Source organism: Arachis duranensis, chromosome 1 (assembly GCF_000817695.3).
Source record: "Arachis duranensis cultivar V14167 chromosome 1, aradu.V14167.gnm2.J7QH, whole genome shotgun sequence".
Taxonomy (NCBI): Eukaryota; Viridiplantae; Streptophyta; class Magnoliopsida; order Fabales; family Fabaceae; genus Arachis; species Arachis duranensis.
In genome coordinates this window covers 91,263,712-91,332,089 of record NC_029772.3, presented here as the reverse complement: position 1 = coordinate 91,332,089, position 68,378 = coordinate 91,263,712, and the positions used below count along the sequence as shown (strand labels likewise).

Here is a 68,378-nt window from a genome sequence, read left to right as displayed (position 1 = left end):
ACAGGAACCTCAAAAATCTCATCTTGGTGTATCTCAATGATGGAGAGTGATGATGGCATGTTATGATGGTCATCAAGGTACCATAATGGAGCTCTATCTTTGGCAAAACTCACTTGTGTTATCCCAATATCCCAACCTCTTTTTGCTCTCCCAACCCTTCCACCCAATGCCCTGCATAGTACCTATATATAGAGAACAATCAGGTCACGTGACTAAGCATGTGCTGAATGAGAAGGAAATGTATACTGTATACAGTACCTGGTGACCAAAGCAAATGCCAAGAATCTTCTTCTCCATGGCATCAAGGATTTGCAAAAGGAAGCAAAGTTTGAGGATCCAATAGTCATTACCAAATGCATCATTTGAACTACCTGATACAACAAACCCATCATATTTATGGAGCTCACTGATCTCAGGAAACTCTCCTTCACACACTCTAAACAAATCCCAACTTGCTCCTTCTTCACCAAATGCTTCTGCATACACCTTCAAGTATCCGCCATACATTTTCTTCACATACTCAGGGTCCTTTGCTGCTTGAAGCAAACCATATCTTCTTCCATTTCCATTATTATTCATTACCATCTTCAAGTGAAATTAGAGGATGGAGTGGTAGCAATTATGAATGAGTTCGTGATTTGAAAAGTTGAAAGGAGAATCTAACCCAGAAACCAAAACCAATTTTTGTGTGTGCTAATTTGTAGACTACACACGTCTATTTATATTTAATTTTGTTCCAATTGCAAAATTATAATAATTTTTTTTCCGTTGACCGTCTTCTGGTAAACTTTTTAGATTAATATATATGTAGATTTTATTGTCTCTAGATTTATTGAGTAAAAGATGAACAAAAATTTTAATATGACAATTATTATACATAAAAAAAGTATAAAACTTTTGAATAACAGAGCGTTTATTTGGAATCAAGATAAATGAATATTTAGGAAATAGTAGATAATATTCTAAATATAATTAAGGGATATTTTTATAGTAATTCTGTGACATTATTGAAATGTTAATTGTACTATATGATAAAAAAAAAGGTAATACGACATCATTTCTTGAATGGACTATTTTAATGCAGCTTACATATCAATGTATAAAATCTATGAAACATGGATATTAATACAGGATAAACAGACACACAAATTTAATTTTTTTTATAAAGCACATGAATACGATAGATATATATATATATATATGAAATATAAATTATAATAATATTTAAAATAATTTTTTTGTATTAATAAATAATAATATATATTATTTTTAAACTCATTTTAAAAATATAAATTAAAAATAAATGTCGATAAATAAATATTATAGTCAAAATGTACCCTACAAATAAATATGATAAATAAAAAAAAGTGTCCTTGTTTCATCCTATAAAACTAAATCAGAATACTGTTTCTTCCATAAGAAACACAATTGATAAATCATAAACGCGTGTAGTCTAACATATTTAAATAATAATAATAATAATAGAAACAAGAAAGTTAGATTATGGCAACCACCGCGTTTCAGTACAAAGACCGCAGCGTTCCGCGGTGTTAGCTATTAGGGTGGCTTATCAGCAATATATATGTTTTTTTTCTTCTATCAATCTTTCCAGAAGTAACGAATCCATCACGTGCAACACATGGTATTGGTATCTCTCATGCTACTTTCTGTGGTTATTAAATTAATCTTTTATTTCACCCACTAAAGAAAACGATATTAGTTGCAAATATACTAATCCTATACTAATACAGAGTCAATCATGATGTTAGCTAATAAGTTTTGATGTCAATCATGTCATCTTTTACTCAAGACACAGAGTTAATTTAACCGGAACTTATTTTAAATATTTCTAAATATTAATAATAACATCACATACTCATATTTAACTACACCTTTTAACTCTAGAACAAGGTCAGTAACAGTTTTTGTGCTCTTACTTGGCACAACTACAAGCATTCTCAATTGATTAATTTAAGACTATAGATATTATATAGTAAAAGTTCAATTGAATGTTGGATTTTGTAAATATCATTCACTAATTAGAGTGAAACAAAACGGGGCCATTGAAATTGAAATAGTATGACATACAAGGTGGTGATAAATAATAATGGCACGTGGAAAGCATAGCAGCACATATAAAAGTGAAGGGTTTCTCAGTTCCTGGAATTTGCTTCAGTGTTCAGTGTTCACACAGAACTGCACATGTTCAATTGCTCATTTTGCCAACCACCCATACAACACAACTGTTCTTCAACAGTAGTAAGTAGTGACAATAGGGAAAAGGGAACCTCCTTTATTTGTTTATTTTATTTTTTCAAATGTTCAATAATCTTTTTAGATAAAAAAAAATTCTACAGAAATTATTTTTAATATGAAAAGAAAGATAGTGTTTTGGTTGAATATTGATATTTGAAGTGTATTATTGTAAAAATTATTCAACACATTCTCTGTTGTAGCAAGCCCCCCATGTGTTGGCAAAAATATTGCCACGTGTTAACACGTTACGTGTATTGGTCAGAATGTTGCTACGTGTCCAATACGCTCCTAACGTGTTGACTTTCTATCTAAAAAATTCACCTATCTGTAATTACATCAAATACTTCTATTTCTACAAAAACACCAATATTTTTTCATGGAAAAAAATTAGCCTCATGATTATTTAACTCGAAAATAAATACGACTAATTAAAAGTACAAAAATGTTTATTATTTTTTAAAATTTGAAATATTTTAATTATTCTGTCTAAAATATACTATCACAAGGTGAATGGGTTTTTATTCAAGTAGTGAAAGATTTGTTTTGTTGTTTTTTTTAATTTTTTTTACTAAAAATTTAAAAGGTTATGAATTTATTTATAATTTTTTAAATTTTTTTTCTAATTGATTGGGCCCAATATCCACTCCAGACGATATATAATAGGCCCAAGTACAAAGTGAAAAGGTGTTCAGCCAATAAGAATTGAACACTTTTTTGTCCCTTCTGGGCCGAACGGTTAAGAAGATCCAAGTAGTGAATAAACCGAAAAAGAAAAAGAAAAGGGTAGTTTATGTTGTCCCCTTTTACTTTAACGATTTATTAGAAAAAGTAAGAAAGGTGTATGATGAGCTTTTCAGAAATAGGAAGCGGATTGCGACGGCGAAGGAAGAGAAGGGCCAGTTCTACTTTTTCATGTGCCATTTTACAAATAGAAAATAAAATACAATATGCAAAAAAATAAAATAAAATAAAAAAAGAATTGGACTGTCATATCCACAGATATAGATAGAGTACAGACGTGAGACATATTGAGAAACGAGCCTAAAAATATTGTTCCCGCTGCTAATTATCAAAAAGTTTGCAACTTTATAAAAAGCAAATAATAAATACATAAAATAAAACTATAATGATAATGGCACTGGAAATCTGGAATTGGTTAGGTTTTGATGCCGGATACTATAACTAGGTAAAAGATCAGTGAAAAAATAAAAAATAATTATTAAATTTATAATTTTTATCATATATAAATTTATTATTTTAATTAAAAATAATTAATTATATAAAAATAAAAATAGTAATATATTTTAACATTATAATTTTTTTGTATTTTTTTAAAATATAAAAAATACACAAATCAAAATATCTTACTTCTATACTTCAAATTTTTAATTTTTTTAATAAAAATTCTTCGATCTAATTTCTGTATTCTTACAAATCCTTTTATTCAATTTCACAAATCTCTCGATCTAATCTTCGTATTCTAAAAAATCCAACGATCTAATTTTTGTATTTCTAAAAAATCAGACCATCCAATTTTTGTTACCTCAACTTCTCAATTTTTAACGTAACCCTAATCCTCGCACAAAGTAACCATTGTTGTTACTCTTTGGGTGAGACTGAAGAAGAACCGTTGGATGAGAAGAACTTATCTTGGTTTAAGAGCTGGTCTACTTTCTCTTGGGTTGTGTCTCGTTTTCTTCACCCTTTTACTAAAATAAATAAAAAAATTAAATTTTATTAATTGTGATATCTGACTTTTCCTCAGACATTCTGTCTCTTGCTGTTCTCTATGATAGCATTGAGCTCAGCAACACACTCACCCCTCTTCTCTTCTTCTCTTCTCTTTCCTTCTACATTTTCATACAAAATGTTTCTGCTTCTCGTCATTTTCTGCCTAATCAATTATTTTTCACTCCTTCTCAATCAACACCGTACCCCCATGCAATCTATCTATTATTTATGGGTTTTATCTATCAAGATTATAAATTAAAATTGTTTTATTAAGAATATAAAAATTTTAATTTTTAATATATTTATTAAATAAAAAATTTTAAATTTTTCACTAATAATACACTTATCATATGACCTAAAAATACATACTAGCTAAATTCATTATTTATTGACTTACACACTATTATAAATAAATAACATTTTTAGTATATATATAAAATTTGCTTTCTGTAACTATATAAAAATAATCATTCTTACTTTTATTTATTTACTTATTTATATAAAAACACTATACAACTACGACTCTAACATAGCATTTTTTTGAAGTATTAGGATAGAAATGAAAAAGATTGTGATTTAATATTATGTTTATTGGTCTAGAAATTGGTATTAAAATTTCAGTTACTGTCTTTAAAATGTCAGTATTTCAGTACCTGCAAAAAATTAAAACACATGAATAGAGATTTTTTGATATAGAAACTGAAACTTTAATAATATTTTATACCTAAAATAACTCTATTTCAATTAATTAATTCTAACTTTACTACTATTTTACACAAAACACAATACTAAAACTTATTTCAGTTTCTGTCTCGCAATCTCAGTTTTTGTGTCTCTTTCAATACTTACAATGATTGTCTTCATAATTACATATTGGGATAAAAACTTATTTGTTTTATATTTTAGTTTTATTAAAAAAACAAAAAGTTTTGTCTTTTAACAAATTAAAGATATACCTTTTTCACCTCATGGGGTAGTAACTGGTAACTAGTAAGAAATGATATTTTGCGTGGAGGAAAAAGAATGAAGTTATATTATAATAAGTTTGGCATTAGATGCATTTACCAGTGATGCAAGTAAACTGCAGCAAAACACAGAAAGGGTAATTCCTTCTCAATCTCACATGTTGTGTTGAAAGAAGCAAAAACTTTTTGTTCTGTTAGAATGGAAACGTAAAATCCGGGTTCCCTTTACGAGTACCCTTTATTTGAACACACCGAAAGACCAAACTGCCCCATTGGGCTTTTTATATGGGCCCCCAACACAAGTAAATTTCTATTTTCTCCATATAGTGCAAAAACCCAACCGAAACCTACCCCAATTTATTTTAAATTTTGCTTATTAAATAAATAGAAAGGAAAAAAGATTCTAAAACGAATGAATGTTAGGTGTAGAGCCACATTTTACTAAGTATTAATAGTAGTGTATAGTTGTTAGTAGTTGTAGCCTTTGGTATGGTGGTTATCTCGATAAATTTAACCTCGGCATGTGAGCCTGTTTAGTCAGGTAGAAAATGAGAGCCTTTCCAATATATATATTTTTTTGGTTGGAAATCCTATGCACCATGAATGAATTTAAAAATATTAGAGAAAAGGTCTTGATTTGTACCCAAAGCACACAATAAAATACAGGAGTTATGGGCCAGTCTCATCAATTTAATACTCTACTACTACTCATAATGTATTCTAATTTAACCGTAAGCATTTAATTCACTTTTTAAGTATATAATTATATTAAGAATTTTATTAATTTGTGTTCTAAAAATATAGGTTAAATATATCATAAAAAATATTTTTTAAAAATTTTAATATATTAAATACATAAAAAATATTTTAAAAAATTATTATTATATTTTTAAAATATATCTTTAGATACAAGTTAGTTAAATCCTTATATTAAAATTTATAAGAGAAAGTTTTAATTGGTCTAATAATCTTATGTAATTTGACTAACATTATTTTAGACAATAGAATAAGTTTAAGAGGCATGTTATGATCTTTCTAAAAGTATGAATAGACACATCATATTTGCTTTAGGGAGGATCACCAATTTAATTTCTAAAAATATAAAAATAATATTCCAAAATTTTATTATATTCATAAATTAATGCTTTTTATTTTTAAATGTATTCATATTTATTATAAAAAATATTATTCATCTTTTAAAATTCAGTCTTTAATCAATTAATCAATCTTTTTAAAAATTTATTATTATTTAATTAATTTAAATATCTATTTTTCCGTATATATTAGAGTGATTTATTATTAGGATTTGAAAAAGCAGAAAGTAAGTTAAGAAATAATTTTGATTTTGGCAAATGTGTGATAGAGAAATAGTGTAAGTCACCAGCTTACCCTTTTAATAATAATGAGGAAATAATGGTTTTGGCTGGTATTGAAGGAGGGGTAGGAGAGGAAATATGGTAAATGAGGAGGGTTAAGAGTGGAAGGAAATAAAGGACAGAGATTGCTTGCGCAAATCTAGCTAATCTGGACTTCTGGGGCAAGCAATTGAGAGCTAAAAAATATTTCAGACAGAGAAAGAAAAAGAGAAAGAGAAAAAGAGTGGTGGAAGCAGAAGCAGAAGAACCAGAACCATAGTAGTAGCTTCAATTCAATTTCCTTCATACACTCTATTACACTTACACCCCATTATTATTATTATTATGTTTGCACACACAGCAGCCATAGCTCCACGTCCTCCATCCCTGCCTCCTTAGTAGTTTCTTTCTTCTCACCACATACACTCTCTTTGCCTTTGCTCATTCATTGTTTCATGGTACCACTTTTGGGGTGGTCTTGGAGTTGGTGGCAGCAACTGAAGCTGAAGCAGAAGAAGCCAAACATGTTGGTGTGTCCATGGCCTTTGCTTTTGGCTTCCTCAGATTCTTATTCTTATCATTATTATTATTATTATTATTGGATCCATCAAGCAGGTTGCTTTGTGTTTATTGAGATGATGATGTTGATGAGAAACCTTTACTTTTGTCAAGGATGTGCTGTTCCTGTTTCTGTTTCTCATCAACACCAATTGTTGTTGTTGTTGTTTCTCTCCTGATTTGGCTCTTCATTATTATGATGCTGCTCATGAAGGTGATATTGGCTACACGGCTCAATCTATATTATTATTATTATTATTATTATTATTATTAGCTTAGTCTCAACTCATAGTAGAATTTTATTGCCTATTATGATTTCTTTTACTTTTCTGATTTTCAACATATGTTAATATGCAAGGAGTTCATCATATTGATATTATTGCTTGTGATCTGAATTGCCTGAACAAAATAAAATCATCATATCATGGCCCTTATTTAATTTAAATTTTTGCTGGGAAAGCAAATTAAAAGAAGGAAATGGAGGTTTCTTCTTCACTTGTGGCTTGTAGGTGCTTGAATTTTTTTGCAGTAAATGGGGATGCACCTAATCCTGTAGGATTTTGGGGCAGTGATGCTTTAAATTTTGGGGGTCCCTTAAGGTACACATTACAGAGCCTTCAACATCCAAACCACTGTTTTATTACCGTTTCAAATTTAATGTCAGTCCTTGCTTCTGTCTCTTTCACCAAAATTTTTATTGTTATTTCTTGGGCATTGTGGTAGTTGCTCTTAACAAGCTAGCTAAGCCTAGTTAGTTAAAATAATAAAAGATTACGTATGTTATGTAATATGTAGTACTAGAAATACTAGTACCTGAGTTCAATTAGGCATCAATAATTAATAATTAATCCAAGTGTATATGCAAATTTGGCTGGTTGCAGTGTGTTAATATTTGGTTTTATTATGTAAGTTGTCCAATCAATGTTGTGGATGTGGGTGTGGGTGAGGTGACAATCCACATCCAATAGGAAAAGGGTAGGGTCTTGCATTGTAAAATTACTGAAATTGCCAGTCCTATTTAAGAGTGAGCCAGCCACCATTTCTTCTTTCTCTTTCTTTCTTGTAAACATATCAACAAAAACAACAAAGTTGTGAGCTAGGGGTCACCATTGCCTCATTAGTCCATTTGCAAAACTGTCCTTTTCCTTGTGCCTTGTGCCTCCCAACCTTTTTTTTCTCTTTTAGTTTCGCTAGTAATTACTAACATCATTTATTTTTTACATTCATTTTGTATTTTAAATAAGACAAGTTTTGGTTGGTTTTAGTTATTTTTTTTTTGTTATCAAATATTTTCGTACTAATCATGTTTCTAAGATTGATAATGAGGTGTATTTTGTCGATTTTAAAAATGTAATTGGTGCGATTCGAATTTCGAAAACTATTTTCGAATGAGCAGTGGCCATCACTTTGGACAATAAAGCGCAAACTAAGTCTCAAACATTCTTGTGTTAGATTTTGTATGCACGTGAAAGCATGGATGTGCAGAGCACGGTTGAAAGTTGAAACGAATAAAGAAGGGTGGGGAGAAAAAGAAGAGGAATATGATTCTTCCTCGGAAGTGTCTTATTTTGATGACGGATCCTCCTAACAATTTTTTGGAATAATACTATTGCATAATAATTAACGAACCTAACGTTGATGAGAAGCAAAATAGCTGAATACTATCATGGTTCAGGTCTTTCCGGTTGATACTACTATCTTAACAAGTTCAAACTCAAGTTCCGAACGGATTAGTCCTTACCCTGTCAAATCAGAGGATATTGTGAAAAAAAAAAAGCATAGTTAAATGTGAATACGGCCAAACCTAAACTCCTCCAATTCAAGCCCATATCCATAATTTACTTAAATAATAATGTGAATGTGTGTTATAGATAAGAGTAGAATATTAACACTACTTTGGATAAAGAGGAAATTGAAGAGGGGTCTAGTAACCCGTGAATTCACACAAAATTAAAGACATGTGTATGTAGAAACATTTCACATTTTGTGTGAATAAATAAGAGGGTAGTGGGGACGATGATCCCACCTATGTGAAATTTAAATGTACTTTGGATACATTATATTGTCCCCATAATTAGGTTCTCTTTTTGTTTCCACTTTGTTCGGCCTTATGATAAAACCCATGTTGACTTAGCTTTGCCACGTGACTTGATCAAATATATATACTCACCACATTAATTGGAACTTGCTAGTGTAGTGTAGGCACTAGCTACTTCGAATTAAACAGGATCTACCTACTATATATTATACCATGAACGATATGTTAGCTTCCGTAAATAAATTCTAATTTCATGTATCATAATAAATAGGGTTGCCTACTTCAATTAAAATGTTCTAGTTATAGTGAAAAACTATTTGGACATCAATGATTCGATAAATAATTAAATGTATATAATATAGTTGGCTCAGATGACTACTGAAACTAGGATCTGACAGAAGCTTACATTGAATGTGGCAGCGTGTGGTGATTTTCCACCTTCTAATTTTTGTAAACGTCATTCGTCAACTGACCAAGATTTTGCAAGGGACCTTTCATGCCATTCATTTTTTAACTCTTGATTAAATAATTTTTCTGTATTTTCAGGTGTATGTCCAAATTATCAATCAAAAAAAGAAAAATACATACCCATTTCTATACTATATATAAAGCTATATCGAAGCTTTTTCAAAACCAGATGCCTCTCTTAAATTTATGGGTTGCAAATAATGCATCAAGTAACACTCTAGTCTAATGTGTTATCTTGACAGTGCATGCAATGTGAATCAATTAGACATACAGCACAAACCCCTTTATCCATACTTGTATATAATTAAGACTTGAAGGCTTCTGTTACTCAATAGATTAATAACACATACAAAACTTGGGACTGTAGAATCTTTTAAAATGTCAATCAGAAGTGTGTATACTTTTCTGACACGTGTGTCGGCTGTATCCAATCGTGTATTAATAAAAATTAAATTTTTTTTAAATATATTTAGATACATCTAAATATCATCACATATCAGCGTGTTCAATTTTATTTTTAATTAACATATATTTTTAAAATGAGTTTAGAAATAATATATATTATTATTTATTAAAACAAAACTATTTTAAATATTTTATAAATTGAAAAAAGATATTAAAAATAATTAAAATTTTATTTTATAATTTAATCAATAAAATATAAAAATATTTTATTATTTATTTAAAAATTAATTTATATTTTATATATATCGTATCACTGTATCTTCTGTCAGGTCGTGTCCTATATCTCTGTGCATCATAGTATATATCATTACATTGTTTAATAAATTTGCATAATATTTAAAAAATCATTAGTATGCACTATGAATTCATCTCATTGTATGAGAAAGTTTAGGTGATCACGAGTTTTTGAACTAATAATTCCATTTTTTCCCACTCTAATTCGTTTACAAAAAGAAGGTAGAGCTTACCTAATTGGTTAATTTCCTTGTTTTTCTAACATGTATAAGTAACCATAACCACTCAGATTTGATATTTTATGTAGTTTATTATAAATGCTATAGAATTATGGATTCAACATTCAAGTAATATATAGAAATAGTCATTAACGTAAATATCAGATTAGGCTGCATATATCACAATTTTTAGGTATAACGTTCTCTCGAATTCTGAGTTAACGCAAGATACTTATACTTCGGATTATTAAATTTTTATTATTGTAAATGCTAAAAATAAGTCATTTTGTATAACTGCTCTTAGAACATTGTTTAAATATGTTCGGAACACATTATTATTTTCTACTCCAATAAACATTAGAAATTAATTATATTGTCCATGTTACAGAAATGATCTATGCTACTTTATAATATTCGTTTCAATCATTTGGATATTGGAATCTAATTGGGTAGTGAGATGTGTGTACGTGGAAACTACATAATTATCAATTATGATATACCGAATCGAAGCTACATCCATATATTTGAGGATTTGAGACCCTAATTAATGAGAGCTGGAAATGGCCGTACAGTTCATTTTAACTGAAGTTGATAATTGAGAACCGTTAAATAAAAATTTAGTTAAATTAGTCAAATCATTTAACGTTTTTCAACTATTAACTTCACGTGAAGTTGACTGCATCTGAGTTTTCACCTTGATCAAAAGCTATTATTATTATTATTATTATTATTATTATTATTATTATTATTATTATTATTATTATATGTAACTCATGCAGCGTTTTACTTTTACTATAATCGATTATTCACCGTATGAAGCGTCGTCTTCATCATTTGGCTACGTACTTTATGGAACTTAGCATAAGTTATGACGTCACGCCCCATCAAAATTTCTTGACTCTTGGTGAAGACATTACCGTGCTGAATGATTCGAAGTTCAAACAACATACAACAAAACAAGGACTACAGTGCTTAAATATTCTTATAATGATGTTTATTTAATTTTCTTCTTATTCTATCTTTAGCTTCCATTTTTTCACGAGAATCTCAAGTTGGATTATTAAGAGAGAATGTGATACATTATATAACTTTAAAATGTAAGTTATGGTCAAGAGTATATATAATAGTGAAATTTCATATAATAAGAACATATACCAATTTCTATTAATGAAAGAAACCCAACATCGGTATATATAATTAAGCACTTATACTCTACTTTAATGGAGGGAAAACACTATTATTGAAGAATCAGGAAAAGGAATAAGGCAGAATGGTTAAAGAAGGAACCAGTGAAGTGATGATGAGGACGAAATATTAACCTTTTTAAATTGGAGAATATTTAAAGTGAAGCTCTTGCATGATGTTGGGTTGTCAAAGCATAATTAAACTAGAAAATAAAGTTGTTGATCCCTAAATTATTGGATAACCGTGTCACATTACCATTGGATGATCTTATTAGTATATTAATTATAATTAGGTGAAAACTCAACTGCAGTCAACTTTACGTGAAGTTGATATTCAAGAACCGTTAAATAAAAATTTAGTTCAATCAGTCAAATCATCTAATAACTCTCAAGGTATCAACTTCTTCACGTGAAGTCGATTTCACTTAAGTTTTCACCTTATAATTAATATTAATATTAATATTGTTGTTGCCCGCTCCAATCTCCAAAAGAGTAGGCAAAGGAGAAACTAGCAGCAGTAAAGGGTTTGACTATTGTGGCAACGGTTTACCAATATAATCATGCAGCTTGGAATAGAAAGTGGTTTTGTACCACTTTCATGGCCGTGCTTTGTGGACTCTAATAAGTAATTTAGGGCGATAAACAAATATTTAGATGATTAATATACTTTTTTATTTTTTATTTTTTATTTTTTGGCTCTTATATATTTGCATGAGTGATGGCTATAAGTAACTGAATACCATAGAAGCTAAGCATTCGAGAAAGTGGAAGCCTTATTCCATGAAATGAATTTGAACATATATAAAATACTAAATCTGGGTGAATTGAATGACTAGTTTGTTTGTTCGTTTAATCAAAATGTTAGAGTATGTTTGGAAAGTATTTAATTAAGGAGTGAATTTTAATATTATTTTAAATTTAAATTCACGATTTAAAATAATTAATTATATGAATGAAATTAATTTTGTATTTTTTGTCATTTTATTTTGTGGTTTTTTTATTTGTCTTTTTTTATTTGTTTGTTGAGGACAATTTTGATATTTTAATCTTTAGTAACAGTGAAATTACAAATCAGATCTTTTTTTATCCGATTTAGTTTGAACATTAATGTGAAAATTAAAATTTCTTTGAGATTTGAAAATTATATTTGAAAAAATTTAAGAAACTAGCAACTTTATTAAATTTTGGTCAGCAGCACATAATTAGTAAAAGAAAAATGAGTAATTTCACACGATTGGATGAAATCTCATACTATTAAAAACATTATTAATGACTACTTGATGGTTATAAATCATAAAAATTGCTGGTCTCCTAGCACTACTCATAAAAATATTGTATTCCAAACAAAAAAAATCTTTTCTTGTGAGAATTCTATTACAAATAAATTCTTAGGTTTTCGAATTTTATTTGTGCATACAACTTATTGACTAGAAATAGATCCTTAAATGAAAACTCATATTCGTGATGAATTCATCTTGTTGTAAAAATTAAAAAAAAAAAAAGAAACCAGATTCATTCATTTGTCTCCACTTGATCCTCTTTGGCCTTCTAAATTTTTCTGATGTCTTTGTTGTGTTTGTCTTTGACTGTGGGTGCAATTGAGGGAAGCTTTGATTAATTGGCATGGGGACCTCAACACCCCCCATGGGAATGCATACAATAATAATGTTATAAATGACAGTACAGATTACCTTACGAAACTTCGTTTTTCCATTGAAGATATAAATTTTGTTTTCATGGTGTGTGATGTGTCTACTCAGCATGATCGAGTGAAAGCGATGTATGATAATATTGTGCAACCTCTTGTTTTTCCTTCTATAAAATTATCTCTTAGCTTTATATATGTATATTGGTATTTAATCCCCATTTTGTTCTCTTCTGTAGACACTCTTGTACATGTAGACCGGGATATTATTGTAAATTCATCATGTACAAGATAAGCAATTAAGCACATGATGAAAGTTGAAACTTAACCCAAGTGATACACAAGGAATGGATTGAACAGATTATTAAAAATAATCATAGTTGTGTGTGTTAGTGGAAGAGCATTATTAGCTTGTTCTAAAATTATTTAAGTTAAATTAAGATTCAATTATACGTATTTCATGCGCAGAAATACTTAAACTTTTTGGGAGAATTTGCGTCGGTATAGAAATATTGGGCTTTTTTTGGTATTAGGAATATTGGCTTTTGTTATGTTCTATATGTCTTGGGCCCAGGCCCATTTACGGTTACTCTATCTGTATTGGAGATAACAACCCAATGGAATTGTAAAAAAAGTTTGGGTTTGGGTCCAATAACATGACAATTAGAACACACGTCATTTGATAATTAATTAGACGATGCAAGTTTAGCATGATGAAAAAAAAAGTTAGCATAAAAAAGTAAAAAAAAAAAAAGTTTAACGTTGCACCTGGTGAGGAAAGAGACAAGACGAGCTTTTTCGTCAATCTCTCTCTCTCTCTCCTCTCTCTTATTTTTATTTTATAGTGGTTGTTGATGTGTATAGGCAACCTTTATTTGTCTCTAATGTGCTCTGATTTAACCTATTCATGCATAATCCACACTTAAAAATTGACGTCCAATTATGTGTATATAATATATGTATGAGGATAAGGAGCATCACCACTAAGCGAGATTGACGGTACAAACTGAAAAATGAAACAAGTGGATCAATAATCATAATGTAAGAAGTGATGAGGTTATATGCTCCAATGATTGGAACCATACATGAGGAAGTCAATAGAATTCTACCACATTCATTTCTAGAATCTAATTTGACCAGACGAAATATCATATAAAAGATAATAAATTACGTTCAAACTAATTTATGTATTTAGGATTTTTAAAATGATGCTCATAAGCCACTCAGCTATTAGTTGGATATAGGGCATAATTATAAATATTTTCACTATAATTATGTTTAAATATGTTTATTTTTTATATCCTTTAAAACATATTCACTTATTAATTTGAACTTCAACATAATTTCTGACTCAATTGCCCAATAATAATTATATTGATATAATGTGAACTGACCCAAAAATAGCGATTACTGCTAGGCAACAAAAACAAAAGAATCGATCCAAAAATGTATGCCTTTTCACATTCTTCCAATTTTCTTTTCTAGATCAATACTTCCAAATGTTTCCACTGTGGACATTTTAGTGATTTTACACCTACAAATTTGTGTTAAAATCCAGGTGGTTAGTTACTAGGGATTTCACCATCTAAAAATTAAAAAATAATAATTATACATATTTATTTATAATAGTAAATTATTAAACTAGTACGGTTTAAAACATATATATTTATGCATAAACATGTATTATAGTTCATAAAACATGGAAGGTATAAAATCTAAAAGAAGCATTTCAGCGTTTGCCTCCAATAGATTAAATAAGTGTGGAAGACGAATATATATTGGTGAATGTTATGCACATTGAACCTAAGTTACTAAAAAAAGTAAATAAATAATATTTAATAAATTTTGTATGATTTATTTTTTACTTTAAATATTTAGTCCATGAGGTTTCAATTACATCTATTTAGTGCCCAAAATTTATAAACATGCCTTATATTAGTACCCGAGACGATTTTTAGTATAAAAACATTAATGAAGCACTGTTATAGACTATTAGATGTCACATTAAAACTTGTAAAATGATGCAGTTTTAATTTTGGCATTTAAATAGCTAAAAAATGCCATCATATCACTTATTTTGTTAGGTAAAATTTTAATAAACACAATTTACGATGTTGTTTTTGGGTTATTTGAATGCCCAAACTAAAACGACATCATTTTATAAGATTTAGTGTAGCATCCGCCTGATCACGACAGTTTTCCGTTAACGTTTGTACGTTGAAATTTGTTTCAAGGACTAACATGAGTTATGTTCACAAAGTTTGAGGACTAAATAAATGTAATTAAAATTTTAAGGACTAAATTATGGCTTGCATGCAAGTTCAGGACCAAATTGAGTATTATCTCGATATTTATATTCTGAATATTAATGGATTTAAAATAGACTCTAATACTCTATTCATATTTCACTAACCTTTTAAATAAAGTTTTTAGGTGAAAATTCATGTAGAGTTAACTTTACGTGAAATTAATAGTTGAGAGTCATTAGATGAAAATTTAGTGAAATTATTTAACGGTACACCAAGTTTTTAACTAAAAAATCTATCTTAACAAAAGATCAAGAATAAATATTTTTTTAATATATAATTACACAGGTAAAAATATTTTAAAATAATAATTAAAATATTAACACATTACAATAAATAATTTAATTAAATATATTAAATTATTTAATAATGTTCAACTATAATTTTTATATAAAAATAAGAGTAAAGTAACTATTAAATTCTTTAGGATTTGGACCTAGAATTAATTAGTCTTTGAAGGAAAAAAAATACCACTTAGATCTTCTACGATAATAAATGGTCCATGGATAGTGTGAAATAAAATAAGATTGTCTATATATATTTCGTTATCTACAGACTACAATGGTGTGTGTTCTGTTGTTGCTACGCGAGTATTGAAATGATATAGTTTTGGATGATAAAATATTTACTATTTTTTGAGTTTTCATATAACTTTTATCAATTATTTTCTATCCATTACAAATTCCACTAAAAAAAGGGTAAAGTTTTTGCTTCACCAGTTATTATTTACATTACAATCTTTTATAAATATACATCACAGTAAGTAACGGTACATATAAGTAACACCATTAAATTTTACGTAATAAATTGATAAAGAGAAAGTATAGAGAGCTAATGGCCTAAGCGTATAATGTATACAACAGAGGTTTAGGAAGTATTAGAGATATGACCATTAATGTTACATTGTCCTGTCAGGTTACGCTTTTGGGATGAGTGGGTTCATGACATGGTATTAGAATTCTAGATCCGAAAGGTTAAGAGTTCGATCCTTAGTTATTATCCGGATGAGTAACTTTATGACATGAGATGTTTATTATCCGGATGGTTATTCTGGATAGTATGGGTGATGTTCATTTTATTCATAGACCAAAGATTTAGCTCATTGTACACATTGTACGTTTAGACCATTGGCTCCCTAGCACTACCCATTGATAAAAAGACATTACATATCCATTGTGTACTATCGTAAAAGATCAAATTGATATTTTTTTTCACAGCCTAATTAGTATGAAATAAAAAATTAAAAAAAACCTAACTATTATTTTACTCAAAAAAATAATTTCATATAAATTTTAGGGTAAAAAGCCTAAATAAACCAATGGGAGATCTTTATTACCCAAATCAGCCAAAACAAAAAATTTTTCAGCAATCCACCAACGAGCAAATATATATAATTCGAATCAAGTTGATTCGAACTGCAAATGCAAGTAAATCGAAACAACATGATTTGAATTACCATTGGGACGAGTTGCATGTAATTCGAATCAAGTAAATTCGAATTAGTAAAGGCTAAATCGAATTGAGTCGTTTCGAATTAGTAGGCAAACGTGACTCAAGGGAGTTCGAATCATATTGATTCGAATTATTCATTGTTGGTTTCTAAAGGTAGTTCGAATTAACTTGATTCGAATTACTAGTAAGTTGCCTATATAAGGAGTTCGAACCAAGCTCATTCGATTCAGTTTTACTTCCTCATACCCCACCAAATCTCAGAGAAAACGACGTAGAATCTGTTTGACAAAGACTCAAGAGGCAGATTAACACGATGGGGGATGATTCGGGAAGGCTGTATCGTTTGGATGGAGTCGCTCACATCGCCGGGGTGATCAACGACGAGGTTAGTGGTTTTTAATAATGGTATATGTTTAGTGGTTTTTAACAGTGGTATATGTTTAGTGGTTTTTAATAGTCGTATATGTACAGTGATTTTCGTATATGTATTTTAGTGGTTTATTAAAGTGGTATTGCTAGTGGTTTACATAAGTGGTTTTGCATGCGGTTTAACATAGTGGTTTTCTATGTGGATTTGTTGATGGTTTTTGTTAGCGGTTTACGTAGGTGGTTATGGTAATTGTTAATTTGAGTGGTTTTGTTGATGGTTTTTGTTAGCGGTTTACGTAGGTGGTTATGGTAGTTGCTAATTAAAGTATAGGGTTTTTTAAGTGTAAAATATAATTACAATTTCAGCCCATATTATTAAAAAACTTCAGTTCATGAATGTGTACATCACGAAGTTGCTAAAATACTACTTGTGAATGGATGCAGATTTAAGACTAGTTTTTTATTTGTTCTAATCATGCGGTCCTTTTATTTCGCAGCCCCAGCGCTGCATATCGAGTATGCGGTGGCAGCAGAAAATGCGACTGGATGAGCGGTACGTTCTGTACTTGCAGATGGTCGGATTATACCATCTTGCGAGACTGAATGATAGATGGTTCCGATTAGACGAGCCACTTGTGAGTGCATTCGTCAAGCGGTGGCGTCCGGAGACGCACACTTTCCATATGCCGTTCGGAGAGTGCACGATCACACTTCAGGACATAGCATACCATTTGGGGTTGCCAGTGGACGGACATTGCGTGAGTGGCTGCCTTACGGATTTCCATGTATACATACAGGGTGGTCGGCTAGCTTGGCAGTGGTTCCAGGAGTTGTTTGGTGTGTTACCCCCCCGAGCCAAATTCAAAAGTTCGCAGTGAACTGCAGCTGGTTCCAGGAGACCTTCGAAGAGTGCCCCGAGTGGGCCGACGAGGAGACAGTTAGGCGCTTTGCCCGTGCCTATATCATGATGTTGTTGGGCACCCAACTTTTTGCCGACAAGTCCGGCAATCGTATTCACATCAGATGGCTACCGTACGTGGCTAGGCTTGAGGAGATGGGTGGCTACAGTTGGGGGTCGGCGGTGCTTGCATGGCTATACCGGTGTATGTGTCGAGTGGCCAACAGACATGTCGTGAAGTTAGATGGGCCGTTACAGTTACTTCAGTCCTGGATATTTTGGCGTTTTCCTAGATTTTGGCCTGATGGGTTTGATTCGTTTAGCTGGCCCCTGGCATCCAGGTACGACTATATCATTATATTATGTTTAATTATTCTATGAATTTAAGTTATTGCATGTAATTGTTATTCTACCTCGTTACATTAATAATTTACTTCATAAATTAACCTCATTTTCAGGTGGTCAGGTTACAATCTTGACGTTAGCGAGAAGGGACCTCGGGTTCAGATGACCCGGCTGAGGATCGACATGTTACAGCCTAGGGATGTGAGTATGCTAAGGTCCCATGTTTAGTCAATTTAATTTTAGACATATCTAAATAGATCTTCTAATGTATTGGGGATTCTTTTTTCAGTTTATCTGGATGCCATATAGCACACCAGAGGTCGTTCAGGTGGTCCATCCGGAGGTGCTGGAGCCTCGTCATACGGCTTTATGGCGTTTCGTCACCTCGCTGATATATTTTGCCGTGGTTGAGTGGCACCAGGTTGATCGGGTGTTACCACAGTTTGGAGGAGTACAGGCTCGCCCCCGTCCCGCCTTGAACATCGACATCTTGATGTCGAAGGACGGTAGAGGAGGTGATCGTTGGTTTCCGTCTCAGTTACAGCACTGACATCATCACTGGGAGACACGTGCACAGTACGTCCTTCGTTTTGACGTTGTGCTGGACCCGGGTCCGTCACATGCGTTCTTGGACTGGTGGCGTCAGCACGGAAATAGGTTTTTGTCACCGGAGATGTTATTGGGGGATCCTAGAGACATTCCTATTCCAGTTGAGGCTACACAGAGGGGTGTTGGAATAGTTCTCGACATGGACATAGTTGACGACATTCCCGATAGGCGATGGATTGACAGGAGAGCTCGGGTAGGGACACGGCGTAGCGACCGGGAGTGGAGGTGGCTTGACCATGCTATAGAGGAGGGTGAGCAGGCCGGGAGGGCTCGTGGAGGAGCATGGCGTCGTGGCGGGCGACGGAGAGGGGCTGCAACGCTCTATATTGGGGGTGATCATCGTGACGATGCCGTTGCTGGGGGTGCTGCTCACGGTGGTGTTATACCCGATGCTGGCGGAGCTGCTGGAGAGTTACATGACTCGGTTATAGGACATCCTTCGGGTCATGTTGACGCTGGACTGGGGGAGGGGCCTCTCGGAGATTACTTTGTTGGTGTTCCCGACGACAATCATACACTACATGAGAGTACACCATGGGTCAGTCCGGGCACCATGTATTCAGACTTTCTTGCCGGTGATGGTCTTGATGCCGAGTACGGAGGGGACCACTTTCTTGACGAGATCACTGCCATCATGCAGGAGGATGAGGCTGCCCATCGAGTTGGTCAGACTTCGGGGTCACAGGCACATTTAGATGTAGATCTGAATGAGCCTCCATCCGTGCCTCAGACTGAGCATTTTGCCCTGGGCGGTACACCACCATCAGCAGCTTGTGCTGGATCACAGTCAGTTGTCGAGCCTTCTTCATCCCGGCCGTTACATATCCAGCCACCCCAGGATAATGAGGTGGATGACATAGAGGATGAGGAGCCGCTGATCCGGAAAGGTCACAGGACTCGGGTTCCTCGACGTTGCTTCACCGGATCGCACCTTTTTAGATGATTTGTGTTGTCTGCTGTTTGTTATATACTTATGTTTATGTATTTCCGTTATCACTGTTCTATGTACTAGTCATTTACTTTAGCAGATGATGTCTGTATGTTTATTAGTGGTTACATTGTATCAGGCACTATGAGAACTATGTTACTTTGCTTATTTATATTAGTTCCGTTACTTACCTTGCATAATCCGTTAAATTAGAGAATCATTTTCAATGTTTATGCTACGTACTTTTTGAGAGCAACTCACTTTCATCACATATATACACAGGCCTCGAACACACTAATTCAAAACAACCAAAGTTGAACTATATACACATAATTCGAATCAATATGATTCGAATTCCCCTAGGTCACGTTTGCCTACTAGTTCGAATCGACTTGATTCGATTTATGCTTCCTTAATTCAAATCTACTTGATTCAAATTACATGTAGTTTTTCTCAAACGTAATTCGAATCATGTTATTTCGAATTACTTGCTTTTGGAGTTCGAATCATGTTGATTCGAATTATATATATTTGCACTTTGGTGGATTGGTGAAAAAAATCTTGTTTTGACTGATTTAAGAAATAAAAATCTTTCTTTGGTTTATTTAGATTTTTTATCCTAAATTTTACTATTTCAATATATAGAAGTCTGCTAAGAAATCAAATTAAAGGAGAGGGATAACACGGGTGGGTCATGACCTTTTGCTTTTGTGTAATTCAAAGTGCTTTGGTAAAAGCAATTTGAGATTTGAAGAAAGAGGAGGAGGTGGAGGCGAAGAGGGGAATCAAATTCCAATTGGTACACAGTAATACATAGCTGCAACACCATGGAATGGAAGAATAAACGCACTCCAACAAAGATATTGTGTCTGAACTAGTGGGGATTCCCACGTTACCATTTTTACTTCTTACTACTACTTAACACTTCTCCATATTCCCACTATCCACATGCAACATTGCTTATCAAAATTCGTTCCATATTTTTAAATACATACAACAGCTTTTGTAATATACTAAATAAATATTACATATCTTCATTGACCTATATTTAAAAACATTTTTGTGTAGTCAGTGACATACTAATTTATATTTTATTTTTAAAAGAAGGATATACGATATGATGAAATACTAGTAGATATTCGCTGCAGCAATAAAATGTAAATATTCATATTCCTCCTCCACCAACAAATGCTTGGAGCTTAAGTCACAATTAACCATGGATCCCCATTCATAGCATCAGGAATTTTTTATCCCATGATGAGAAATTCGTCCTCAATTTGGAGTAACTGGTGCAAGAGATTAACGTTGCAAATTAAAGTTGCTCTAAATGGAAATTTGGAACATAACGGAAAGCTCGCATTGTTTATGTTGGAATGGAATTGCATTGTCTTATTGGGGTGGCACTTGCTTTTCAGTAGAATAGAATAATGCCTCATGACCCATAATTCAATTTAAATTCCAATTTTTGGGGCTCCTGGTCAAAATCTCTAACCAATTCTTGCTTTTATATCGTTCTTTTGCCCGACAGGGCACTATAATTTAATTCATTTTTAGTTCTTTTTTTATATAAAGACTCTAATTTAATTAATTAATGTGCTACTTAACCTTTAACATTTTTGAATTAACTTTACCAATAATCTCGTGTTCATATGCTGAGATTTAATGTTAAAGCTTAAAAGCTAGATCTCTCGGATCAGTGTTGTCCCTCCAAACGATATGCTGTCCAAGTCTCGTTGGAAAATGTGGTAATTAATTAGCGGACCCAATATGCAGTAATGCATGTATCTATATTTAGGAAACTGACACACTTTAATTAATAAGAGTTTAGAGTCACATCTTTTTTAAACATACTCTTAACTCAACAGTTAATCACTGTAGAATAGAGATGGAAACGAATTGTTTTTGTTTCACTACTTTCTTCGCATTTTTTTACCTAGGATTTATCTAACTTATGTCTTAAGAATACATATTAATATAATAAATTAATTTTTTTTTAAAATACACAAAAATTTAAGTTTTTGATATATTAGATAATACAGCATGCATTGCTCAGCTTAAAATCAGATACATCAAAGGTGATAGAATAAAGCATATTTCTCCCAAATTTTTCTTCACTCATGATCTTCAAAATCAAGGGACAATTGATGTCTGACAGATCCGCTCAAGTGATAATCTGGTAGATTTATTTACAAAGTCACTCCCAAAATCCTCCTTTGAAAGATTGGTACATGAGATTGGGATGTGCCGATTTCGAGACAATAAATGATGTCAACAAGTGGGGGAGGCTGTACTCTTTTTTTCTTGGTCAAGTTTTTTTCTCATTGGGTTTTTCTTGATAAGGTTTTTAATGAGGCAGTCCCCATCACAAAGGATTTTGTACTCTTTTTCCTTCACTAAAGTTTTTTTCCATTTGGGTTTTTCTTTAGTAAGGTTTTAACAAGGCATAATCCTAAATAGTCATTCAAGGGGGAGTGTTACGATAAGAACAATAATGAATGACCATGGGTGGTTCACCTTTTCCATACTGAAGTTCATTGTTACCAAAGTCCTTGTATTTAATAATAATGGAAAAAAGGTAGCTTCCTTACATGTATATATAGAGGTTAAACTTCAGTACGTAACACATAATTATAGTAATAAAATAATTTTCATTCTCTCTTTCTCTTATATTATTCTCTCTTATACTTTACTACAATATTATTAAATATATCTATTAATATAATAATTCTAGTAAACATTACTATTAAAACTATCAAATTATATTTCATATTTTATATTTATTACCTCTTCCTTATTTTTTTATTTAGTTATTCTATGACAACAGGTCGATTATTTCACTTCTCATCAACCAAAATTCATGTTGTTTCAACATGCTTTAAATGCACAAAAATAAAGCCTCAGCCAAATATCCTGAATGAGCAACATTCAGATAATAGAAGTCAAGAGAGAGGATTCTGAAAATTCATAGTTGGAATAAAAGAAGAAACAAAAAAAAGTGAAACATTTGACATTATTATGAAAAAGTTGGGGCACTAAAAAAATAATAAGAACACAAGAACAACAACACTACACTAAGAACAATAAAGGATCAAAATTCAGAAATTGATAGAAAATATGGAATATGCAAGAACTATAGAGGTAATGAAAAAACTTCAAGGACTATAGAGATAATGGAGCAGTTTTTCGAATAGCAGAAATAGTGGAACAAAATAAAAAAATATTGTATAGTAAAGGAAATAATTGCAACGAAAAAAATGTACTAAAAATTAGAAGAGGCAGTGAAAAAATTTGAAGAGTTCCAATAAAGCTAGTCTCACAACATCAATTGAAGATAAAGAAAAGAGAGTGATATTTTGAGTATTATTTTTTACATTTGAGCATAAATTATTTTTCTTTAACTTTGAGCTTCATTTAAAATTTTAGTGTTATGGGTTATCTCATGTTTTTGTTGTAATTGAAAAAAAAAAGACTTGTTATTATGAGTAGAAAAATATGAAAAAGCAATGAGAGAAGAGATAAGAGAGATGCATGAAAAAGCTAATATAGTTTCTGTGTAATTTAATTTTGTGGAATTAAGATTTAGTGTTCCTTGTCAAGTTGAAATAATATTTGGTGACTAATTGAACCATAAAATTTCTCTTTGTCAAGTTGGAACAACATTTGGTAGTAGCTAGACTTGGGTATAAGCTTAAAATTTGATACTAGATGAATTAAGATTGTAATTCATTGATATTGGTGTATATAATCTAGTTGATTACAGTGAAAATTCTACCATTATTGTAGTGGAGATTGAATATAGATTTCATGGTACTAAAAAACCGAACTAGGATATATGCTAGTCTCATTTTCTTCTTCCTTTCTCTGTTTACTTCTGGTTTTAGAGACAAAAAGAAAAAAATCTCCTACATAATCAGCTTCTACAAAAACAGAGCAAAAAAATTTCACTTTTGAACTCAACTTGATTCAACTCCCTTCTCAAGTTCTAGCAGATCTATTACCTTTCAAAATTAATAGATTCTCTTCTTGCATTTTTTTATTTACCTCTCTCCCTTTTTTATTTCTCCCTATCATTCTCACTCTATATATAATTTATAATTTATATTAGTAATTTGACAAATCAAAATGTGTCAATACTAAATATTTTTCATAACAATTAAAATAAAATTATTTCTTCCAAAATTAACAAACTTCTCTTTCATTCTTTTTCTTTATCTTTCTCTCTCTTTTCTCTTATTTTCTATTTTCTCTACCTTTCTGTTTTATAAAAAATAAAATTAACAATATAGTGTAATTCAAATAAAAGGTGTTATTATTATATACATATTTTTATTTAATTTTAAATTTTACTACTTATCTTTCTAATCTATATTTTCACTTCTCTTTCTTTTTCAAATATTTATTACATATAATTTAGGAAAAATTCTAATATTGTGATAAATTAAAATGTTAGATTCAAAATTCAATAATTAAAAAAATAATTTTGAGTTAATTTTATAAATATCAATATAATTTTTTTATATTAATATCTAATTATATTTTTATATACATAAAGAGAATAAGAAAATTATTTTTAAATAGTAAGTATAAAAATTTTATTTTTATTTGTACAACAAATTTAATACCTAATCAAATGTAAAAATATACACGTTAAATTCTTTTAAATTTTAGATAACAAATGTTAAAATTAATTAATAATAAAAAATTAAACTCTTTAATATAAAAATAATAACAGAAAATCTTTTATTTGATTTTTTTATTTACGGAAATTATGACCTTCTTAGTCGATAGAACTTTTGTCCCCTACGACCTTTTTATGAAGGGAGCCACTTAGATAAAGATGTTAAAAATATATTTTTTTAAAGATGTTTTTTAAAAAATTAAAATTTAACACATATAATCAATTAAATTGTATTATTTTTATTAAAATTAGACCAAACAAATCAGTTTAGCAAAAAATTAAATAAATTAAAATTTGAACCAGTATAAATTAATATTTTTTTATAAAAAATTACTATAATATCCCTATTATAAAACACAACTAAAATATTCCTATTATATATATATATTCTGATTCAAAATTTGATTTACTATTTTTTGGTCAAATTAATTTGTATGACCTAATTTTGACAAAAATAACACAATTTAAATGATTATATGTGTTAAATTTTAATTATTAAAAAATATCTTTAAAAAAATATTTTATACATCTTTATGGGAGCATTCCCTTTTATAAAAGTAGTTTAATTTTAAAAATCTTTTATACTATAATATATAATATCAGAACAAAACTAATGTAATTTTAAAAGATTTATATTTTTATAATATGATTATGGATAAAAATATTAATTAATGTCTAAAAAAATATTAATAAAATCTTTTAAAATAATAAATATAAATAAATTAATTTAAATTTAAATTTTTTTATTTTAATTATAAAAATTAATTTAAAAATAATATGTCTATATCTACTATTTTAAAAATTTTTATTAAAATTTTTTTCTTTCTGAATTAATCTCTTGAAAGTGTAATTGGTCGAGTGTATTTGTGGCTTTTACTTATTTTAATAATGATTGTGATAAACCATAGAAGAAAAAGATGAAGGGGTGGTGGTAATGATGAGTGTGTTGAAGAAATGCAGGGACCCATCCATTGTCACTATCTCTGTTAATGTGACCCAACAATTGGCTGCGCACAACACCATGTCTTTGTCAAATCAAACTGCTCCCTCCAATCCCTCTATCACCATCACTCCCTCTCTATTCTCTATTATTAATTCAATACTACTAACTCTACTACTACTATCATAATAATCATATAATAATAATAATTATGAAAAACCAGAGCAGAATTGGAGCACAAGCTATTAGCAAAAGCGATGGACGTTTTGATTCTGGCTAGCTGAAGGCTCATTAATCTCATTATTATTATTAGTATTAGTATTAGTATTAGTACTTCTAATCTTTTCTTCTCTAAGCATCTAAAATTCTGCGCTCAAGTCACACACATTTCAATTTCCCTTTTTCTTTCTTTTGTTGTAAAGCGAAGCTGTGTTGTGCTCCATTACAAATTGAAATTCATTGATTGATATTAGGTTAGATATTATTACTCCTTTTACTTTTGGTAATGCTTGTGCTTGTGAGCTATGTTGAAATCCGTTGTTGCTCTATAGTCATGGCGGTGGTTCTCCTTCTCGTCCTTTTCCTCTCGCGTGCCGCACTCTCTTCATCTGCGGAGCCTCGCAACCACGAAGGTACGTACCTCTTGTCTTCTCTTGTGGCTTCTTTCTTTGGAGCGGAATTCATTGACTGAAATGTGCAGTGGAGGCTCTAATGAGCATCAAGTGGAGTCTCACTGATCCTCACGGTGTGTTGAGTAACTGGGATGAGTACTCAGTCGACGCTTGCAGCTGGGCCATGATTACTTGCTCCTCTGATTCCCTTGTTATTGGCCTGTTAGTCTTCTTCTTCTTCTTCTTCTTCTTCTTATTCGTCGTCGTCTCAGGGATTTTGCACTTCATTGCTTTTGTTTGTTTGTGTACAGGGGAGCGCCGAGCCAATCTCTCTCTGGAACTTTGTCTGCAGCAATTGGAAACCTAACAAATCTTCGCCAAGTGTGAGGACTCAGAACAAATCTTCTTTCCAATTTTGCATTCATATTTGTCTCTTTCAATGCTTCTTTTTTCTTCTACAAACACTACCTGTTTATCTTGTTTTGGTTATTACAATTACTGGTTTCTAAGTAGTGCTTGTCCTTATGTGTATTCACCTCAACATCATCTTTTTTCTTTTTTTGTTCCAGTAATCCTTTAGTTTTCGTTTTCATGTCTTTAGTATTGGAGTTTGTATCACCTTCTGAGAAACCTAAGCATAATTCTCCACGTTGGAACCTTCGTTTATGGGTGAATGCAGGTTACTGCAGAACAACAATATCTCAGGTCGAATTCCGCCCGAGCTTGGAACCCTTCCAAAGCTTCAGACATTGGATCTTTCCAATAATCGATTCTCTGGGGTGATTCCTTCCTCTCTCGGCCAATTGGATAGTCTCCAATACCTGTGAGTAGTTTCTTATTTTGTTTTTCCTTTTTATCACCATTTTTAAGGAGTAAATTGATTTATTAATTTTCAGATGATACTACTTGTGTTATTTGAAATCTTGTATTATCATTATTATTTATGTAAAATGTGGAATGCAATGAGAGCAGGAGGCTCAACAACAATAGCTTGTCAGGACCCTTTCCTGTTTCACTGGCCAAAATCCCACAGCTTGCTTTCTTGTGAGTATGGATATAATACCAATTACCCCTTTCCTCACGCATACCAGTGCCTTGAAAATCGAAACCACATGCAACTTCTTGTTAACACTATTTCTATTTATCTCTGATGTGATGATGATGACTCTATGCATTATTCAGAGACTTGTCTTATAACAATCTAAGTGGACCATTGCCCAAGTTTCCTGCAAGGGCATTCAAGTATGGTGTCTCTTCCCCTGTGTGTGTGCGTGTGTTTGATAGTGCTGTATTATTTTATTGTATACATTATTTTTGAACTGTTTCCTTTTGTCTTTTGTTCACTGTTACTATGTAGTATTGTGGGAAACCCATTAATTTGTGGAAGCATCACTACTGAAGGTTGCTCTGGATCAGCAACTCTTATGCCCGTTTCCTTCTCTCAAACATCATCACAAGGTACCTATCTTTAACGTTTAGCTGTCTTGTGCTCTTGTTTTATTTATACAACATTTTAAACCTATTTGACATCTCCATGTTTAGGAAAACACAAGTCCAGAAAAATAGCAGTTGCACTTGGAGTTAGTCTTAGTTGTGCTTCTCTCATGGTTTTGCTCTTTGGGATCTTTTGGTATAGACATAAACGACAGCACCAGGCCATCCTATTTATTGGTGGTAGGTAGCACAACATAACAGTTCTTAGATTATGTATGGAGGAATAGTTCGTTATGATTTTTGCTCTGCTGCAGAATATAAGGAAGAGGGAATTGTCAGCTTGGGAAATCTCAAGACTTTCACGTTCAGAGAGCTCCAACAAGCAACAGATAGTTTCAGCTCCAAGAACATACTTGGGGCTGGAGGTTTTGGCAATGTTTATAGGGGAAAACTTGGTGACGGCTCTATGGTGGCAGTGAAAAGACTGAAGGATGTTACTGGAAGTTCTGGTGAATCACAGTTTCGAACAGAATTGGAGATGATCAGTTTGGCAGTTCATCGCAATTTACTTCGCTTAATTGGATATTGTGCTACTCCTAATGAAAAGCTTCTGGTTTATCCTTATATGTCTAATGGCAGTGTGGCATCCAGGCTTAGAGGTAGGTTTATCTCACTACACCCACAAAGCATGTGATCACACAATGTTTGTTACTATATATTTTAGTAGAACTTAGTTATGTGGTCTTCGTTTTGCATTTAAATCCTGTTATGGTCTTTGATCTGCATCTATCATGTTTTCGGATTTTAATTTTAGGACTTAATTATTTTTTCAAATTTGACTCTTTTTCTCCTGTAATCTGAAAAATAGTTTTGGATGTCAGGCACCTACACATAATTTATCTCTAGTTATCAATGTCTTGTGTATTCAATAATATTTAAAATACTTGGAAGACCATCATCATGATTTCAAATATAAGCTTAAAATGTTTTGAATCAATCTATTGGGAACTTTTTAATTTCAAGTCAAATTGGTTGTTTCTTTACAGATTTACAAAAATGTATTGATTGTTTCTTTCCAGGTTTACAAAATGTATATTCTAGGCATTAAAATCCTTCTTCTTTACTTAAATTCCTTATAATTGAAGGCTTAGTTTAGCTAGTAAATCTTGGACTTAAATTCCTTCTTGTTTAATATCACGAACGTGATGATAGGCAAACCATCTTTAGATTGGAACACAAGAAAGAGGATAGCAATTGGAGCTGCGAGAGGACTTCTGTATCTGCACGAGCAATGCGATCCAAAGATAATACACAGAGATGTTAAAGCTGCTAATGTTCTTCTTGATGACTACTGTGAGGCTGTTGTTGGTGATTTTGGCCTTGCAAAGCTCCTTGACCATTCTGAATCCCACGTCACAACCGCGGTCCGTGGCACTGTTGGGCACATTGCTCCAGAGTACCTTTCCACTGGCCAATCTTCTGAGAAAACTGATGTATTTGGTTTTGGCATTCTCTTGCTAGAGCTCATAACTGGAATGACAGCACTTGAGTTTGGGAAAACTGTGAATCAAAAAGGCGCTATGCTAGAGTGGGTAAGTCTATTCTCTGGTCCCAAAACAAACTGTTAATTTCCATTCTTAATAATCAAAACGATATGTCAGTATTAATTGTGGTATTAATTTTAATCATCGTAGTTATATTTATGCATCATAGCATTCTGTTAAGAGAATGCTAAACTTTATGGGGACACTTCTGCCTGTGCAATTGTTCATTTACGTATTTCATTTCTATCAACAATATTTGAAGAACCAGGAAAACTTGAATTCTTAGGTATGTTAATGTATTATACCCAAAAGATATGTAGTATGTAGTTATGTACTATGATATTAATAGGATGTCCTCAATATGGCTATAGTGATTGAAGCATGAGAAATGTTTAGACTTTAACAGAGTTGAAATCAAAATTGGTATGTTGTAACAGGTTAGGAAAATACAGCAAGAAAAGAAGGTTTCGGTGTTGGTGGACAAGGAGCTAGGGAGCAACTATGACATGATAGAGGTGGGGGAGATGCTTCAAGTGGCTTTACTATGCACTCAATATTTGCCAGCACATCGCCCCAAGATGTCCGAGGTGGTCCGAATGCTTGAAGGCGATGGACTTGCTGAGAAGTGGGCAGCATCACATAGTAATAATCATGATCGGAATGTTAGTCATGGCATGACCCCAAGCAATAACAGTGGCCACACATCATCCCGCGCCCCTGCCCCTGCATCGAAGCATGATGACAGTGTTCATGATCGTACAAGCATGTTTGGCACCACAATGGATGACGATGATGATGAACGCTCCTTGGATTCCTATGCCATGGAACTCTCTGGTCCTAGGTAAATTACCATGGCTTTCAATAGGAAAATTAGAAAAGAAAAGGGAAATGAGATCTATTGGTCATATATAATCATAATTCTTTATTTTTTTTCTTATAAAATTGTTATTATTATTAAACTTGGGTTATTCTAGGATTTAATCAGTGTATATGGTTCTGTAAAACACATTATCATGTTGGGTTTGTGTTTTAATTGTAAATATGAGTTTGAGTGGAGTTGTGGTAGTAGTACAAAGTGGCGTGCTTTTGGATGCAAAAAAGAACGGTAGAAATCAAGGTGTAACTAGGTTCAGTGCGTATAGTCGTATAGGGTAGGGTGGATGGAGTACAATGATCATCAAAGATTCCTTGCTCTCAAGTATGTGAATCAAGAAGAGAGGAGAGGGTGTCATGCAACAGAATATTGATACTGATGGTTTTGACTGAAGAAGGGAAGAGAGAGAGAGGGGATGTGGGATGGGATGGGGGCACATGAATTTTCTGTGTGTGTTCAAAACTTTGAAAGTGTGAGTGAAGGTCACAGAGTCTCTGCTTTTCAGCTGTTACATGTCTTTTTCCTTCAGATGCTTTTGCAGGGCCACGCGTTACTTTATTCATTTATTTTCCCCCTCTCAATACGGTCACCTCTTTTTATTGGGTGTTTTTACCGCTTTTATCACTTTCCGTCTTCATGCTTTATCTGCTTCAGTCTTATATGGCGTGGCGTGTTATTTGTCCAAATAATTAAAATGATGTTAATGCATAAATTGCTAGAACGTTCAAAGTGATGTATCATATCACAAATGAGCTTACTTTGTGATGCATGTATTATGTATGAAGTGAATCTCACATATGACATATATCAGAAATAAAAGAGAGGAAAATGTAGCTCGTTTTCAAGTTAGTGTATATAATAAAATAAAAGAATGCAAGGGATATAGGTAAGAATATTAGATACTTTTATCAAGTAGTGTAGTTTTGGTCAGAAGGAGGAATAATAAAATTGATAAACTTTAAATTTATGGGAGGTTGGTAAGGAATCAGGCTAGAATTAAGATTGTGATTAGAGGATTCTATAAGAATTTGTATCGGTAGGAGTATATTTTCATGGTTGGTAAAGAAAATTGATGGAGAAGAAGTTGCAACATCGGAAGTAATGTCCTCTACTGAGGGAACTAAAGACATAAAGTGTTGGGATAAGATTGGTTAGGAATTCTATAATAGGATTCTTCCAAAATGCCAAATTACCAACGGATGCAAATGCAATATGGGTGGCGTTGGTGCTAAAATTTGTAAGTGCAAAGAAGATCAAAAACCTTCGGCTAATTAATATGGTTGGATGTGTGTATAAGGTGCTAGATTTGGTGAAAGAGACAGAGTGCATTTGTAAAGGGACGGAAAAATACACGATGGAGCACTCATAGCATGTGAAACGACTGACGCACAAGAAGGCGGTAATTATCAAACTAGATTTTCAAAAGAGTTTTGTAGATATCGTGTTACAAAAGATAGACTTTGGTCATAGATGGAGGGTATGAGTGCAGGAATGTGTAAGTACAGCATCTATGTCGGTTTTAATTAATGAGTCACCGTCCAAGCCGTTCAAGATGGAGAGAGGTATAAGACAAGGAGATTCTCTATCTCCATTTTTGTTTGTTCTTGTTGATGTGTTGCATTGGATGGTGGGAGAGGTAGTTAGGAACGAACGCATATCTCTACTACTGGTTGGGAGAGATAATATAGAACTGTCTCATCTACAGTTTGCAAATACACTATTTTGTTCTGCCCTCCAAAGATGGAGACAATTTTGAATTATAAGAGACTTTTGCGATGTTTTGAGCTTATGTCTAGCCTGACAATTAATTTTGACAAGTCAAATTTGATATCGGTTAATTGCGAGCCGGAGTTGGGGGCAAATATGTGTGGGTTGCTAGGGTGCATAGAAGTCGTTCTACCCGTGAGATACTTTGGGATTTTTTTAGGAGCAAACCATCGACCGATGAAGATCTGAAAACCAATTATAGATAAGGTGGAAGAGAAGCTTAGTCTCTAGAAAGCAAAGGTACTCAACAAAGTTGGAAAGTTAGTCCTTATCAAGTCTGTGCTCAATAGCTTGCCGGTTTACTATCTTAATTTATATAAGATGTCAAAGGCGGTTGCAGAGAAGTTGATAGCATAGCAAAGGAGATTTGTATGGAGTAGAGAGGACGGAAATAATGGTATGCCTTTTGTTAAATGGAAAGTGATATAGGCGCAAAAAAAGTTAGGTGGTTTGGGAGTGCGAGATGCGGTGACTAGGAATATAACGATTCTATTTCAGTGGTGGTGGTGTTTTTTAAAGGAGGATTGTTCATTATAGAAAAAGATTATATGCTCTTGTAATAGTTTGGATCTTAATATAATGTTATCAAATCAAACTCTACCATCAAAAGGGGTCCGTGCAAACATATTTATCAGTTAAATTTCGAAGAACAACGGTGAAAGACAAGATGATTAGTGGGCTCTCTATGGAAATAAGGGATGGAAGAAGAACTCGATTTTGGGAAGACAATTGGTTATAAGGTGGGCCTTGAAAGGAAGTTTTTCGAAACTTTTTTCTATTTCAAACTAATAAGGATCTGTCATAAGAGACTGTGGGTTTTGGGATGGATTATAATGGATATGAATTTCAATCAAAGAAAAGAGTTGTTTCAATAGGAGTTTGCACTTGTCAACCAACTTCATGAAAGGTTAAGGTTAGATAAACTATCAACTGGTAGAGATGATGTAGTTGTGTGAAAATTTGATAAAAAAAATGTATTTTTTCTACTAATTTCTTCGTATAGGTGTTGAAATTAGAGACTATTTTAGAGGAAGTCACAAGTTATAGCTTCACTAGTGCAATTTAGATAAGGTTGGTCCCGACAAAAATCGAGCTTTTTATATGATTTGTCTTAGTGAAAAGGATAAATACTAAAGAGCGTTTAAATTTTTCTAGGAGTCATTTATTAAAATGATAATACCTGTATTCTATGTAAAAAAATAAATAAAACGTATTCATTATTTATTTTTTTACTGTAAGTTTAGTTGATAAGTGTGGTGCGTGTGATTGACATATTATGATAAAGTATGGGTTATTCGGAGTATAATCAAATAATTATTTGAAAGTTGGACAATGGACAAGAGTGCATGACAAAAAATATGAAAAGAAAAAGTAGCTGATTAGTTTTTTTTTACTGTAATTTGGACTATTTAGCTAGAACCAAACGTGAGAATATTTAAAAAAAAAACATTGAAGACATAAAAAAGAAGTCATTTCTAAATTATAAGGAATAGTATAGTGATGATCTATATAATTGTTAATGCGAATGTCAAAAATAAAAATTGATTGATTGTATATATTTTCCTTAGCTTTGTTGTGTGTGTCGTCGTGTTCGTTGAGCTGCTCCACTTTTCTCTGTTTAGCTTTCTTTGTTAAAAAAAAAAAACATTCTAATGATCTCAGTGGGAAAAAGAAAAAATGAGATACTGAGAAAGGCAATGCCAGATGGGTGGCAACTGGCAAGCATGAAGTAGTATTTAGCATTTTTTTGGGACGTGAATCAGTATTTAGCACTAATCACTATCCTCTTTACCTGATAGGTGGGCTTGGGCCCAAGCCAATTATAAATGCATAAAGTTGTAAATAGGGTATTCGAAGGCGATTAGTATTTTTTTAGTGGGGTGAACTTCTACCCAATAGTGTAGTATGTTTTTTGTTATTGGGCTACAATGGGCTAGTTATTGGGCTCCTGTTTTAACAATGGAACTTCGTATTGGGGTTGTAATTTCATGGAAACCTAATCGAAAATTTGCGTCAGTGGAAATTTGATTGAAAAGATAAAAAAGAGAACTATCCAACTCAAGCATTTTAAGCAGAAAATCCAAAATATAACTAATCTATTTTCTTTACAAAAAAATTAAACCAAAAAAAAAATCTTAAAACCAGAGAGACTTTTAGTATTTTTAACATAATAGTTAAAATTTTGATTTAATTTTTAAAATTTTTTGATATTACGATTTTAAATGAGTCAATTGATTTTATAAAATTTTTACTAGATTTGACAATTCTATAATTTAAATCTTGTTAAAATTTTATATTTTACGTACTTAATTTATTTTTTCAATTTCACATAAAATATCGATTTTTTCTATTTTGAATTTTAACGTTATATCCAAATTTTCAATTTCTAATACAATTAAATAATATAAATTAATCCTATAATATTATTTTAGTATTTTTTAAAATAGCCTTCCAAAATTGTTTTGTTCTTTTAAAACTTAATTATAAAAGGGTATTAGAGTGTTTTTGAAGGTTGAAATTTATAATTTTTACTATAACTAAACATTTATTATAAAGGATATTTTAGTCTTTTAATTTTTATTCAAAAAAAAAATATTTTAGTGTCTTTAAAACATAAAATAAGGGTATTCTAGTCTTTTTAATATTAGATTAAAATTTATAATTCTAATACAATTGAAAATTTAGGTGCAATCAACTTCATGTGAAATTGATAGTTAAGAGTCATTAAATAATTTGAATGATTTGACTAAATTTTTATCTAACAGTTCTTAATGATCAACTTGATCTAAAATTGACTGCACTTGAATTTTTACCATCAAATAATCTTAAGAGTAAAGTGACTATTATGTTTTCAAATATTTCGATTTCGGACTAATTAATCTTTGAAGAAAAAAAAGTACCAATTAAGTCCTCCACAATAACAAATGGTGGACATCTATATCTTTCTATCAATAGATAGTGTGAAACGAAACAGAGTTGTCCATATATTTCATTATGTAAACTAGTGCGCGTGTCCCGTGCCACATGAGCATTGTAAATTGATAGAAGAACATAGCGTATCTATCGTTTGTTATCTTAAAAGATCAAATTGATATTTTTTTTTATTTCAGGGATATAATTATTACTTTACTCTAATCTTAATTAATCCTATAAAAATAATTTAGTCATTTTAAAACTAATGATTAAAAGATATTTTAAAACTTTTAATATAAATAACAAGAGTATTTTTGTATTTTTAAAAATAATGGTAAATTAGTCTTCTACTCTCTTCAAATAAACTATGTGAAAAATTTTAGCTTTTTCATAATCAAATTCAAATTTTAATTTCTAATCCAATTAAACATCCTTAAACCTAAAAGATATTTTAGTCCTTTTAAAATTAATACCAAAAGATTAGTTTTAAAATTAAAGAGGTGATTTCATTCATTTAAAATAAAATAAACTAAGAATATTTTAGTTTTTTTGAAAGGTGGTGTGGTGGAAGTGGACGCCATTGAAAGATATGAGAATCGTAAGGAGCTTAGAATTGCAGAGTCCAAAAAATCGTAATCAGAATCGTAATCGTAATCGTATTCCCAATCATTGAGGAAGGGAGCTTCCAAATCCGAATTCGAATGGCGAACCAGTCATCTTCATCTTCGTGCCCTATCCTCTGCGCTTCTTTCAACCAGGACCACACGTACGTACTCTTTCTTTCTTCCAATTCAATCCCTTTCGTTCTCAACTCAACTCTCCCTCTCGCTAATTTCAACATTCTTTGCTGCAGTTGCTTCGCAATTGGCACCAGAGATGGATTCAGAATATTTGATACCAATTCAGGAAGGCTCTGCTACCAAAGATGTAGAGCTCCAAACTCCATGAATATTTCAATTTTTACATGCCCTGCTATCTTCTTAAATATTTATGGTTATTTTTCGATCTCGTAGTTGTTGGAGGTTTTGTTATTGTTGAGATGTTGTTCAGCTCAAGTCTTCTTGCTATTGTTGGAGCTGGTGATAAGGTAGTTGCTTTTCTTCGTTGTTTTGTGTGAGGGTTTTAATTTAGCTTTCTCTGTGATCTGATTGTCTTCATTGGTCCGAGTGATGCAGCCATCTCTGTCCCCACGCCGTCTCTGTTTATTTAATACAACCACTTCTGCTGCTCTTAGGGAATTGAACTTTCTAACTTCAATACTTGCTGTTCGCATGAATAGACAAAGGTAAAAGTCTCTACTTTCCTACCTTTTTCCTATTTTATTCTGTATTGTTTTGTTTTGCTTTATTTTGTTTTGTTTTGTGTATGAATTCATGATTTACTCTTGCTAAAATGTTATGGGAGAATTCTTGGGCATCAAGTGCTCATCAAAGATCGTTGCGATGGTTTTCAATGAAGTTGAGTACTACTGAAGTTGTTGCTTGAACTCTGATCTCTTTTTATGAATATTTGATTACAGCATTGTGTCGTTTTCTCGATATTCACCATCACACTGCTTTTGTTTCTTGTGTATACTTAATAGTTGCACTCCTACTCTTTGGGTTGTGTATATGTATGAACTACAAATCCGATAATCAATAAAATGATTCCACTTTTTTCAATTATTTTAATTTACTATACTAGATAATTGGAATGGTAAGAGTACTATTCATTCTAGCCCACAATTATTTCCTGATTGATTATACTTTCAGACTGGAATCTAGATAACCAATGACCCAATCAGCATAATTCATTCGTCGCTAAGAATAATCCCATCTCTCTGTTTCTTTCCAACGCAGACTCGTTGTCATTTTACAAGACAAAGCTTATATATATGAATTAAATAGCCTCAAAATCTTGGAGACTATTGACACAGTGCCAAACATTAAAGGTGAGGCTGGAATTAATACTTGATGAGATTCCATTCAATCAGGAGAGTTTGTGCTAAGCACTACTTTTGCAGTGGTTGCATGTTTGATTTTCATAAATTGTGTTCTTGCATATATATCATTGTCAGCACTGAAAATGACAACGTAGGACCTGCGCATTTTAATATCCTGTATTATCCATAAACTTTTCTGGAAAAACTTTCTTCACAGGGATATGCGCATTTTCCACTTCTTTGGATGCTTGCTATTTGGCTCTTCCTGCTAGCACCACCAAAGGATCTGCATTGTTGTATAATGTCATGGATCGTCACTTACACTGTGAGGTTATGGCATAAACTTGGCTTTCTTAATTGTGCTGTATAATAATAAAACAAAATGGCTTTGTTACTATAATATTTGTCAGTGGGTTTGATTTTTAAGTTCATCCCAGTAAATGATCTTCATTTTCTTAACACATGGCCATGCTGTTTTCCTTTCAAGGGCATAACTGCCTCTTTTTTTTTGTATTTTTTTCATAGTAGTTAGTACTAGATATAAATTGATATGCATGTTTATATATTTTACTTATTGTGATGTGCATTATTGTTGAACCTAAAATACAGATTGAGGCTCATCGTTCACCACTGGTTGCAATGATTCTTTCATCAAATGGAATGTATATAGCCACAGCTTCCGAGCAAGGAACCATAATCAGAGTTCATTTGGTTTCAGATGCAACAAAGGTGAACAATAAAATTTTATGCTATTTGAAACCACTTCCAATATGAATTTGGTTACTTAATGTGTAGAATCTAATATCTCTTAGCAGTCATATAGCTTTCGAAGGGGGTCTTATCCATCGACTATTTATTCTTTGTCATTTGGGCCGTCAAAGCAGCTTCCGGATATTCTTGCAGCCTCGAGTTCTTCTGGTTCTGTTCATGTTTTTACTCTTGCACATGCTTCACAACCAAGGTGAGAATTATAGTTTAAAATATACAATTATTCTTCACTTGTTGTTAGTTGTTACTTTCTGTTGTAATACATATTATTAATGTTAACAAGCCAACATATCACCAAGGCTTGGGTTGCTTCAAAACACTAAAGATTAGGCTAAGCTTTTTTTAAATTGAACGCTTGGTCATACTAATGTGGACACGCCAAAAGAATAAGAGAAGCCAAACACTGAAAGCTTCAGCATAATGTCTTTGAACTCTTGATATTCCCAAACAATCATCTGAGATTATCTTGGCAATGATCAGATGTGTCCAACCTTCTCTGTATTACACTTAAGTTTCCGTATATTTTTGCAGACTCAAGAGATCGAGTAGTATTCTTGGATCAATTATTCCTGATGCTGTAAGCGATGTGCTCGATCCTGCTTTTCATCATGTACTTCATAATGTTGTTCCTGCAGGGATCAAAAGGTGAAGTATTTTGAGGCTAAGCAACTAGGTTCATTACTCAATAAAACTTTAAATTGGCCTATATTAACATTGGCAATATTTCATATTATCCTTAATTTCCCGAAGAGCTTCAAATTTTCAAACATTCTAACGTTTCAGCTCTGTGAAATCTGCTGTTTCTCATACAGTTATGCTGTAATTCGCAAGGTTGATAATGTCACTGACTCCTCAACATCTGAACTTTTAGCTTGTAGGTGAGTGCCTTGTTAGTTGTTCAGGTCGACCTGGCAATATCTTTTTTATTTGATGTCCCTGTCTCCCCTGGTATTTATTGTTTGCTTTTGACATGTGCTCTAAGACTGAGTTTTGACCTTCATCTTAAACAGAGATCCTGCAAATGTCTTGTAGTTTTTAATCTGATTGCTTATAATTCTTAGCTTGATAAACCTCTCAAATCTATAAGCTGCTGTTCCGTTGCACGAGGTTTATTGTAATGCTTTTTGTACAACTTTTGATAGGACTTAATAGTCTTTCTTGGTCATGGAGGACTAATACTATAATGGTCTGAGGTTCTGTAGGTAGTTCTTAACAAATTCCTTATATATAATAAGACAAACTATGGTCAGTTAGATGAAAATCAAGGCTTAGAACTATTTAAGTAGCTATATAGTATAGTCACTTCAAACTAATTGTTCATTGAACTGAATGTGGAATCCAATTGTTAACAATTTCTGCCTTTCCCAAGTTTCAATTAATTCATGGTACCTATATGCTTGCTGAACTATTGACATCTCCAATTTTCCAGGGCCATTATGTCTGTAATAACATATAACGGTCAGTTCAAGGAATACAACTTAAGCGTTGATGCCCACAATGATCTAACTTGGTCTCTGGGACGTGAATTCAATCTTTTGACAGTGACTCTGGACAAGGCTGTCATTTCATGAGTGGCAAATAGTGGATGCATGTTAGCATCATACAGTTAGAAAAATAACTTGAACTACCCTTGCCGCTCTTTTTCTATCCAAGGAAACAGTCTACATTTGCTGACATGACTGTGTTATAACATATATGGAGGAATTAACGTTGTAAATTTGTTCTATTTTTCCTCCCAAAAAATGTATATTCTCATTTTTCTGAGATACAACTCGGTCGCAGCTGATGATATGTTGTATTTATGCAGTATAGAACTATTTATAATAAAGAATTTTACTGGTCTCAATTAGCGAAATATGGCGTCAGTGCCTCCATTCAATCTAAGTATAGTTATTTGGTTACATCCCATGGTTAATGTTGTTAACCTTTGGTCTAAAGCTCTAATGTAAAGATTTGAATCTTTTTGTTAAATCATGTGAAAGGAATTCAAGTGATGATTAAACAAAAAGGTGTACAATGTATTGATGTTTACCCAACAATCGCATTTAGAAGAAAAAAAAAAGGAGCGCTTACAAATTAGAGATTGTTTTATTTTACACGAAAGTAAAAGTGTAAAACTCGACTAAAATACAACTAGTTCTCATAATAACTGGAAATTACAGAGCGACCGCATCAGTTTTGAATATTTCTGTTGGTTACCTAACTAGGTGTACACTCGAACAATACAAAAACCTATCTAGTTCTTGTCTTGACGAACTTAGGCCTGGATGCTTTCTTCTCCATCTTTTCCCTCTTCTTGCGGGTCTTTTCATCTTCATATGGTTCCTGATTCACAAAATGCAATACAATATAGAAATGAGACTGGTCCTTTTCGTGGTCTAAAAGTGAAAAATGAACCAAAATAGAAGAATGGCTCCACTTCCACCTACTCAAAACTAGGCGGGGAATCCTGGTTTTTGCAACGATAGTTGCATTATTCTAGACTAGAAGAATACTCGGAAGGAACAAAGAAGTTTGGATCCAAAACAAATTAAGAACGTGAAAATACCTCTGAACGTCCTGGCAAAAACCCTTTAATGAAGCCAAAAGATTGGTATGCTCCAAAAGCTGGTATCTGCATAGTGTCAAGAGATGAGCAACTGTCACTGACTCCAATCTTAAGTATGCTGTATCCTCTTATCAATGCCTGAATATGGATCTTACCACAAGATATGTGTACCAAAATTTTCCAGAGATGATAGACATAACTTGCACAAAGCATGTTATGTAGATAACATCATGTAAATAGCTGCAAAAGATGAGCTACAGTTAAGAATATATACCATACATAAACTTAGAGATAGCATAAAATGTTCAGAAAAGGCAACCACCATTATGAAAATGTGGTCCATTGAATGGAAATCCAAAGAAGGGGAGGGTGTGACAAGTGATAACTTTCACATAACGATGAGAACAACAAATTGACAAGGTTTTTACCAGTGCCAATCCCAAACAAATTAATATTTAAGAGCATGATACCAAAGACAAAGACATACCCACAAACTCCACCAGTAGTCATATCAAAACCACCATCTAAAAGTTCACCATCGTCATCATAACTTGGCGTCGCCATCTTAGCAAGTTGTTTATATGGTATAAAATATGCCAGAGATGTCACAATTAGTCCAATCCAGTGCTTCCAGGTGAATGTGGAATGGAAGAACAACATCCTCACTAATACATAGATTACCTGTTAATTAATTGATTAATTACCCCATCAATAATCAACATACTAAGGAAAAATAACTCATTTGAGTTCATATCACTAATCTAAACCCCTTACTCTAAATTTCATCAATTAGCCATTAGATTCTATACAATTAAAATCTATACAAACAAAAAAGCCAAGTTCTGCAGAGGCATGCAAAGAAAGAAACAAAATCGACCGAGAAAGGAACCCTAGCATAGAAAATCCAAAATCAGAATTGAAGAGAGTGTTAAAGAACAAGATAGCGTACGTTGCAGGCTATGATAACTTGGCGAAGCCTAGCCATGTGACGAGCGTTCTCTTCCTTGCGTTTCTTAGCGCCTTGATTCGCCATTTCTCTCTTCTCTCCGATCTCTTTCGAATCAGTTTCCGCTACCAAGGTGACGTGTGTGTGGTGCAGTTCTGCATCTGCTTAAGCTCCTTTTTTTTTTTTGGTCAAAGCTTCAACTGTTTGGTTGGTAGAGCGACGGAGCTTCAGTATTGGGCCTAGTTTAGGCCCATTTCTGTTAAACTGGGCTCGAAAATTGAAAGTTAGTAGCCCAATAGGCTTACAGTACTTAAAAAGTTAAGACCCCTCGGCTTCTGATTTTGCTATTTCGTGCGTGAGAATGAGTTCAAGTGAAGCACGTTTTTTGTTCCTGACCAAAAACCAGATTTTTTGGGCGCTACCAGTAAGGGACAAGGGTGGTGGTGGGGATTAGATTGGATTAGATTAAATTTGGATCCACGTAACATTACATTAACGAAAGCGATTGAAAGGTTCCAAGCATAATAGTGCAAACAGAAAAATCTAAATCCTTGCACCATGGAGGATTCGTGCATTTGTTTAGTTTTGATTACGTGTACAAGTTGTAGGAATATTATCTTGGATTCTTGGATTCCAAACCCTATGACCTACTACAAGGTACAAACGATTGGAGTTTGCAACTTTTATTAATCAGTGAAGATTACTGTTCACCACATGAAATGCAGGTTTGTGGGGGAATAAAATCACGAGCTTAAAACTTGGATATTCGTAAACAAATTGAATAATTCTAGTACTGCTCTTGTACTCTTCATAGGAAAAGCAAAATTCATTCTGCTACACACTTTTCACTTTAAATAAATAAATGAAACTTGAAAGATATAAAAACGTGTATTCAATGTTTGCTTTGATTAATTGAATTCCCGATTTGTAATCCTCTCCAACTTCGAACAACTTTACTCGAGCAATGTTTTTCAATATATATATATAGTCAAGGTAAAAAAAAAAAATATTAATTTCTTTAATTTGTTGATGCCAAAAACCAGTTCATTGGCGAGTTAAACCCCAAAATGGTCCCTGAGATTGGCGTTTTGCACTGAAATCGTCCCTGAGATTCCAATTGCACCAATTACGTCCCTGAGATTGAAAAAAATGCACCATAGTAGTCCCTAACCCATTTTCCATTAACGACGTGATGACATGGCATGATGACGTGGACGGTAAGTGACACGTATCACTTCATGATTTGGCCACGTGTAATGGTAGGATGATGTGGTGACCAGTGACACGTGGCATGCTGACGTGGATAGTTGTGCCACGTGTCACAATGTTATTTGGCCACGTATTCAGTAATGCCACGTGTCGCAACAGTATTCGTCCACGTGTCATCCATTATGCCATCGTTGTATATGCACCAAATTAGTCCCTCACTTTGCATTAAGTGACTCATTTTAGTCCCTGAAATTGAATGACGTGCACCAAACTAGTCCCTTCACCAATTTTTTCTCATTTTTTTTTAAATTTAAAATTTTAATATCTTGGATACACTAATTTCAATTCTACTTTTTCATATATGTTTAAATACAAGTGCTTTTATAAAAAAATTTAAAATTTTAGTTTTAATTATATAATTTTTTTAATAATTTAATATTGGTAAATTTTGTAATATATAAGTATGTTATTATAAAAAAACATAAAAAAACATGTGTTTTTAACAAGAAATTAATAATTAAAATAAATATTTTTTCTTATGAAATACACATTTTCGTTATGTATAAATGAGCTAGATTGAAGGCACTTCAACCACCCTCACTACCACTTTTTATCTCTGCAGTCTAGACGAAAGAGGTCAGAGATGATAATGAGGGAAGCTTGAAATGCCTTCACGTCAACTCCAAGACGGCGGCTATTAGAGGTATCCGCAAGAAAAAAAATATTTTATAAAAGTACTGAAAGAGGTTGGAGATGGTAGTGAAGATGCTTGAAAAGCCTTCACGTTAACTCCAAGTCGGCAATTAGGGTATTCGCAAGAGAAAAAATATTTTATAAAAACACTTTTATTTGAAGAACGTGTGAAAAAATAGAATTGAAATTAATGCATTAAAAAATACTGAGAATTTTGAATTTATAGAAAAAAAATGAGAAAAAATTGGTGAAGGGACTAGTTTGGTGCACGACATTCAATTTCAGAGACTAAAATAAGTCACTTAATGCAAAGTGAGGGACTAATTTGGTGCATATACAACGATGGCATAATGGATGACACGTGGACGAATACTGTTGCGACACGTGGCACTACTGGACACGTGGCCAAATAACATTGTGACACGTGGCATGCTGACGTGGATAATTGTGCCACGTGTCACTTACAGTCCACGTCATCATCCATGTCATCACGTCGTTAATGGAAAATGGGTAGGGACTACTATGGTGCATTTTTTTCAATCTCAGGGACGTAATTGGTGCAATTGGAATCTCAGGGACGATTTCAGTGCAAAACGCCAATCTCAAGGACCGTTTTGGGGTTTAACTCGTTCATTGGCCCACGTGGAAGAGATACCTCCATGAATTTATAACTATTTCTTTTTTAAATAAAAGTCATGGGCTCTATTATTGTAGGAATAAAGTATATTTTAGAAAGAGATGGCAAACAAGTTGTATTATTTAGAAATACCATTAAGCAAACAAAATTAAAACATGGATGTTAAATGAAAAAGTAACGGAATATAAGCATTTAAAAGCTCAGACAATGAATTCCATCAACAATCTTCAATGTATGGTAAAACACTATGGTTAGTAAAAATACACACATTGATATACCCAGACCCAACACAAAAGAGGAATGGGATCATGGATTAGTGGGGCCAGCGCAGAATAAAAACAATTACATGATAAAGAATAAGACATGAAAAGAAAAATTATACAAAATTATTTGACGGGAGACATAAAAAAATAAATTAAAAAAACGAGGGAAATATATTCCTTGGAGTGGATAGATAGATAGAACAAAAAAAAAAGGAACGATAAAGACCGGAGCTTAAAGAAAAGAGGGTCCATGCTCCATAACCTGAGTTGGTTGAGAATTGAAGCATGTTTTGCTGCAACCCTCTGAGGTAGCAAGTAGCAAATACCCAAATCAGCAACACCGTCTCTTCTCTGAATTTTTGAGTCAAACACTAAAATAATAATAACGAAGAAAAACAGAGCAGGTTGATAAGGCTCAGATCACAGCCATCGAGGGAAGGAGCCTCTCGTATCAGTCTCAGTATCAATATCAATATTCATATCCCCTTTCTCTTTCTCTCTTTTCGCGTGTTTCGCACTCTACTTCTTCTTCTTCTTCCTTCAGGCACACTCGCTTCTTCTTATTCCTATTTTTTTTACCCTTCATTTCGCGTCATGTTGGAAATGCCGTTTATTCATTGTTAAAATCCGAATTACTTTTATGATTCATGCATGCGTTTACAATTATTTGATCCAAATCAGTTTTGTACTCTGCTGAATATTCTTCCAATTCGACTTTTATTTTATTCATATGTAATCTTTTAGTGACAGTCAAATTATAAATCAAGCTTCTTTTTCTTTTATTTTTCCCCTCTCTCAAAGAAGATGAAAACTTTCGCTTCTATGCGTATGAGAAATCGTTATGATTCGAGATAAAATGATCACTAATTTGTAATTAGTTAAAATATGTAATTTTCAGGAATTCTTTGCTTCTTTCTGAGGGTTGCTGTTCTCAATTGGAGTTGAGAGTGGTTGAAGAAGATGACAAGCTTGGCTCGTTCTCTTCGCCGGTTGCGACCGGCGGTAATTTGGATCGCTGATTTAGTTGCAGAAACACCACATCAATTGCAGAAGACCTCTCATATTCATAGTTCATGTCACAGAGTTCTTAATCCTGCTCAAACCAACTTGTTCAAGAACCATTCATTCACCGCATCCACAAGAGCTATCTCAGTTCACGCTGCAAAACTCACCAATGGAGGTTCGCCTTTCCTTTTTGATCTTGATTTTTTTCCGTGTGCTGTATTGGTTAGAGCTTGAAAATCCTCTGTGCCCTTATTGATTTGTATTGGAAGTTGTTGTTTTCAGCTGCAGAAACAAATAGAGCAGGGCCTCTTGTGGAGTATGAACGAAGAATCTGTAGCGGCGAGCTAGTAGATGGTGATAGATGCCAGGTATAAATATAGCTCATCATCTTAATTCCTAAATTTCCTTAGGAAAATTTGTTTAATGGTTAAATGCTATTAGATAGAATTTTATTAGTGGTTTTCTCACATAATCTTGTTATCCTTTTTTAAAGCATGTTTAATGAGTTTAGATCTTTGGGCAGGTAGTAACCTTGACGGAACTTCAGAGACTTTATGACGAGCTTGTTCAGTCTGCGGATGAATGCCAATTGGATCGCAATGTGGAAAAACCTGTAAGGTATACTTTTCTATTTTACTAGTATTTATTTGTTTGTTTACCATGTCTGTTCAAATTTGCAGTTTTTACCCCCTACCTTCGCATCATGTTCTGAGTTCTAAAGAATGATTATGTCTGCAGGAGTGGCTGGTTGTGGTCTCGTTTGCTGTCACATCCTTCTCATTCACCAGTAAAGGGTCTGTATCTGTATGGAGGAGTGGGTACTGGTAAAACTATGCTGATGGACCTTTTCTTTGATCAATTGTGAGTTTGACATTAATTCCTTCTCCATTGGCTCCTTTTTTTTTTATTCTTTAAAAAAAGCTACATTGAAATCTCATATTCTTCAAGTCTAACTATAGGAAGATTAAAACATTTTAAGAAGATTTTATTGATGTGTGCTTTTATGAGGATCAACCTTGTCATCTGATCTCTTGACTGTTTTTTTAAGAATTCTTCAGGCCCTCTAATTGGAGGAAAAAGAGGATCCATTTTCATGACTTCATGTTAAAAGTACATGGCCTATTACAAGTAAGTTTACTGTGCCTGCTAATTGTGGAAGCTATAACTGAATTGTATTTCTTGTGTGGTTCTTGTCGATGAGAAATCTTTACTTTCTGTAAGGGAAGTGCCAATATTATGTATGATTTTTGGGTAAGAATCTTAAAGAGGCACAGAAGAGATCGATTCTTTGAGCATTCATTGATTCTGTTGTCTGTTACTGGAATGATGTTATCTTTATATGCATGAAGGTAGCTTTTCTTAAATTTCTTATTGTTTATCCTTGTAGAAGCATAAGGGTTTATCAGATCCGCTTGAGGTTGTTGCAGGGGAAATTTCTGAGGAAGCCATTTTGTTATGTCTTGATGAATTTATGGTAAATTTGTCAATCTAATATTTATTTCCATTGGCAACTGATCTGCATATTGTGCTTCAATGACTTGAGATTGTTTGTTTTTCTGAAAAGGTAACAGATGTTGCTGATGCATTGATACTAAATCGCTTGTTTAAACATTTGTTTAGCAAAGGCATTGTAAGTAATATTACCATGTAACTGCCTCTCTATAATATCATTTATGCAGTTGTTGCCTATATATTTTCTCAAAATTTCAAATTTCTGACATGCTTGGATACAATTATAGATTCTAGTTGCCACTTCGAATCGTGCACCAGATAATCTATATGAGGGAGGATTGCAGAGGGATCTCTTTTTGCCATTCATTGCGACATTGAAGGTGTGCTTCTAAATGTTTCCTCAGTTGAGAGTAATGTCATATTGGCTTCTCTTAAGCTTTCACCATGTTGCATATTAGCCTGAAATATTAGACTCAATGAAATCAATGTTTTAGAATTTAAACCATGTCAATGCTAGCATGAACCAAATTCAATTGTGGTTTCAGCAACAGTTAAATTGAGGAATGACTGTCTGTTTTTCCAGAAGTAAAGAATTAAGTGCACATCTGAGCATCAGTAATTTTTTTCTAATATACATATACTGATGCAGGAAAGATGTGTAATACATGAGATCGGTTCATCAATTGACTACCGCAAAATGACTTCAGTATGAGTCCCAAACTCTTTTATGTAGATTTATCTGGTATTGATCTCAAGTCATTAGATTTATTTTAATTTGATTTTTTGTCTATTTGACTGCAGGGTGAAGAAGGATTCTACTTCATTGGCACAGATTCATCTGCCTTTCTTAAGCAAAAGTTTCAGCAGTTAGTCGGAGAAGGAACAGCTACTCCCAAAGAAGTGGAAGTAGTGATGGGAAGGAAACTGAAAGTATGTGCTAAATTCTATACTGCAGAGATACACACATATACACAGAACATGCTTACTACTATTATCAATCTTACTCTGTTTTAACTTTTTCATCAGGTTCCATTGGGAGCTAATGGATGTGCCTATTTTACTTTTGAGGAACTTTGTGACAGGCCTCTTGCTGCTGCAGACTATTTGGGATTATTCAGTAAGCAATATCTGCTCAAGTGGAGTTTCTCATGCATATATCTTTCATGTCCCACCAAAAGACCTTGGATTTGGTTCTGTTGTTTATTAGGAATTCCAAATATGGTTGAAAAAAATTATTTCAGTTTTGAATTTGGTAGAAATCGAATAAAAATCTTTTCTTTTTTTGGGAAATACATTCATTTTCTTCCATTGTGAGAGTTTTTCTTACCACTTTGAATACTTCTTATCCTTCATACTTTTGCAGAATTGCCACCATATATTAAACCCATCAATCAATCTTATACAGAATGTCTTGTTTTGTTTACACAGAGAACTTTCACACATTAGCACTGGAAGGCATCCCAATTTTCGGGCTTCAAAATAAATCAGCTGCACATAGATTTGTCACATTAATTGATGTAAGTGTTGTTTCATGTTAAAACTTTGCCTTTTGTGAGCGATTGTTAAATTTTATCAACGTTTTGCATTTAATTGTATGTTCTGCTCAATACAAGAGTCATAACAGCTAGCTATATAGCAGCCACTTGCCCTGTTTGCTCTGATGTACAGATTCCTGGTTCGTTCTTAAAATGTTGAAGAATTTTTAAGAATTTGAATCTTATGCCACCTTGTTGAGTCATGGGGTGGTAGCTAATCATATGCATTTGTATTAACTTCTATAATTCATTCTCTTGCATGGCAGAGTAGAACAAGAATTATGCTTTGTTTTGTTGGGATTTACAGGTTACATATGAGAACAAAGCGAGGCTATTGTGTACAGCTGAAGGAAGCCCTCAAGAGCTTTTTGAAAAAATAGTAACAATATCAGAGGCTAAACAAATGGCACCCAGGACCGCTTCAAGATCACAGAAAAGTGATGTCTCCGACCTTTGTGTAGACAATGAACTCGGATTTGCCAAAGACCGTACTATTAGTAGGTATGATACAACTCTGTAAGAAACTCAAGCAAGCAATATGATCTACTATTCCTGTCTCAAGTAGTGCTAGTTGAAAGCTCTCATCTAAAACACTTTTGACATCAGGAACAGCCAAGAAAATAAAGAGGGAAGGAAATGGAACATCAAAAATAAAACTCCCACCAAGAACTACCACTGTATTTGTTTCAATGCCTGATAATGACATAAATTTGATGCAGATTGACAGAGATTAACAGCAAGGAATACTTGGAACAGCATGCTGCCATGTTGGCTGAAAAGAAAGTCGACCAAGGAAGAATGGATCAGGATGCCGTTGAAGCTTGATGAAAGAGGATTCAAAACCTCCGAAAGTTCAGTTCCTTTAAAATTGTTGTATCATATGTTGAGTGCAAACGGGATAAAATGATGAGTATTGGTTCCGACACAACAAAAAATTTTTTAAAAAAGGAAGCACCCATCAGCAGGCCGTTTAGTTTAGTACCTGCACAGCCAGGGATGTTTTAGTTAGCATAAGAGTTACAAGCATTGCTAAAAAAATAATGTGCAATTGAATGGTTCATTATAAAATTTCAAATAATTCCTTATACAATTCAACAGTTCTCTACCAGTTAATTCAGCCATCGATTTTTATTATGTCGTACTGTTTATTATTCTCGACACTCATTGCGGAGCCGAAGGCTGTAGCCTCGTTAGAAGACCGATGATCATTTTTGCCTTAACTATTTTGAGTCCCGAAGCATTTTTCCTAGTTCCTGTAATAAAGAATGCATTTGTTGCACGAATTGTTTTCGCATGTTTCCTAGTTCCTGTAATGAGGATACAACTTCGTAACCTTTTTTCTTAGATGTTAAGTTTTTATTTATGAAAATTTACAAGAGATTTGCCAGATTAAGAGTTGAACATATCCGCATTTTTTACGACTAATATATGTTGCAATTTGCAGCAACATTTCAGATTCAGTGAGTATATAAATAAACATTAGCCGACCCAAAGCCCTAACCATGTCAGAATATGCAAGGATTTAGTTACTAGACGACAAAAGACCCCTCATAAGTTAACCCATGCTATAATCCACCAGTGAAATCGTCATGTTTGACCTCGTACTAGGACTTGGTAGCACTTCTGGTTAATGATTATTGATTGCAAGTTCCTGTGGATCGACAGCAGTTGCCATCTACGAGTTGCGATCATAGAAAAAATGAATGACATGTTAATGATGGAACATCCAATCCATCTAAACAATGAAGTGCTGATATGAATTTTCATCAATCATAAACAACTAATGCAGGAACCTTATCATTAGTTTTTTTTTTTTTCATGCTAAGATGAAACCCTGACAGCCTTTAGAAATAAAACGCTTTTCTATAAACGGAGCAATTTTACTGATTTATTTTCCATTAAAAACAGCATACCCGAGTTTGTTAGAAACGCCCAGATATTGGGGAAATCAAGAACAAAAGAATTAAACTGAATGGAAGTGACTGCTGCAACAAGTATCTCCTGTTTGCACCTCCATAATGGAACACTTAGTTCAATTGCCGCCGCCATTACACCGGCAATAGTAGAACCACGGAATGCCACTCAGTTTGAATGATTCTGAGGACTAGCTCATCAGGTATTAAACAAACTTGATGGAATCTGAGTAGAAGAAAGGACAAGCAACGAGTTATTGTAAGAAAATGTATGAGGAAGCAAGAATATTCTTCATGTAAAAAAGAGCATGATGATGTTAATTGTCCAGTGAAATAATGAAGTTTAGGGAGAAAAATTGGATTACCTTCACGTGATGAGGCATAATCTTGACATCATATGGAACATGAAGCCAAGCTTCAGTTGAATGGAGAAGAAAATTCTCCGGCTTACTGGTATAAACATCTGCATACTGATGAATGTTATAAGCAAAAGCAGATTCCTGACCTGTACTAGTCAGGAATGTTGCTCCAAAAGACTTATTAAACATCGTCTTCATCATATTGCGTGCTTTTTGCCTTTCCCCATTAAGTTCTTCCAGAAGTAAATTGCAAGACGAGGTTCTCATACTATTAGCCGCAGTTGCATGCAACTTACCTAGTAATTCTTGTATTATATGAAACTTGGCCTGCATAGAAGCATAAAATGTTGGGAGATTCAAGATTTAGATGAAGAAAAGCAATTAAACTCACATTGTCAACTTATATAGCACTCATGTTTCGAATTATGGACCTTTCTGTCATAACCATAAGAGACAAGACTATTCATTTCTACCTTTTCTTGGTCATATGTCCTAAAAAGAATGAAACACAAGAAATAAAGTCAATACTCAATAGTAACCAAGTCTGAAAAATACCTGTTCCCAACGGTAATTATCTCCATTCTGTATGCGTATTTCATTCTGCATTATTAATGAAACACCCCATATAAATGTCCATTCTTCTTATGTTTACTATGCCATGCATCAATACCTCAAGAAGAAATATATAAACTCAAAAAATATTCTTCAGGAATAGAGTCACTATACAAAAAATGGTAATTGTCAAACTTAATTGTACTAAACTTTTTGGTAACTGTAACTTGCAGGGGTTCTGAAAATAATGACAGGATATTAAAATATCTACATGAAAAATGAATTACATAGCAGATATACCTCCAGTTCATGGATGATAGCAGCTGTGCGCCAACCTGCCTTTGAGGGACCTCTCAGGTCGCTAAATAGATGATCTCCAAAATATATCACCTATGGTAAAATATGAATTTTGGCTTTCTAGAAGCTAAATGTAAAAAAATCTTCATATTTATTCTATAAAATCTGATTGTGAACAAAAAGTCTAGTAAATAAAAATTACTACACAGCACGGCATATCAAACATCAAATGAATTATACCTCTGGGCCCTTCCACTTTGTTATTTGGAGAAAGGATTTGAGGCATCCATGATAATATATTTTGTTTGGAAGAAATTTCTCGACTTTGGTAAAAGTTAATTTGTCCTTCTCCATGTCATAACAACTGCACGGAATTGCCAACAATCAGGAGCTGTAGAAAGAATTCAAGAATATATGACTTCAAGTGTCAAAGAGATGTGAAAAGAAACTGAAGAAAAAAGGAAAGTAAAACTTTTCAAAAGAAAATGATCTTCATGATGGGATGAGAAAAATACTTGAAGAACCAAATACATTTCTCCTCAATAAGAAGCTTTAAGTTATAAAATAAAAACCAAGAACAGTACAGCAAAGGACAAAAATTATACTCAAATGGATACAGACCGGAATGGATGATCAGATGTATAAAACTGTGGTTTATTAGCCTTAGCAATCACAACATCAAACAGTTCCATCCAGGAGTCTCTACAATCCATAGAATCCTAATCAACGTTCAAAAAAAAAAAAAGAAAATTATGGACAAATACAAGAAGTGAATACACACAACTAAGGAACTGCAAATAAAAAATTTATTAAACAAAACAAAGAGAGACCGATAACCATCTGAGCAACATGTGCCCTACAGATCACTCCAAGTCTCCAACATAGTAAAGTCCCTCCCACTTATAAATTTATTTTCAAGCATTTCAATGAATATCTTCTCATTGAAAAGAATAATTGGATCTAAGTCATATAGATAAACCAGGCCGTAGTCAATGGCTACGTTTGGGACAAGTAGAGAACTTCTGTACATGGTCATCAAAACCAACAATAAACATAGACGCTTACTCAATCTTTTCCCCTGATGAAGAGTTGAAAGAAATAACAGCAAATATAAGAAAAATATAAGAATACAAGATCCATCTAAAGCATATGTGCATTATTATAGGCTCAGTAAATAAAGAAGAGCATAGCTTCCCTGTTCTCTAGAATTTACTGATGTAACATATTTATCTTCACAACCAACTATAATGAAATAGCTCTTGCATCAGAAATAAGGTGTAAAATGAAACTATGTGTGGTTGCATCTTCACTTTAGACTCTTTCATTATCTGATGTAGACTATGACTTCCTAAGAAAATACCTGTAACATAAAACGCATTCCTCCATCCACAAAGTAATAAGGAGAATTAGTCAACAAGAAAAGCTTCTTGCCCTTCTCCCTTAGCATCTTAAGAAAACTCAACATCGTCCCCTGAGTTACTCACACACAAATGAATAACAGTTACAAAATCTAAACAACATGGGGAAAAATAAATAAATAAGAAGAAAAAATACTAGACCACAAAATCGTATTGTAGACCACTTAGGGTGGTTATTGGAAACATTCTTGGACGTTAGTTAACGTAAATGTGAAAAACGGCTTGAACATACATTTTTAACTAAGTATCTATGTGGATCAGAGAGAATTCCTCTGTGAACCCGGCCACTCCGGTGGACATGATCAATTGCCCGAATCACGTCTTCATATATGTAGGAAGCATCAAATTCTAGCTTGGCATCAACAAAGTATTGCACTATATCTGCAAGGAGGCATGCCTACAAAGCGACATTATAAACAATCAGATCTCAACCTAAGGTTTGATGGTGGGAAGTGTCTGCATTAGACAGCAGACTGCTGCAGGAAAAGCAGAGAGAATCAGTAATGGAGTTCTTTCAACTGAATTTAGAGATTTGGGTGGATCAACTACTATAGTCCTATTGAGTTGGCCCTTACAACTGCAATTCACGATAAGAAAAGTTCCATTAAAAATTGAGCATATTCCTCCTCTAAGTAAATATTTGCCTATATACTGTTGAAATATGCATATTCAGAGAAATGATAATCATCTATGACACAAGAGAATTACAAGAACCATTCAGCCATTCACTAGGTCAAAGGTCCAATACCTGACTATACTAAAGCTCCTCTAGTCATATACTTCATAATAATTACTGGAGGACAGAATGAGAGGGAACTAACCTCACTGAAGCAGAAGAAATCCATCAAACCAACAAGTGATCGAGCTTGATCGCGACCAATATGTCGTGTTCCATATACATCACGAATTTCCCTTCGGCTTAGCTGTAAATTATTGGAAGGAAAGAAATCTATGTAAAGAAAATATTTTGCTGGTAATATTTTACTTTGGCTATAATGGACAAGATATGTCAAAGAAAACTAGCAACAGCAATTCATGAGAAGGTTTTAAGTAATTAAATAGCAAAAGCAGCTAATACGATGCATACATGTGCCTAACAAAACATAAGAATGAGCAGCAAATACCCTGCGTCGACCAAAATAACATCCATCTGGCTCAATTGACCCGAAGAAATCCAGCTTCATTAGGCACCCTTTAGACTTATCATAGTATAAGCCTCGAATGGGGAAACTTGGATCATACTTGAATTCCATGCAAATCTCAGGATACCTAAGCTGAAAGAAGTAACCACATGATTAAAAACCAACAGAAAAACAAATAGCACAAGTGAATTGGGTTGGAGCTAACCTCATTCACCATGTACTCCTTGGCCAAGTCATATATCAAAGTCTGCAAGGCAGATGAGTAATGTGCCAATGTGTAATCGTAGTCAAAACCATAAACTTGCAATTTGTCCAATCTCAAGCTCTTATTCACGTATATGCCTAATCCAATTCAAACAAAATAACAGTTCAACTCAATATGAGCCATTACACAGAGTATAAAGATATAAGATAATACAAAGACAGAAACAAAAGATCAATATTCGCAACCAAACCACACGTGGAAGCAAGCAATGAACTGACCTTTGGGATTCATTTTGGGCATTTCTTTGAGGGCATCGGGAATCCTTTGAAAGCTCTGTTTGGCAGATTCGAATTCGCGGCGGAGCGCTGCAATCTCCACATCGGGAAGCAACTCATCGTGTTTCGAGTCCGAATGACACTGTTTGGGCGAATCAACAACGCCATAGCTTCGAGAGCTTCCGCAAATCCCTATAGCATATACGTAAGGCTCGATCTCAGCTCGGTGTTTTGATGAAACGCGAGTTTTGGCAGAGAAGAAACATAGAACAATATGGAAATGAAGTGAAATGGAAAAACAAGAATGAGAGTAAAGAAGAGGACCTTGGTGGTGTAGAGAAGATGAAAGCAGCGTAGTCTAGGATGAAAGAAGGAAATAGAAAAAAAAGAGTAGTGTTAAGAGTGTTAGTATGAGAAATAAATAGTAATAATGGTATAGTGAGTAGAAAACCGCCAATGTCCGTAGAAGAGAGAGAAGTGCCCTTCTTTTTACGCGCCTTCCCAAGTTTCAACGGCGGCAATGTGAATCCTATCAAGTATAAACTATAAACGCACTCGGTACCCTGTGTGATAATCACTTTCTTTTTTTTTTCCCTATTCACTTTAACCATATAGATTAGTTAACTATAAAAAATTGTTCCCTGTATTGAATTAAACTATACGAATAATATGAAAGAAAAAAGGGAAAAACGTGCAGTGAAACTAAATATTTTTATGTTTCCTTTTTTTATATGAGAGAAAGGATATTCGAAGTTTTACATATAGAAAAATTATACTTTTGAATTATAATTTATTAGTATTTTTATATTTTTTTAAAACGAATAACACCAAAATATATATTTTAATGTTTTAAAACATAATATTTTTAAGAATATTTTAACTCTATTCTTATAAAAAAAACCTAATTTCTATATACAATATCTTGTATTAGATATTAATTTATTAAATTCCCTAAAGAGTTTAGGAAATATTTGCTCTTTACTTGCCTTGAAAAACTAAATTGAAATATTCATTTTTAATATAATATACATAAAAGGTAATCTTTAGAGTAAAAAAAATTAATACAAAGGTAGCTTTTTCTCAATTATTTTAGTCAAGATTTTATCCACTTTAATTGGTTAAATAGAGAAAGAAAAGAGTATTTGCATACGAAAAACGGAAAAGTTGAAGAGCATTTAATTAATAACAATGCTACATTGGTCTTTGCAAAACGAAAACCCTATTGTATGAAATTCTGTAAATTGGGCAGAGACTTTTTTTTTTTCGCTTGTTGTGGTGGTCGGTCGCCGTCGCCGTTTGCCGTGTGAATGAACGAGACCTGAGAAGATTCGCCGTTTGCCGTTACTGTTCCGCCAATTGTTTTATTTGGCTTCATACAGACTTGTCTCTTCCGCCCCCTAAGTTCCTCCTATCATCGGTTCGGTTTTTGTCTTTGATTTTCGCATTCAATTTTGGTTGCTAATTATTATTTATTATTATTATTATGTGAAATTAAGCTCCACTTTATTTAATTCTGATATGTTTCTTCTATTAATCGAGGTCATACTCCTACCTCACCATGAACCTTTCAGTATGATGCAAACTATTTGAAACATGTGATTTTTAACTTCTAAATGCTTAGCCTCAATAACATACTCTATCACTTGCACTTTGCCACTTGTTGAGCGATATCCATTATACCTTTTGATGTAATGCTTGCTCTAACATTTTCGGAAGTTCTCATTTGTGGAATTCATTTCTGACTTTGACAGTTTTGTTGTTAATAAGGATCATGACTTTTCGCATCTGTGTTAATTGGAGCCGTGCATTTGATTGTAGGTATCTTGGAGGTTTTTGTATTGATGTTTACTTGCTCAACAAGAAGTTTGTGATGTGTCTGATGAATGGCTGCTAGGGGCAAAAATCCGCCTGCGTGTTAGAGGGGCGTGCGATTTAGGTTTTGGGGATGATGGGGCACGGTACATTTCCTGGTTTGAGTTCTGCTGCCGGTCGTTCTTTGGAGTCCCTGCCTTCTCCTCAATTGTTGGAGAATAAAATTGCAGCTCAGGAAGTAGAAATAGAGCGACTCATTGGGGATAACCGGAAATTGGCAAATACTCATGTGGCCTTAAGGGAGGCACTTGTGGCTGCTACTCAGGATGTGCAAAAGGTGAAGTCACACATTCGAAGCATCCAGACGGAAAGTGACATACAGATCAGAGTTTTACTGGATAAGATTGCTAAAATGGAGGTAGATATTAGAGCAGGTGACAGCATAAAGAAGGAACTGCAGCAGGCCCATATTAATGCACAGAGCTTGGCAACTTCCAGGCAGGAATTGAGTGCCCGAATTCAACGAGCCACTGAGGAACTGAAGAAGGCTTGTAGCGATGTTCAGAGTACTCCAGATTTGCAGACTGAACTGGACAGTTTAGTGCAAGAGCACCAAAGATTACGGTGAGTCTTGAAGTTTGTTGACTCTGTTGCATGCCTGTTTTCATATGCATGTAGATCGGAATTGATGCTCGATTACTCAATTCATTGTAACAATGTGATTGAAAAGGCTTTCCTAAAACTTAGTTTTTGACAGAATACTTGGATGTCATTTGGTCGATGTAATTGACCACACTTAGTGGGTGGGGGCATTTTTTTTGTCTCTTCCCACTCAAATAAATGAAGAGTTGAAAAGTTAAGCAATAATATCAATGTTAGAAGTGTGTATTGAGAGTGATATACTGGTTGATTCTCTTATTGATAAGATATACTACATGTGTTATTGCCATTGGATTCAAGAATCATATAAAACGTTAAATGTTTGAAAAGTGGTTTTATAATATCTATCAAATAATACATGCTTAATATTTTAAATAATTCTTTCCCGCCATGTTGCATACTTTCTCGTTGTTCTTCGTTATTTATCTTTTCTCTTATTGTTGATTCTGTAAATGTGTTAATAGTGCCACATTCGAGTATGAAAAGAACAAAAACATAGAGCTAGTGGAGGAAATGAAAGCCAAGGAGAACAACCTAATATCAATGGCCAAAGAAGTTGAAATGTTACGAGCTGAGATTTTGAACGTTGAGAAAAGAGTAAAAGGTAACTCTTTGGCTTTTGTATGTCAGTGCTTTACTTTTATGTGGCCTTTCTATACAAATATTTTATCTGATGCACTCTTACCATGTAAACAGCTCCAAACCAGTTTGGAGCCGCTACGCCTGTAGACAGTACTGGTCCCTTTCTTGATGCTTATGGGAGAGGTCATGGTCAAATGGCGTTTGCTCAAGTAGGAGAAAATGTTGTACCATATGGAGATAGCAATGGCATAGCAGCGGGCAGTAGTGCTGGTTGTGGCGGGGGTGGTGCTGTATGGACAGGATCGTATGATCCCTCAGTTGCTCGGAGATGAAGTTTAGTTAATTGTTTGTAACGTTCTTTTATGCAAAATTCATTATGGATCACGCCATCTCCTCCGTAAATTCGAGCAGGGACTTAAATTGTATAGATTTTGAAGAAGGTAAAAATATTTTTCTCAAACATTGTAGAATGTGTTTGCAAGAGTGGCCTATGTAATGAATCATCTTGCTTGTATGTTACTGCTGTTATTGTTTTTGGTTGTTTTGTATGTTCATAAACAACCACACTGGGTTTAAAATGGGAAATGGATTCTCTCCAGTGTTTTTAACACTTGACAAGATACACTGTAATTTTCTACTTTTGATTCTATAAGTGGGACTAGAAATAAATAAGAGAGAAAAAGTAATGAATTGTTAGATTGAACACTGGATACTATCCAATTTTTTTCACCGAAGATGATCCACTCCCGTTTAAAATATCATTGCTCTTAAGTTCAATCCTTGGAGATAATCATTCACCTATCAAAAATTGAATTGGGATAAGTAACATAAAAATATTTTTGAATGATCTTATGAAAATTTGTTGAATGATACATGGATTTATGGTAGTTTATTATTAACCATGTGCATGTCTTCTGGCTTTTATCGATTTCTAAAGTATTATTTTCAATAAGCAGTTATTAACTAAATTTAATATAGTGTACTCCTTTAAGGAATGTTAAACCTTAAAGCATGATTTTTTTTTTTCCATCGGTTAAAATTTACATACAATTGCTTTCGTTGTTAAATCATTTCACTTCTTTTAGATCTGAATCACTGCTAAGTTCAATCCTCCAATATTATCACTAACCTATAAAAAAAAGGATAAATAAAGAAAAATACATGGTAAACAATCTTGACAAAATCAGGATCATTATTCCTTTTAAGTTGTACATGGGAATTATTTTAATCCTAAAATTTAAGAATTAATCTTTTCTTTTTCAAATTACAAACCAAAATCACCTTCATCCTTGATTTCTTTTTCATTATTGTTTCATCAAGCTTTCATTAATAAGACATTCTAAATTATAGAGAAAATATTTTTCAAATTGAAAAGCTTGCTAAAGTAAGAAATTGAAAGTCTATTTACCATTGGATTTATATAGGTATGTTGCATGTGATTTATAAAGTGGCATGGACAAAGAGTGTTCAAATTAATTTCTAAACCCCGAACCCAATATTCATCAATTTAAAAATTTTAGAAATATAAATATTTAATTTGTTAAAAAAGAAACTGAACTACATATAGTGGTACTCATTTATTTTATTTTATTTTATTTTTTTGGTTGGTACTCTAGAATCTAGATCATGAGTTTCTTTTAGAGCAAGAGATAGCGGAAATTATTGTCGCTGTGCAAAAACATATAATTGGGCTTCATGTTGGCCCATAAAGTCTATACTTTTTTTTATTCACTTTAACTATATAGATTAGTTACCTATAATTCAGCTGGATGTGTAATGATAATTTCTCTGTTTCAATAAAGTTGATAACTCTAAACATTGGGGGCTTCACAAGTTCACATACAGCGTTTGGTAGGTTATGAGTACTGTGCGCCATGGGCAGGATAATGGCTTAGCTTGCCCGCTATCCGGGACATGGATGGGAAATAGCATACGCTGGTCTCATTGCACAGCTACCATTGCTTCCTTTTCTTTTTCTTGGTAAAAGCGATGCTGCTATTACTACACACTCAATCAGATTGATCCGAGCATTTAGTTATTCTTCCTTCTTCTTGACACGATCTCGGACGCCCAAGCTTTGCCTGTTTCAGTTTGGAACTTCCCTGTAAAATATTCACCACAATCAGGGAACACTAATAAGTATCAATAGGAAACAGCGGATGAGGAGGAAAGTCATACCAGCAGTTGACTGGAAAAATTCATCCAAATCCTTCCCCTGCTCTGTAAAAAGCCATGAGAGAACAAAGTTCAAAACTGAAAGATTTTTAACCATATGGCTTATTACATGCTAGTTAGTCCAAAAACATCACAATACCCACTCATTTCAATGTATTAGTATGATACTTTTAAATATGCATGCCTCCTAAAATGGAGAGTAAAACAATCAGAGACATTCTATTGACCAAATTTTATAATATTTAGTGGGATGTGTCCTGCATGGATCTGTTGCTCTGAGACTTGTACATTACTATTCATAGAAATGTTCTAATATGTGAGCTGAAACAGGAAAATAATTAAATTCAAATCTACCATAATCCTTATTATGGTACTGAGTTAATCACTAATGGCACCCTATGGTAACAAGTTCTTCAATAGTAAGTACTCCTAGCTAACTATAATGTTAAAGCTCATTTGTCAAGTCGAAGATTACAAAGCTTACAACCTCATCCAGTCCAACAAAATTGTCTTAATTATGAAAACCATTCAATTGTGGAGGATCATGGTGTGAAACATTTAACATGCCCAAAATTCAACATCATGCAGAATTAAAGTTTTAACATCAGGATAAAATTCAAAGGATTCAACAAGGCCTAAAACTATTGAGAAAAATAGAATTAATGAATTATCTCACCATTTTCATATTCCAAAGCTTGAAGTATCATCTCCACCTGCATTGAACAAGAACCATAGAAGGAAAAGGTTAAAGAATAATCACCATTGCTGCCTGACAGAATATTGATGATAATTTGCTACTTCTTATCTTGTTTAAATCTGCAATGACACAAATACAACTCATACAACCCACTCATAAAAGTTGCAATGGAATAGAAAACATCTTTAAAAGCCCAAAGGATAGTTCATACTTGGTGAGGTTAGTAATCAAAATCAGCCAACGGGTACCGATTGTAGTGAATCAAAGACCATAATAACAACCACAAGCAAGCATTGACCCAATAGGTGGGTGTGACTCCCTGAAAGAAGAATAGCAGAAAGAGCCACAAACCTTGTCAAGGTCCTTAACAAATTTTGCTTCTGGAGAAGAATTTGCTTCATACTCCATCCACAAATCAGCTACTTCCTTTGCTTCAGTGTGACAATTGAATTAAAAATCAAGGGATGTAAGTTTTCTTTAACTGCTCATTATCAAGCTCAATAACAGAATGAAAATGTGTACCTCTAGATCCTCCTCCAAGAACATTACACATACAGTCCAGTGCATCTTGTTCCCGCCGACTCTTTTCTTCCTTTGAAATTCCATCCTCAGGGCATATATCCCCAACAATAGCTATTAAACAAAGTACCAAAGTAAGAAATTCTTACTAAAAAGAACTTACTAAAGGTCTCAGAATAAAGCATAAGAAGAAGAACCACTTAGATAGTTATATACTTATTTTCATCTTTAACTTGCCCTTGTTGACCCCTGTTCTCAGCAATGTTTCAATTGATTTTACCTTAAATATATTACTTTTCAGCTAAACTCGGCATTTCTTAGCCACAAGATGAAGCATGTGAAAGCCAAAAAGATTCCTTATTATTTTTAGACAAAAACAACCAGCACAAGGCAAACTGCAAATCAGCATACCTTCTGCAATGTCATGAACAATGGCCATTTTCACGCACCTGAAAATTAACAGAAAAACAAGTTGCTGAAAACCTACCCTCTTGTTATGTAATTAAATCATCAGCTGCACAATAACGACCATAAAGCCAGAAACATATATAATATGTAACCAAGGGAATGAAAGGTGTATTAACTTGTTTCTGTCTACACCGGGGGCATCTGATGCAATGAGAGCCATCAAACCCATTCGATGCATATGATCAGCAATAGATTCTGGATTCTCAACATTTCTTCGAACCCATCCCGTCCTTTTTGTTGTCTATTTCAGATCAGACACAGAATACAAACAAATGAATGAACTCCAAATCAAAAGCAATTGAGCAAAATATCACAACTGTAATTGAAATCTCCATTTGACTCGCATATTATATGACATTCGGAATTTGAACCTAAGGCTATCTTCCAGATATACAAACACAATGGAACAGCATAATCTATTACACCTAATGTGATTTATTTAAGCTAATTAGAGATATTAGTTCGTTAGATTGATGTACTCCTGTCCTCCTGTACATACATAGTATCTCTAGTTAGCTTAAATAAAATTAAGATAATCTGGTCTTAAGATTCAGCTTTTGCCCGAATTCCGAATAAATCATGCCTCGTTTCAAATAAACTGGGAACCACATCTTACAAACTAGGGCAGCGGAAATAAGTACCTTGAGGCGGTGACATATGGAGAGGAAATCGATTGCAGAAGAAGCGGAAGGAGGTCCGTCGCGAACCGCCGAAGAAGGAGGTAGAGGAGGAATAGTGGCGGCGGCATTTGACGGAGGGGAGGATGGAGGTGCAGCGGCCATGCGATAAACCCTAGCGAAAGTGAGTGCGAAAGCCGTAAGGGGTTTGAATTTCAGCTTCGTAGTAGGAAGAGAAATCATGCAAAATGCAGAGGGAAATTCGTTTGGATTCAGTTAGGCTCTCTTGGAACTGTCTGAACTCAAAATGATTAGGTATTTGGCCACAACTTTTAATAAACCGGAGATAGCACGTTAAAAAGTATGCAAAAATAATAAAATTGTAAAAAATTAAAATAAAATAAAATAAAATTTTATTGATTGTTGTTATATTAAAATTGTAAATTATAAATATAAAATTAAATATATATAAAACATTAATTTATAAAAGATAAAAATAAGATAAAAATCAATAAATAAAAAAATCTAATTTATAATAAAAAAAATCAATAAATTAAAAAAATCTAATTTCAATTATTATTGAATTTATAATTTAATATACATAAATTTTAATATTTTAATTTATATATATATATATATAAATTGAATACTAAATCAATTATTTGTATAAAATTTGTATAAAATTTAAATTATAAAATATATATCGAAGATAAGTTAAATAACCCATATATATTATATTCAGGACAATTTACATATTTAAATAAAATCAGAGAAATCTTTACCCAAATACACAAATCAAAAAGTTGTTACGATCTTGTTCAAAATGCATTATTATGTAAATCGTGATAGCCAACCACGGTTTTTGATTTGTACATAAACCATGGCTGGCAGGAAGGTTTTATGAAAGGAAAAGTTTGGCTGTAAACCGTGGCCACCAACCACAGATTATGAAGGAAAAGTGTTAGGCATAAACCGTGGGTGGCTACCACGGTTTATGAGAAATTTTTTCGTAAAATCAATTTTAGTAAAATTTGTCAAACATAAATCATGTTGGCACAAACTCACTTCTACCCAAAATCAATTCTACAAAATCACTTCCATTCAAATTCCAGTTTTCCCAACGTGAATCCAAACACACACTTAAAAGTTACTGTTGATCGAAAAATATTTTTGATGAAAGTAAATTGATTCGGAGTAAGTCAGAAACAATTTTTAATACATTAAAAATTGCATTAAAAATATTTCCAAAATGCATTAAAATTTGTTTCTGACTTACTCGAATCAATTTACTTTCATCAAAAATATTTTTTGATCAACAGTAATTTTTAAGTGTGTGTTTGGATTCACATTGGGAAAACTGGAGTTTGGATGGAAGTGATTTTGTAGAATTGATTTTGGGTAGAAGTGAGTTTGTGCCAACATGATTTATGTTTGGCAAATTTTACTAAAATTGATTTTGATAAAATAAATATTGTTTGGATAATATTAGTTAAAATCACTCCTAGATAAATAATTAATTAATTACTAAAAAATATAATATTAAATTATAATATTATTTTTTTAAATATATTTAATTTTTTTATATTTTTAGTATCTTTTATATAATATTTTTTTTATAGTACTCTATTTTAATATATTATAATTTTTTATTATTATAATAAAAATTAATATTTACTGATAAAATTAAAAATAACATATAAAAATGGACAACTTTTTAAGTATTTTTTTATAGTAAAAAGTAATATTTATTTATTAAATTAAAAATATTATATAATTTAATATTTTTAGCATTTATTTAGAAAAAATTATGGAAAAACCAATAATTACAAGCAACAACCTAAACGTAGGTTGAGTAAATGCAGAAACTATAATTTTATGCTTATAATGAACGAACTTTTGGGATGCAGAATCAAGTTGGCGTTCAAAAAAAATGTATCTATATTAATATAATTAAAAATGTATCTATATTATATCTTAAAAATATATGTAAAAATGTATCTCTCATGCAGGTTGAATCTCACCCACATATATATAGATATTCCCTCCTCATAAACCGTTAGAGGCTACAAGGGTTTATGCCAATTACCATTTCTTCATAAACTGCTGCTGGCATCAAGGTTTTATGAAGATTTTCTTGCATTCATAAACCGTGGTAGCCTACCACGGTTTATGGTCATTTTGTTTCAACATGTAATCCGTCCCTACCAGTTACGGTTTATGTACAAATCAAAAATCGTGGTTGGTTCCCACGGTTTACATAATAATGTATTTTGCACAAACACGTAACAACTTTTTAATTTGTGTATTTGGATAAAGATTTCTCTAGTTTTATTTAAATATGTAAATTGTCCTTATATTCATATACAAATATAATATGATTAATTTAATAACTGATTTTTTGTGTATTGATAATATTTTTGTTAAATTTAATCCTAATTAAATATTTATTTTCTTATTCTAAAAAAAATCCAAATAATAGCATAATTTCAATTTATTAACTCATTAATCCAAGGCCTAAATGAAGGAATTCCAAGCAGCCATCTTACACAAAATTCAACAAGGTTTAACATTGGCTCTATACCCTGACCTTTTCAATCCTATATAACAGGTAAATACATAAAAAGTGATCAATCTTCTTAATTTTTGCAAGTCAGTTTAAAAATTCTCAAAAACCATTAAAAAAAGGAGATACTCCACTCTCTTTCTAAAAACTCAAACCAAGATCTTTTTAGTTGAGAATTTTAGTTTACCTCCCCCCTCATGAAATGCGTGCTTATAGAGTACTGTACTCAGAGACGCCCTTCACAACTATCACTACCACAAAATTAAAACATATTAATCCTCTAAATATCTCTAATAAAACCCCTTTCTTTAATTTCAACTCCTCAAAACACAAAAACACAACCTGACATGTTAATTCGGCCGATACCATAAATCATGTCGGTGGATGGAATATTAATCAAGATTGATATATTTTATAATTTTTTTCAAAAATATTCTTGATATTTAATTTTAGAGAAAATCTAAGAAGTCAGCACTTTTATTAAAATTTAGTCAGTACTTAACCACCAAGAAAAGAGTAAGTAATCCTATACCATTAGATGTAATTTTACACCATTAAAAATATAATGATGACTAATTGATAGCTACAAATCATAAAATTTGCTAGTCCTAACATTTCTCTTAATTTTATTCAATTATATCTTTAATGTTTTTAATTTATTCGATTTTGTTTCTAATATTATCCATCTATGTCAAAATTATTCCTGTATGTTTTTAATTTTATCCTTAATATTTTAGATAATATTTAATTAATAATACTAATAATCGTATATACAAAGTGTATTCCCATCAAATCATATATATAGTGTACAAATATTCATCTAAACAGCTGAATTAAAATCTCTCTTATAGCTCTCTCTATTGATTGCTTGAGCCATGCCGATTTTAGCCAATGCATAATAACATCCGCAACACTAAGCTACCATGATTAATGCGCTAATAAATCACTAACCCCTCCACCCTTTGGGGACCCTATTTAAAAAAGCACATTCATAACCTGTACACACGCTATTGGATTCCATAGTTCCAATTATTATACTAAATAAATCATTATAGAAGGAAAAAAGAAGGGTCACATTCACTTCACATCACAGAACACCAAGAATGCCAAAGGACCCACCAAAAAAGCCCAAACATATGTATGAAATTTCAACATAGATCTAAATACGCCATTATCCCTACCTATTTTATAGTATCTCCAATAGTACTGTCGGCAAGTTGAACAGGTATACATGAGTTTGTGTATTTTTAGCTGAACCCACAGTGCAGTGCATTAGTCTACTGGGTAGCACTTTACAGCTGGAGAGTGAAGAAATCTACTAGCCAAATCCCCAAAATCCAACGGCTACTACTATCGTTCTCTAGTTTCCACTACTTATGCGGATCCCATCTAAACACCACTACTTGTCACCATCATCCTAGCTGTCTCCACCCTTTTATCATTTTCCCTCACCTCAAATCTAACCATCTTTATCATGCTGCCCCTTTTGTCAAAAGAAAATAAAATATACGTAAACTTATACAATACAGAAAAAAAAATTGCATGTGCTCAATGGAGTAAGATCAGATCATCCACAATGCCGCGTGATTGACGAACAAACGAAAATTACGGTGCAACTATTTGTATCGTATTCAACTATAATATTAAGCTACTAATCAACTACGGAAGGAGAACGATAAATTTCAAAAAATAAATAAATCGGGTAAGATAAAAACAAACTTAAACTTTCTTTCTTTACAAAAGGAGAAAAGAAAATGTAAAAGAAAAAAAAAGGAAAAACAACAATTAATACAAAAAAATAAAGGGAAAAGAAATCAGCTAAGGAACAGCTGTTTTAGCTGGCCTCTCAAGCAAAGAATGTGTTCTGCTCTTCTTTCTTTTTTTTTTTTCCTTTTTCAAGAAATTCTTTCTCTTTCTAGTTTCCTTTCCCTTCATTCGTTCTTGACCAGGTCCTTTCGTTTCTTTTCTTCCCATGTGTGTAATTTTTCCAAAAAAAAAAAAATCTAGCAGACTAAAAAGGAAGAAAAATAGCCGTTCCCAAATAAAAAAGGAAACAAAAAATTTAATAATTTACAGGCTTGCCGTGATTGTAGCCGTAGTAAGAGAGGTACCACTTAACGAACTTCTTCAACCCGGTTTGCAAATCGGTGGTGGGTTTGTACCCGAATTCCCTCCGGGCCGAACTGATATTGGCGTGAGTGAACGGAACGTCGCCGTTTCCAGGCATATCCACAATATTCCTCTTGGCCTTAACCTTCAAGTGACGCTCCAATATACTCACCAAAGTTGGAACGGTCACGGGCGAAGTGTTACCCAAATTAAAGATCCGATAAGGAGCGGGCCCTCGCTTCTTCCCACCCGACCCGGTACTCTTGCCCGCGGTATCCAGTGACCCGAGACATCCCTTCACTATATCATCAATGTAGGTAAAATCACGGGCCAAATCGACCCGATTTTTGCCCCGATAAACCGTAATTGACTTTCCCTGGAGAATATTCCTGGTGAAAGAGAAGTAAGCCATGTCGGGCCTCCCCCAGGGCCCATAGACAGTGAAAAACCTCAAGCCCGTGATGGAAAGCCCGTATATGTGATTGTAACTGTGCGTGATCTCCTCGCCGGCTTTCTTTGTCGCGGCGTAGAGGCTGGCGGGCTGGTCGGTCCGATCAGCTTCGGAGAATGGGACCTTGTCGTTGAGCCCGTAGACGGAGCTTGACGAGGCCCAAACGATGGCGGGCTGAGGGTCAGCGTTCTTGCAAGCCTCGAGGAGCGTGACGAGGCCGGCGATGTTGCTGTGGACGTAGGAATGAGGGTTCACCATGGCGTACCTGACGCCGGCTTGGGCGGCGAGGTGCATGACGTGGCTGAAAGCGACGACATCGAAGAGCTTGGCGAGGAGCTTGGCGTCGTTGACGTCACCTTCGACGATGAAGACGCCATGTGTTTCGAGGAGGGACTTGCGTGCGCGTTTCAAGGAAGGGTCGTAATAGTCGTTGAAGTTGTCGAGGCCAACGACGCCGTCGCCGCGGCGCTTGAGGGCTATGGAGACGTGAGAGCCTACGAAGCCGGCGGCGCCGGTGACGAGGACGGAGAAGCCGCCGTGGCGTTGGATCTGGGCGGAGGAGCGGAGCTGCTTCTCCCAGTTGATGCCGCCCCAGGAGGCGGAGAGGTAGCGGCTGCCGGAGTCGACGAAGCCCTGGAAGCTGAGGTAGGATGCGGTGAGGGCGATGAGGAACAAAGCCCAGAGAAACATGGTGCTTGTGGAGGCAAAGCAACGGTAGACCTGGCGGTTCATGTTGTGCGCTCTATCCCCCTTGAACTTCCCTGGGGTCGACGGGAACAGCTCCTCCTCCAATGACGGCATTCTCTCTTTCTTTCTTTCTTTCTTTTGTTTCTTGTTGAGAAAAAATGAGGGGAATGAAAATGCTTTTCGCTTGTTTGGTGTTTTGAGAAAGTGGTTGGTTGGTGAATGGTGATGGATGAGGGACGGAAAGGGGACAAGTGATAGATAGAAAGAGAGGAAGAAAAAAATGGGTGGGATGCAAATTTTTCTTTTCTTTTCTTTTCTTTGCACCTGCTATTAAGATTTAGGACCAATCGGGAAGGAGGTGGTTATATATAGTGGCCACCCACATACAAGCGACAAGTATACGCGTGAACGCGTTAAACAATGGAAAGGGTGGGTGGACGAGCCACACACAACACAACCATTCACTGAACCATTATGGACTTGCACACATTATTATTATTATTATTATTATAAATTAAGGATATGTTTTGGATGAATTTTTAAAAAAAGATTTTTTTGAATTATCTTTTTTTAAGATATTATAAAAAAGTAAAAATAATTTTATGTTTAAATAATATAAAAAGATTTTTTATTTATCAAGTATGTTTGAATATAATAATATAAAAATATGTTTTTATTTATTTATTATATGAAAAATATTTTTTTTAAAAAATATCTTTTAAAAAAAGATAAAAATTACGGTTTTTTAAAAAAGATATTTTTATTTTTTTATTACTTTTATTTTTATTATTAAAAATTTGTAAAACATACTAAAAAATAAAAAAAAATTCATTAAAAAAATTATTAAAATAATGACGTCCAAATAAATACTAAATAATGCAAATTTGAGTTTTTTTTTTTAATTTCTGGTGTGACTGCTGAGTTCACCGGAAATACACCGGATATGTTGTATAAATGACATTTCCCGGTAACTTTTTCTTTTTCAAATAATTATATTTTTATATTAAACAAACTCATCTCTGCATGACTGCATTAATACCAGGATTTTTAAGTAGTACACATGACACATCTATGTAATACTACTAGTAACGACTAAACCACTGCCTTTTGCCCCT

The 68,378-nt window shown here is 33.2% G+C and overlaps 10 protein-coding genes across 17 annotated transcripts in view; 5 read left to right on the top strand and 5 right to left on the bottom strand.

Annotated features, from left to right (window-relative positions):
• Nucleotides 1-705, bottom strand: part of LOC107459585 (gamma-glutamyl peptidase 3) — a 1,401-nt gene extending 696 nt beyond the window's left edge. Inside the window, exons 1-2 of the mRNA XM_016077821.3 lie at nucleotides 259-705; nucleotides 1-182 (exon numbers count right to left, since the gene is read on the bottom strand). The exon at nucleotides 1-182 is cut by the window's left edge and continues 151 nt beyond it. Coding sequence (XP_015933307.1) covers nucleotides 1-182; nucleotides 259-585 — 509 coding nt within the window. The 5' untranslated portion in view covers nucleotides 586-705. The remainder of the gene's footprint in view (nucleotides 183-258) is intronic.
• A 16,483-nt stretch (nucleotides 706-17,188) lies between these two features.
• Nucleotides 17,189-19,037, top strand: LOC107460669 (serine/threonine-protein phosphatase 7 long form homolog). The gene is made up of 5 exons (XM_016079054.1): nucleotides 17,189-17,260; nucleotides 17,742-18,029; nucleotides 18,140-18,483; nucleotides 18,601-18,688; nucleotides 18,777-19,037. Exons 1-5 carry the CDS (start codon nucleotides 17,189-17,191, stop codon nucleotides 19,035-19,037), a joined length of 1,053 nt encoding a protein of 350 aa, XP_015934540.1.
• Nucleotides 19,038-25,647: 6,610 nt separating this feature from the next.
• LOC107459499 (probable LRR receptor-like serine/threonine-protein kinase At2g23950) lies at nucleotides 25,648-30,729 on the top strand. 2 transcript variants are annotated; one of them, XM_016077741.3, is made up of 12 exons: nucleotides 25,648-26,115; nucleotides 26,194-26,274; nucleotides 26,343-26,475; nucleotides 26,565-26,636; nucleotides 26,933-27,076; nucleotides 27,226-27,297; nucleotides 27,436-27,495; nucleotides 27,611-27,711; nucleotides 27,796-27,927; nucleotides 28,002-28,346; nucleotides 28,900-29,279; nucleotides 29,669-30,729. In XM_016077741.3, exons 2-12 carry the CDS (start codon nucleotides 26,196-26,198, stop codon nucleotides 30,074-30,076), a joined length of 1,926 nt encoding a protein of 641 aa, XP_015933227.1. In that variant the 5' UTR covers nucleotides 25,648-26,115; nucleotides 26,194-26,195; the 3' UTR covers nucleotides 30,077-30,729. The 2 variants fall into 2 exon arrangements, with proteins under 2 accessions (XP_015933227.1, XP_015933214.1); XM_016077728.3 differs by having other exon boundaries at nucleotides 25,648-26,274.
• Nucleotides 30,730-35,325: 4,596 nt separating this feature from the next.
• Nucleotides 35,326-39,320, top strand: LOC107459567 (autophagy-related protein 18b). 2 transcript variants are annotated; one of them, XM_021144134.2, is made up of 11 exons: nucleotides 35,326-35,551; nucleotides 35,639-35,712; nucleotides 35,799-35,872; nucleotides 35,961-36,070; nucleotides 36,624-36,715; nucleotides 36,924-37,036; nucleotides 37,316-37,435; nucleotides 37,591-37,667; nucleotides 38,006-38,119; nucleotides 38,287-38,352; nucleotides 38,904-39,320. In XM_021144134.2, exons 1-11 carry the CDS (start codon nucleotides 35,487-35,489, stop codon nucleotides 39,043-39,045), a joined length of 1,047 nt encoding a protein of 348 aa, XP_020999793.1. In that variant the 5' UTR covers nucleotides 35,326-35,486; the 3' UTR covers nucleotides 39,046-39,320. The 2 variants fall into 2 exon arrangements, with proteins under 2 accessions (XP_020999793.1, XP_015933286.1); XM_016077800.3 differs by having other exon boundaries at nucleotides 35,328-35,551; nucleotides 37,522-37,667.
• Nucleotides 39,321-39,543: 223 nt separating this feature from the next.
• Nucleotides 39,544-41,136, bottom strand: LOC107459607 (uncharacterized). Its single transcript, XM_016077852.3, has 5 exons — nucleotides 40,972-41,136; nucleotides 40,510-40,703; nucleotides 40,178-40,262; nucleotides 40,023-40,088; nucleotides 39,544-39,799 (listed from the first exon to the last, which is right to left on the bottom strand). Exons 1-5 carry the CDS (start codon nucleotides 41,053-41,055, stop codon nucleotides 39,707-39,709), a joined length of 522 nt encoding a protein of 173 aa, XP_015933338.1. The 5' UTR covers nucleotides 41,056-41,136; the 3' UTR covers nucleotides 39,544-39,706.
• Nucleotides 41,137-43,990: 2,854 nt separating this feature from the next.
• Nucleotides 43,991-48,852, top strand: LOC107459521 (uncharacterized). 2 transcript variants are annotated; one of them, XM_052259883.1, is made up of 15 exons: nucleotides 43,991-44,230; nucleotides 44,669-44,950; nucleotides 45,058-45,143; nucleotides 45,299-45,393; nucleotides 45,514-45,636; nucleotides 45,834-45,903; nucleotides 46,163-46,249; nucleotides 46,340-46,405; nucleotides 46,515-46,607; nucleotides 46,877-46,933; nucleotides 47,029-47,157; nucleotides 47,254-47,344; nucleotides 47,656-47,744; nucleotides 48,070-48,263; nucleotides 48,482-48,852. In XM_052259883.1, exons 2-15 carry the CDS (start codon nucleotides 44,731-44,733, stop codon nucleotides 48,585-48,587), a joined length of 1,506 nt encoding a protein of 501 aa, XP_052115843.1. In that variant the 5' UTR covers nucleotides 43,991-44,230; nucleotides 44,669-44,730; the 3' UTR covers nucleotides 48,588-48,852. The 2 variants fall into 2 exon arrangements, with proteins under 2 accessions (XP_052115843.1, XP_015933235.1); XM_016077749.3 differs by having other exon boundaries at nucleotides 43,991-44,314.
• Nucleotides 48,853-49,153: 301 nt separating this feature from the next.
• Nucleotides 49,154-54,360, bottom strand: LOC107459540 (uncharacterized). Of its 2 annotated transcripts, XR_008008128.1 has the most exons (14): nucleotides 54,248-54,360; nucleotides 53,927-54,115; nucleotides 53,649-53,785; nucleotides 53,426-53,575; nucleotides 53,123-53,224; nucleotides 52,534-52,698; nucleotides 52,244-52,354; nucleotides 51,505-51,602; nucleotides 51,124-51,247; nucleotides 50,887-50,976; nucleotides 50,590-50,634; nucleotides 50,041-50,361; nucleotides 49,676-49,901; nucleotides 49,154-49,437 (listed from the first exon to the last, which is right to left on the bottom strand). XR_008008128.1 is itself a non-coding variant. In XM_052259890.1 (13 exons), the coding sequence occupies exons 2-13, from the start codon at nucleotides 53,946-53,948 to the stop codon at nucleotides 49,875-49,877; spliced, it is 1,392 nt and encodes a 463-aa protein (XP_052115850.1). In that variant the 5' UTR covers nucleotides 53,949-54,115; nucleotides 54,248-54,360; the 3' UTR covers nucleotides 49,616-49,874. The 2 variants fall into 2 exon arrangements, 1 of the variants encoding a protein (XP_052115850.1); XM_052259890.1 differs by lacking the exon at nucleotides 49,154-49,437 and having other exon boundaries at nucleotides 49,616-49,901.
• A 725-nt stretch (nucleotides 54,361-55,085) lies between these two features.
• Nucleotides 55,086-57,491, top strand: LOC107459576 (protein FLX-like 4). 2 transcript variants are annotated; one of them, XM_052263432.1, is made up of 4 exons: nucleotides 55,086-55,306; nucleotides 55,742-56,359; nucleotides 56,860-56,999; nucleotides 57,092-57,491. In XM_052263432.1, exons 2-4 carry the CDS (start codon nucleotides 55,869-55,871, stop codon nucleotides 57,307-57,309), a joined length of 849 nt encoding a protein of 282 aa, XP_052119392.1. In that variant the 5' UTR covers nucleotides 55,086-55,306; nucleotides 55,742-55,868; the 3' UTR covers nucleotides 57,310-57,491. The 2 variants fall into 2 exon arrangements, with proteins under 2 accessions (XP_052119392.1, XP_015933298.1); XM_016077812.3 differs by having other exon boundaries at nucleotides 55,086-55,340.
• Nucleotides 57,492-58,747: 1,256 nt separating this feature from the next.
• LOC107459595 (uncharacterized) lies at nucleotides 58,748-61,769 on the bottom strand. 3 transcript variants are annotated; one of them, XM_016077832.3, is made up of 8 exons: nucleotides 61,478-61,769; nucleotides 60,953-61,077; nucleotides 60,780-60,817; nucleotides 60,372-60,482; nucleotides 60,201-60,280; nucleotides 59,829-59,865; nucleotides 59,156-59,197; nucleotides 58,748-59,079 (listed from the first exon to the last, which is right to left on the bottom strand). In XM_016077832.3, the coding sequence occupies exons 1-8, from the start codon at nucleotides 61,694-61,696 to the stop codon at nucleotides 59,009-59,011; spliced, it is 723 nt and encodes a 240-aa protein (XP_015933318.1). In that variant the 5' UTR covers nucleotides 61,697-61,769; the 3' UTR covers nucleotides 58,748-59,008. The 3 variants fall into 3 exon arrangements, 2 of the variants coding, with proteins under 2 accessions (XP_015933318.1, XP_052119439.1); XR_001586305.3 differs by lacking the exon at nucleotides 60,201-60,280 and adding an exon at nucleotides 60,061-60,168 and having other exon boundaries at nucleotides 59,063-59,079; XM_052263479.1 differs by lacking the exons at nucleotides 58,748-59,079; nucleotides 59,156-59,197; nucleotides 60,201-60,280 and adding an exon at nucleotides 60,061-60,168 and having other exon boundaries at nucleotides 59,839-59,968.
• A 3,927-nt stretch (nucleotides 61,770-65,696) lies between these two features.
• Nucleotides 65,697-67,610, bottom strand: LOC107459558 (UDP-glucuronate 4-epimerase 1). Its single transcript, XM_016077787.3, has one exon. It carries the CDS (start codon nucleotides 67,375-67,377, stop codon nucleotides 66,079-66,081), a length of 1,299 nt encoding a protein of 432 aa, XP_015933273.1. The 5' UTR covers nucleotides 67,378-67,610; the 3' UTR covers nucleotides 65,697-66,078.
• Between the last annotated feature and the right edge of the window lie 768 nt (nucleotides 67,611-68,378).

Coding starts and splice junctions, on each gene's coding strand:
- LOC107459540 (XM_052259890.1), bottom strand. CDS start 53,948: ATGCCCAAAATGAATCCCAAAG. Junction 51,603..52,243: donor GAATGCGTTTTATGTTACAG/GTATTTTCTTAG, acceptor AACGTTGATTAG/GATTCTATGGATTGTAGAGA. Junction 50,362..50,589: donor ATAATTACCGTTGGGAACAG/GTATTTTTCAGA, acceptor GCTTCTATGCAG/GCCAAGTTTCATATAATACA.
- LOC107459499 (XM_016077728.3), top strand. CDS start 26,148: ATGCTTGTGCTTGTGAGCTATGTTGAAATCCGTTGTTGCTCTATAGTC. Junction 26,275..26,342: donor GGAGCCTCGCAACCACGAAG/GTACGTACCTCT, acceptor TGAAATGTGCAG/TGGAGGCTCTAATGAGCATC. Junction 27,496..27,610: donor TTTCCTGCAAGGGCATTCAA/GTATGGTGTCTC, acceptor GTTACTATGTAG/TATTGTGGGAAACCCATTAA.
- LOC107459607 (XM_016077852.3), bottom strand. CDS start 41,055: ATGGCGAATCAAGGCGCTAAGAAACGCAAGGAAGAGAACGCTCGTCAC. Junction 40,704..40,971: donor AAGTTATCATAGCCTGCAAC/GTACGCTATCTT, acceptor ATTAATTAACAG/GTAATCTATGTATTAGTGAG. Junction 39,800..40,022: donor TTTTGCCAGGACGTTCAGAG/GTATTTTCACGT, acceptor TTTGTGAATCAG/GAACCATATGAAGATGAAAA.
- LOC107459576 (XM_052263432.1), top strand. CDS start 55,869: ATGATGGGGCACGGTACATTTCCTGGTTTGAGTTCTGCTGCCGGTCGT. Junction 56,360..56,859: donor CAAGAGCACCAAAGATTACG/GTGAGTCTTGAA, acceptor ATGTGTTAATAG/TGCCACATTCGAGTATGAAA. Junction 57,000..57,091: donor CGTTGAGAAAAGAGTAAAAG/GTAACTCTTTGG, acceptor CCATGTAAACAG/CTCCAAACCAGTTTGGAGCC.
- LOC107459567 (XM_016077800.3), top strand. CDS start 35,487: ATGGCGAACCAGTCATCTTCATCTTCGTGCCCTATCCTCTGCGCTTCT. Junction 37,037..37,315: donor ATCGTCACTTACACTGTGAG/GTTATGGCATAA, acceptor CCTAAAATACAG/ATTGAGGCTCATCGTTCACC. Junction 37,436..37,521: donor TGGTTTCAGATGCAACAAAG/GTGAACAATAAA, acceptor ATCTCTTAGCAG/TCATATAGCTTTCGAAGGGG.
- LOC107459558 (XM_016077787.3), bottom strand. CDS start 67,377: ATGCCGTCATTGGAGGAGGAGCTGTTCCCGTCGACCCCAGGGAAGTTC.
- LOC107459595 (XM_016077832.3), bottom strand. CDS start 61,696: ATGATTTCTCTTCCTACTACGAAGCTGAAATTCAAACCCCTTACGGCT. Junction 60,818..60,952: donor CCCGGTGTAGACAGAAACAA/GTTAATACACCT, acceptor GTTAATTTTCAG/GTGCGTGAAAATGGCCATTG. Junction 60,483..60,779: donor TGTTCATGACATTGCAGAAG/GTATGCTGATTT, acceptor TTTGTTTAATAG/CTATTGTTGGGGATATATGC.
- LOC107460669 (XM_016079054.1), top strand. CDS start 17,189: ATGGGGGATGATTCGGGAAGGCTGTATCGTTTGGATGGAGTCGCTCAC. Junction 18,030..18,139: donor GCTGCCTTACGGATTTCCAT/GTATACATACAG, acceptor AGCTGGTTCCAG/GAGACCTTCGAAGAGTGCCC. Junction 18,689..18,776: donor ACATGTTACAGCCTAGGGAT/GTGAGTATGCTA, acceptor TTCTTTTTTCAG/TTTATCTGGATGCCATATAG.
- LOC107459521 (XM_052259883.1), top strand. CDS start 44,731: ATGACAAGCTTGGCTCGTTCTCTTCGCCGGTTGCGACCGGCGGTAATT. Junction 44,951..45,057: donor TGCAAAACTCACCAATGGAG/GTTCGCCTTTCC, acceptor TGTTGTTTTCAG/CTGCAGAAACAAATAGAGCA. Junction 45,144..45,298: donor TAGATGGTGATAGATGCCAG/GTATAAATATAG, acceptor ATCTTTGGGCAG/GTAGTAACCTTGACGGAACT.